The sequence below is a fragment of the Rosa chinensis genome, chromosome 6 (assembly GCF_002994745.2).
Source record: "Rosa chinensis cultivar Old Blush chromosome 6, RchiOBHm-V2, whole genome shotgun sequence".
In the NCBI taxonomy this organism is placed as follows: domain Eukaryota; kingdom Viridiplantae; phylum Streptophyta; class Magnoliopsida; order Rosales; family Rosaceae; genus Rosa; species Rosa chinensis.
In genome coordinates, this window is record NC_037093.1 from 61336627 (window position 1) to 61393845 (window position 57219).

Here is a 57219-nt window from a genome sequence, read left to right on the forward strand (position 1 = left end):
TCTCGACGTCCAATTGTCATTAGGAATGAAGATGTAAGGCCTGAAGCGGCAAATATTGTGCTAGCTTTACCTCCTACTGAAACAGACCAAGTTGCTGTCAAGAGAGGACGTCCATCCTCACCATTCACATCCCCTAAAAAGCTAAAACTTCTTTTTGGAGAAAGTAGCCAGGCTACAAGACCATCTATGCTCCAAAAGAAGCTGAGGGTGCCGGAATTCCACACCAAATTCTCTGCCAAGTCTCTTGGCCTGATTGAGGCTCCAGGAGGAATCTTGATTACTAAGGAAGGACCTATCCAAAAAGAAGACATGCAGTTGATCAAGAAGAAGAAAGGAAGGCTTCTAGGGTCGAAAAACAAGAACCCCTCCAACAGTAAGAAAGTGACTGCTGAAGATGTGTTGAGTGTCATCTGCCCTAGCAAACCTCCAAGCCCTAGTGTTAAGGGCAAGGAGAAAATTTAGTTTTTTTATTTCCATTTGAACACTGCCTATTTCCTGGTCATTGGTAACACAGTTTATAGGTTTTTTTTGAATAAGTAAGCATAGGCATCGTCAAATGATCGGACCTAATCTATATATTACTGTGGTTTTCTCACAAACTCTTTATTATCTGCCTAGTGATGGTAGAGGGAAGATATGTAATGGTCATTTTTAGCCTGAGTAATATTAATATATCGACATGATATTATTCATAAAAAAAATAATAAAAGATATTATTTGCTAGAACTTTGTACCCGTTTAGGTCGTGTAGGTATTACAATTTATTGTTGTGAGGACTTTAATTTTGATATATTTATTTTTTTGATAGTGACTGTGAAGCGGATCGAATTTATATCATTCATTCCCCTAAAAAAAACTGTGGCATGGATCCATATCGGACGGTGAGCAAGCCGGGAGTGCTTGTAACGTTGCAGGCCATGCAAATTAGCCGGTGACGCTATAGAATTGACGTTATGGACTTATGGTAAGGTTAATAATCTCAATGAAAAACGCCTACATATACACAGGCACGCATTAACTACATAGCACCCGGCCAGTTAGATATGGATTAAAGAAGAGAGTGATTACAGCCAGTCAGATGTCACTGGAAATTAAACTTAGCTTTCTGTGCTGCATGCATGTTAGCCTTGTGGCTTTGTCCTCAGTCCTGCTCAGTCCTCAGAACTGTGCATGTCTGCCATTTGTCTTTGTAGTTCGAGCCTTCTACTCCAAGGTGTCCGTTGTCTTCATCTTCCTGCTTCAGAAAACGACATGCAGCCGGAGTTGCATAGTTACATACACGTACTCTTCAGTCTTCACCAGTGATAATATTTCCAAATGACTGTTTTAGAAATTAATTGATTTTTTTGTAATTAAGTGAGTAACTCTTGTTTGACCCTTATCATGATCAGGAGCAAGGTCACTTGGCTCCTTAAAATAGGATTAGCATAATACATGTCTCGCCTATAATTCATTCTCCAATGAGAGAGTAATTGAGGAAAAATATGAACTTTCAACTAAGTAGGTTAGATGGAACTTGAATGATATTATATTATGGAAATACATCAATGATCTTCAAATCTTGAAAGATGTGTATAACATTTCATATGGCTAGAAACAAATTATTACTATCTTTTTAAAAATAGTATGAGTATCTCAAACAGCTTCGTAATTTATATCTTTTTATTAAAAAAGATAATATCTCAATATTGTATTTTAGTAAGTAGTACAAAAAATATGTAACTCTAGGTCGTTTACACAGTACCCTAAAAACTTATTCTACAAATAGAATAAGAGCCAATATACCCTAAATATGCCCACATTTTAAAGTTACACACTTTTATTATAAACAAAGACCAAAAACTTCGAAGAAATGAAGAGACAACATAGTTATTAGTTTTTGCAATATGAGCACAAAAATTAAGTAGCAATAGGAGTAGAGGATGACTCCACACCCTCCACTCATACAGCCAAACACTGACATGTTCCGAGAAAGTGAGAGCTCCCACAACCTTGGAATTGGGCGACGCATGCGCTGCTATATCTGTTTAATTGGTTCCGAGAGATGGGAAATTGAGAATCACTAGGAGTAAGATAGTCACTGAGTCCCGCTACCTATCAAAAGAAACAAAGGTTAGGAGGAGATCGGGGTTGTCGATTTATAACCCTTTAATAGCCAAGTCAGATACCAAGATGAGATATTGACAGAGTAACAGTACGGAATGAAAATAGTAACTTCTGGAGAATGAGAATAAATGCCTCTATTTACAGTAATGTTGAGATTTGCGTCTTGCTTGTATCTGATGTGGGAAAAGGTGTACCTTCCTCATACGGAAAATGCAGTTGGCCACCCAAAATCCCAATAGTCTTCATACTACGAGCCTTAAAAGAAGATAGTGCAAATAGCGTCACACTGGCTAGCGCTGCCGTCAGTGGCTGAGATAGAAACTCTTCATTCTCTTTTGAAAGTAACTTGTCGCAACCCGACACATCATGTTCAAATAAGTCACACTCTACAAAAACCCTTTACCGTCTCAAAAACAAAAGTCAATTCAGGTTCAATAGTACGTGAAGAAGTAAAAACCTTCCAAACCCTAACTCTACGACAGGTATCAAGCTCTATTCCGATCCTTTGTTCTTATTCCTTTCTATGCAGTGCAGCTTGATCAAATCTTATGACATGCCCCATGGAAGAGCCTACAAGTGACATAGCCACCTTATTTCGCAGCGCCGGAGCCAGGCCTTTCACTGTAACCCACATCTCAATCGACTTCAATGGAATGACCTCCACCGGTCCTATGCCATCGTACTTTGCCAAAATCACCATTGTGTTTTGATAAAACCAAGTACCTCCATACAAGATCAGATTCTTGTCAGCCTCGTGCTCAAATTGAAACACAAAGCGATCTCCAACATCCTTAATGGTCAAACCGGATTTGATCCTCTATATAGTTGGAATAGTCTGTTGAAATCGGGAAGCTTAGCTTTTGGGGAAAGCAAACGTCCAACCATGTACTGGTGATAAGCTTGAATAGCCACAATCCCAACCATTCCGAGATCAACCCTAGTGAAGTCTGAAAGTTAGAAGGCAGCAGCAAGACTTGCAATGGCATCTGCCATGATTTTTGAGAGGTTTTGTCGAAGGAAATTTCTTCAACAAGAAACCTTAGTAGAGATCGGCTAGGTTAGAGAAATTCAGGCATTTTTGATAAAGGGAAAATTTCATGAATAGTACCCGAAATATGACCCACTATTAATTTCAATATACCAAGTTCCAAAACATAAACTTTGGTACATGAGGTTTCAAAACTGACCCAGTATACATACACGACGTCAGCGACGCCATTAGTTTGGTGCCAGCTGTCGTATTTCAAGGGGTAAAACGGTCTCTTCACATTTTTTACTTCGAGCACCTAGCTATCTCTCTTCTTTTGATCTGGGCACCCAACTCTCTCTTCTCTCTCTCTATCTCTTCCTCAATTGGAAATCTGAAGCAAGTTCTGGGATCCGATGCTACCATTGGTAGCGGATCACTACTCGGCTACAAAGGAGGAGTCTTGGCTCCAGAAGCTTCAATTCCTTCACTCTAACTCCACCGCCAAACTCTAACTAACGCTCCTTCCTTCCCTCTCTCCCCTCATTCTCTCACTTTCAGACTCTCCCGACCTGACCCGCCATGGCCATGGTCGTGGCCTCCTCCTCCCCAGACAGGATCGAAGTCACGCTGCACCAGCAGTAGCACCCCGTCATCGAGCCCTCGCCGTCCAGATTCTCCACCAACTCTGACGCAGTCTCGTCCTCACCGCTCGTCTCCTGCTCCGCCGACACACCTGATCGCACTGATCCTTCATTTGCTTCTCCCAAAGCTGATCAAGTCCTCCCAGTTTTCTTCTTCTTCTTAATTCACAGTGTTCTTGTTTTGAAAACTTCGTGTTTGAAAATTTATGCTTTCCAATCCAATTGGATTTTTCACACATTCTCGGGGCCGTCGACGAAGTGGTAGAGGTTGGGGCCGTCGAAGTGGTTCGGAAGAGAAGAGAGAGGAAACACGTTGACAAACAAAAAACCAATTTTGCCCTTCATTATGTGTGTAGTGGCATGTGGACTGACGGAGTCATTGACATCGTGTACGTATATTGTGTCGGGTTTCATATTTGATGTACCGAAGTTTATATTTTGGAACTTGATGTATTGAAATGCATAGTGAGCCTTACTTTGGGTACTATTCATGAAATTTTCCCTTTTGATAAATTCTCTATTTTAGAGAAATATAGGCATTATTTTGCCGCAACAATTTCCTTATACCTATTTCCATTTTAGAGAAAGTGAAGAGAGAAAACTAGAATCCCTATATTTACAGCAAACTTTAAAATGACAGGGAATCATCTTTTAGAAGAAAGAGTCTCTCTTCTCTCTTCAAATTATATTTATTTTTATCATTAATTATTCAATTACATTTATGAAGTTTAAAAATATTATTATATTTAGTCCTAAATTTTAAATTATAGAGAATATGGTAAAGAAGCAGTTGGAATTGAGGAAGAAAAGATATTCTCGATTTAATTTTTAAATCTACATAATAGAGATTTTATAAAGAAACTGTCGGAGATGCTCTAACATAGAGAAACCAAGTAATAATTAAGTAAACCACATTTAATTTGGAGAATATATACGTTCATATTTTTAAAGATATAATCACATCAAACAATAATCCTTTGAAATATATACTAGAAGACCAAAAATAGATAATGTTAATTGTATTTGGGTTATTGTCCTCGCTTGTCAAATGAAAATATTACCCATTAATATATATATATATATATATGTATATATATAAAATATTTATCTAGAGCGAGGTTAGAGTATGTGTGTGTGTGTGTGTGTATATATCTGATAACATCACTGGTACAATTTTCCTTTCAACATACATATACATGAAATTTGACGGACGTAAGTTTATATGCAAGAGCAAGACATGTCAAATACACTAGCAGCAGGAAAGGTTGAATTATCAATTTCTACATTATTGATAGATATATATATTTAACCGGTAATTATGTAACAAGAAGAGGGGATAATTTTTATATAGTGACCAACAGCACGGTGGAATGTCTCTTGTGACTGTGCGAAGACTATAAATTTCGTAATCATTTGGTGATCCACATTGAATTTAAATCTACATATCAAACCATCCTATGCATCAACTTGAATTTAGGCCGGTTAGCTAATAGATTGATTTGAACTTACACACAAAAGCTAAATAGGCGAGTAATTTGTTGATTCCATAACTTGGTATATACTAAACAGAGAAATTTGGCCATCCTAATACACTGACCATGAACCTCCATCGCTAAACAACTATGAGGTGATTTTCTATCACTTCTCATCTATCAGTCCTTGGCAGTAGTCGGCAAAGCAAAAACAAAATTAGTTTGGTAGGTAATAATAATATATTAGATATTTGCAACGAGAGATTTATATTTGAGCGCACGTCATGATCGAGAACTAGGTACTAATCATCAAGTTTCTAATTACGTATCAGATTAACATCATCATGGGAGTGCCTAATTAAAGTCCCAAATCAGGAAACCCTAGGACAAGTCCTAACTACAGTTCTAGGTGACATGGGCTGTAAGCTTGCCACCCAGATTCTTATGGTGGATTATGAAAATCATTCTGTACTTGTGGCTCTTGAATAATAAAGAGCGCATTTTTGTGTGAATTTGTTTTTATTCTTGAATAATCAAGTGGCTGGAGCTGTATATAGCTGGTCAGATTCCTAGTTGCACAAGAAAATGAAAGAGAATTTTCCATCCAAATATCGAATCAATATGATTCATGAAGCAGAACCCCAACAGAATCAATGATTCACCAAAGAATCCCAAACAAATTGGGGATGGGAATCTCCATAGGTGAGATTCTTAGCTGGGCGACATTTTCAAGTGGAAAATCTAGCTAGCTATGCTACTACTTTCCAATCCATTTATTGGCCAATTATAATTCGTTTTACTTTAGTTTAATACTAAGACTGACTATTCTTCCATAACCTTTTGGTTAGTTCTAGTTATGTTTAATTACCTAGATAGGGTTGATATTACTCGACAAATGATGAACATTTTTACGTAATTAAGTAACGTAAGCCCACTAAGATTGTTGGTGTAATTTGAAAAGGCAGGGAACCAACCTAGTGGAGCGTGATGATGCCATTTCGGTACACACAAGTTTGTGAATTTTTCCGAGTAGGTCCACTGAGAGTGCTCACCACTTTCAGGCCAGTGAAGTCCACGTACGTTAGGCCGATGCGATAGCTAGCTAGGTTTCCATTTTGAAAAACTCTTTCTCCGATTATTGACTATTTAATCATCAATTTTTAACCAACCCTCTAACCCTGCCTGCCTTCGATGACATCTCATTATAACTATATAAGGTTTTGTCTCCTTTTATGCCTGCATGAACTTAACCAGGTGGAGAAAGGTTCAAATCTTCAAGTCGTAGAGAGCCTTTCTCTTCATTGACATCTATCTCTAAGTTAACCGAAAATAAGGAAAAACTAATTCAAAATACTTTCTATCCACCATGATCCTAAAATAACTAATATCTATATACTTTTACAGACGATGGAGATGAAGTAATTTATAGCCGATTTTTCAAAAGAAAAGATCAAAGTGCCAAGATATTTAAGTTCATGAGTGCTTTGTTTAAGCAACTATATATTAATGAGTCTACTCATGCTTAAAAGCCAATGTAATACTTCGCTGATCACCGAGCGTAAAGGCTAATTAGTGGGATGATGCAATTCTTTTCGTGACAATCATTTGGATTTTTAATTGTTTGTGCCGGAGCAACAAAATCGACAGACATAATCCAGAAATATATGTCACTCCACTATATCGAAAGCTATCAGAGAGATATGTTAAGTAATTATGTTCAGAATAGGAGCGCAAAATATTTTCCTCCGAATTATAAGTTCAACGATAATATGTTTAGGGTTGATTACATGCATACTTTCTATTAAAGTAGAAAATGAAAAACCTAATGAAGCTACCAGGTTGATTAATTAGAAGTTTTATGTTTGCTGTATGTACGTGTAAATAGAGGTGTATCCTCGCAATCCTTCTGATCAGAACTAGAGCAGCCTTGATGACATATATCGATCAGCTTCATAAAATAGAGCGACAGAGGGATACCGGATACTAATGTTGTAAAGGGTTTAGATTAGAGAATAATTAATCCTATATTAGAGACGGAAATAGTTTTAAGAAGTGAAACCGTACACGCTAATAACGAATCTTTTTAAGAAAGTCTCAAACGAATGCCGGATCTTCCCACCGACTAACTTTTCTATTGTAGAATGACAATGGGCACTATTTACTATATTTATCTAGAAAGAAGCTCTTGTTATGTTTCTTTTCAAGAAATCTGTATGCAGATAGTATCCAGTAGAAGGTATCGAAGAAATGATGCAAACGTGCTTATTGATGGAGTCAAGTTGAGCAAGTATATATGCTTTCAATGGAGGGAATATGATTTGATGGCACTAATTAAATTTTGTGGCTAGCTATCCAAAAATTGGATAATTTATAATGTGGCTGGCACTCAATTTTATGTCAGTACATGTAGTCCTAAGAATCAGCTTCTGAGGTTTTGATATCTTTATACGCGTAAAATTCCTGAGATCCAGCAACAAGGTATGTGATTGTTGCGTTGAAGTTGAACAAATTGTGCTACCTTTTTCTTAGCTAGCTTAGCCAGATTTCATTCTTTCGGTGGGGGTGGGTTGGTTGATTGAGACTATTTTTATATGTGCTCCACCATGCATTAATTCCTTTTAATTTTGTTGGGGATACATCTGTGATTTGTGCATCTTAATATTTGTGATCAAGTAGCATATATGGGGTGAATATCAATTCATTCATGTGCGATATATTAGTTTGCGATCAATCAAGTTGTATCAGCCTAACCATATATGATACGGACATTAGATTTGCAAGAAATAATTTTATTTCTGTATGCATGCAGAGAATTGAGGGATCTTATTGCATGCATGCATATATTATATATATGGATAACTATGTCGATTCCAAGCTAAATATGTTCATCTGTTTTATTAATCTTTCTAGAGAATTAAATGTTTGTGAATATTCTGAAAACAGGTACACGTAATATATAGCTAGTCCGGGATTATATTCCTTAACTTCCTTTTGTGATATATACTATACTCTGAATATGTCTAGATGCTTTGCAGCAGGTAGATAATCTGATAGATACGCTTTTCAGTTGTGTTCGTATATATCAGTAATCAATCTGAGATGAATCTCTTCCGATCCCAAATTGTAGGAGGCACGGCTGAATCTTTCTTCCCAGTGTAAACCTACGTCATTGTTTACATTCGTATCAGCAAGGATTATATTAACGAACTTGCTGCAAAGTGTGAAAAGAACTGATTCTGATGCCATGAATTAATGTCTGCTATATGCTATCTTTAACTCAAAATGTGATGAAACAATGTTATCATCCATTAGCGTACGTTACAATATTATGTTTGCTTTGAACAAGAAAAGAAAAGGTTTATCGGATCGTTATGTTATATAGGAAATTAGAGATGCTTACGTTTGATACATTTCTAGCTCACTAGATCCAATAATCTAGAAAAAGAAAGTGAACTTAGATTTTTAATCCGGATGATTTAGTTCATCATATTGAATTATTGATTGTAGTCAAGCAATTTCAAAAATCGTACCTACACTAAAAGCCCCTAAATTTGATTTGGCATTGTCCGCCTAAAAGTAAAAATGCCGATTGCCTCACGCCACCAGCTACTAGTACTCAATTCAATCACGCACGCACGCACGCACTCGCTGATCGCTGTAAAGAAAAAAGCAATTCGGTTGTTCACGTATGAAAGTTGAGAGAATTCTAGCTAGCTAGAAGCCTAGAAGCAATATATAGTCGACCAGTACCTGCTTTACTGGAATTCTGCTTTTGCATTATTGACTACTTGACACTAATAAATATACAGAGTACATACAAGTTAAGGAAAAGAATTTAAGTACGTAAATTACTAAACTTATCGCTCTCCTAATGAAAACGAAATTCATCCTATAATTGATTTATGTCACCGATCGGCGATCCCTATATATAATTCTACAACATGTAAAGCTAAAAGCATAAAAGTAGCAAGCAAGCTAGCTAGCTACAAAATAAAGTTAAAAGCCTAAAGCATTGACAAGGAGATTACTGAGAAAGGAAGTTCTGCTGTAATTTGATTGGGGTATAATGCATGCATGGCTTGTTAATTTGGGAAGAAAATTAAGAACAGATCGAGACCACCCCAGCTTAAATATTCATATATAGTCAGTGTAATTGATAGTTAATGGAGCACAACCTAGCTAAAATACATTTTGTTAATGTAAAGCAGTGTTGACCAAAAATTGAGGTTAGATAGGCCAACGAATTCACTTAAAACACAAATGATTTAACATGGCAAAAGTTGCTAGGGGACGAAGAGTTCTGGCCTCTAGCGACTAGTGGCGACTTGATTGAACATAAAGGCGTCCCGCATTTTGGGATCTAAAATGAATCTTTGACCAAATTACACTCCTTTATCATTCATAAAATTATTAAACTGGGAAGAAATTGTCGAATTAAAAATTTATACTAAAAGTTCTTTCAACGCACCACCTGGTGTGGTAAGAATAGTCAGAAGGCTTAACATGAAACTCTCACATCTAACGTTCAAGTCCTAACTTCCACCAAGTTGTGGTCACCGTGTTTTCAGGGGTCATTTGATTCGTGCACCTGTAGTCCGGAATTAGTTTAATTTTGTTGAGATATCCTCGTAACTTCTATTTGAATACTGAGTGGATAAGTGTGTTACTGACTGAGTCTAACATAACCAAGGGGGCTTGCTACCTTGATAGATATAAAAAATAAAAAAATTATTCAGCAATACTGTTTTATAACTTTATTAAATTACAAAATTAGAAATAAATCTTTGACTAAACCATTCTTATGTTTAAATAACAATCAATTACTCTATTTAATATAAAGAAGAACGCTCTAGAGCTTTAATTTTCCATGAGCCATGGACGTACAAATGATAGAAGTGCGTTAACCAAAACAAAAAACACCCCATTTTCTTTGCTTGAATACTGGTCAATGTTTAACAATTGTAGATCTAACCTAATTTAAAAAAAAAAAAAATTTGTTCAGTTGGGCCCAACGCCATTATGCCTAAGAATTCTTCTGGCTGGGTATTATTATTTCCAAATAGTAAACGGGCTCAGATGATCCACTTATAATTCAGCGGGGCCCAAACCCTCCAACTAAACTCGTGTGCGCTAAAATTCTTCCCTTCCCTCCAACCCCGGCGAAAATTTGATGCATTCAGTAGAGATTTACAGCTAAGTTTGACTCCTTGCTCTTAAATTATCATAAAAAGAGTAGTGCTAACTCCCTCCTATGAATGTATGGAATTTGTAATGGAGCAATGGTTTTTATTTTAACTCGCAAGCAATTGCTCTAGTATTTTGTTCAAGTACATTCTCAGGTAAGTCAATTTTGTGACTGATGTAGTTGCTTATACTGGTTTTGCTTCATTGTTATCCTTATGGGAAAATGCTCTTCCCCTCATTTCTTATTCTGTTTTCCATTTTGATCAATCCGGTGTTGGTTGGTATAGGAGTTTTAAGTTGTAATGTTTTTCTTATTTATAATCGAAAAGAAAAGAAAAAGTATTTTATAATGTTCCGATGGTTGAAAGAGATATCAATGTCATGTCCTGCATATTAGTTGGTATATAGAATATACTACAATCAACTCAACCATTACCGAGACTTGGAGAATGCTTTAGGTTGGGCCATCGGACTGGTCCGACCATGACAATTGATAAGACGGTCTGACCTAAGATCTTCTATCAGATATGAGAATTAAGCTTTGATACAATAGTTGAAGCAAAATCATTATCCATTGAAAGAATGATGTATACTGAAAGAAGTGGATACTTTTTAAGCTGAAATGTTATCCATAAGTTTGGTCTCTGGGCTGACGTTTCGACCCTTCCTTTTGTTTTGGTTCCGATACAGGTGCTTACTAGCAAGCTTCATCACAGGGATGACCTGAGGCTATGGGACCCGTTTTGATCTATGAAATCTCCTGACTTCGATCTCTATCTAAATCAATAGGAAGATGGGTATTCAAAATGACTGCAAAGTGCAAACTACTGTCGAGTTTGGAAAACTTGGAACTTGGAAGTACTTTCGAGTTTGCCCACTGTTACATTCACTAAACTAATAGATCTAATAGTGGGAGAATTCGCCATATGCTATACTCCGAAGTGTCGTAGAGATCTGAAAGGCTCGAAACAAATTTTCAAAATTTAATTGTACGTTTCAGTTCCTCCCAATTAGAACTTTGCAGCCACGTGCATGACTGGAGAGTGCGTGACTTGACAACGATAGATGTCTGTCGATGCCAACCAGGTAATTTCATCTGTCAAGCAGAAACTAGTGAATCTGACTTACCACCTACTCATCTTTGTTTGGATTACCATTATAACGGATGTTCAACCAGCACCAGGTGTGTCACACATACTGCAAGTGTGACGACAAAATGGTGGGTTGTAATCAATTTGTTGCACAGTTTTGAACAGCAAGAAGTCACAACTGACCCTTCAAATCGAAATTTGAATGTCAAAATTCGGTGGATATGAGTATATGACAAAGTAGTAGTTTAGTATAACATGGATTCGGTTATTGTGTGAAGTTACGAGAAGTTCATAAAACATGGATCATTGTAGATAAGAGAACTTAAAAATATATACATTTTGGAAAACCCCTCTTCCCCAGTCAGCAATTACATACATTTCAACCAAGCTTAGACAGAATATTAAGCCACAGGGTCTCTTAATTCCTACGGAGAGGTCTTTCCCAATTCCCACCGCCCACCGGTTTAAATATCTACAAATAACTATGCTCGATCTACCAAAAAGGTAAATACAAAATCCCTCTACAACTCTACTCATCAACAGACATGTAAGCATAAACAAGCCCTAGATAGATACATTAAGTTAAGATATCAGAATAGGGGAGTGGACATCCAGGGTACCAGTGACTCTGTTAGCACGCCTTGACTACCAATCCTCCTCTATGTCATTTGCACACATTCTTCATTCTCTTTGCAGCTTTAACAAATCCCACAATCACCTGCAACTCGTCGATTTGCTACACCAATAGATCAAACAACATTTTTTAACTGTTAATGATTGGATTAAATAGCAAAATCACTCTGGACTTGGCAAGATGTAAACATGTAATGACCTACTTCTAGTTGGTTACCTAACATTCCCAACATTTGGTCACATTGTCCTCAAATTCCACAACCAACATATATAAGAACTCAGAACTAGAAAAAGAATAACAATGCCAGCAATCCTAAGTACCTGTGACATGAAATGCCTCTGAACAACATCTATTAATTGCTCTTTCGATGGGTTTGGTATGTCATCAACCTATAAAATCATTCAATCATAAGATACAAGACATTAAGTTTTTTTTTTTTTTTATAAGCCAAGAACAGTACAGGACAATCATTCAATCTCGGCAGGTACGCCTGTTAAGTTTTGAGTACTCACAAGATTGAAATGTCGCCAATATCTCCATAGAGCAGCCATCTCCAGTTTCCCAAGGTCAATTTTCTGAACAGGGAGATTTTTCAAATTATAATCAACCTAGACCCTTGCCATCTCCCCAAATATGGAAGAGTATAGTATAAAGTCAAAAAGAGAGCATAGAGATGCTACTCACTGTTGATCCTGACCCTCGAGGAGTAGAAACAGAGCCCTTAGATTGTGAGTCACAAGAGAGAGATCTGCATGTAGTCTTGTGAGATGATCCACATGATTTATGCACTCTATGCCTTGATCTTTGAGATTTTTGGGTATCATCGGATGCTGGGGATGGAAAATAATAGAGGCACAATGAGAAAGAATAGTGGGGCCAGATAAAAAAGTGATAGAGAAATGAGACAATAAAGCTATTATTTTAGAGACATAAAAAAGAAAAAGTAAATACACAACGGATCCTATGTGCCAACCCCTGCCACTTTTATATAGAACATACTGTTCCAAGTTCACGTTTAGAGAGGTCCCCAAAATAAGTTAACTAAAGCATGATGATATTAGGACCCTTATTGGAACTAATACTACTGCACCAATAGGCATAGTTGTAGTCACACAACTAACAGTACTGTGGTCAAGCACAAATTATATCAGTCATTATTCAGTTAACTTTTGAAAAGCAGATGCAAAAGATGAGATAGTATTGGCGGGTTCAAAACCCTCATTTTGTTTTGTTTGTGAAACAAACTCACCCATGTCTGATCCATTCCACTGGACAGTCTCAAAATCAAGGTCATCATCATCCTCATTACCAGTAGGAGCTTCAATTACACTAAGGGCATTCCTCTGAAGCTTTACTTCTATGCCATTTGTAAGGACCTGTTTAGAATCATTAATTAGAATTCTCATGAATAGGCCTGATAAAATCCCAAAAGGTGAACAAATTTTCAGGACACTATGAAGTAAAATAAAATAAAAACACTGTAAAAATCCAATTATATATCCTTATAAGATCTAATTCACAAATCAAAATTATATCGCATAATCAATTTTCTGGATAAAACTGGGGTGGCGATTGCTTCTTCCGGAAATTCAAATTGTACTTTTGAAAGCTCAGATAAGAATAAAAACCAGTAATCCTTCATCCCCACCCATTGCCCACTGCCCAAAAGAGAGACAGGGAAAGCTTCCTGAAGAAAGGTGTAAAACAACTCCAAAGATACTGGCTTTGGCATTTTGAGGAATAACAGAAGTTCATAAAAGAGCAAAGAACATAATCCTCCGTTTATCGAAAAAGAAAGTTAAAATTATAGAATCCCCTGAATTGGTATCCAAAAGGGTTAAGTCCAGATTGAATCACCGAAACAATATGGAACTTTTGGGCAATGGGAAGATGTAAAATGATAGATCTCCAGCAACAATTCAACAAAGAAAAAAAGAAAAAGAAAAAGGAAAAAAGGTACACTTTTTATGAACATTAAGAATGTAATTAATCAAGCCATTGAATCCGCAACATGCGCGGAATTAAATAGGAAAAACAAAGCAAGCCATCAAAAGTTAAATAAAACAGTGATCCTCCAGGGAAAGAAATTGTGAATACTGCAAATTAAATACAAAACAAATCAAAATCCAGTTATTATATTCAACCACTAGCATTAAGTTAATAATTTAACAGAAAACACTCAAAGCAATGAGATAGAGAGAGTAAAATATATTTCTTTAATAGCAAATCAGAAAAAATTAACTTCAAATTAAGCAAAATAATATCAAAAGTCTCAAACTGCAGTCCCACTTTTGCAAGAAATCTAGTAAATCTGCAGATCCAGTAGTAAAATAAACATGCAATGAGAACTCATAGTCCTGATTCAAAATTAGAACCAGTTGCATCCACACACATCTTAATTTGATGCCAATTAAATGGAAAATTGCATAAGAAGAAAAAAATATCAGTATAATAACTATGGTTGAAACTGAAGAGAATAGCACAGTGAAATAAAGCACCAAGCAGAAATTGAATCCAATTGCCTAAACAATTTGCCTGACTAATGCAAACAAACACTCAATGCAGAACTGATTTCCACAATCGGCCAAAGAGAAGAAGGAAATTACCAGCCAATGCCATCCGCCTAACCCAACGGCCTTCTTTACGACGCCTTGGAGACCAACGAGAACGGACTTGGTTCTGTTATTGCCGGTAACCACCACCTTGGTGTGACGTGGCAGCACCGAGAGCTCCTCTTCGCTACTGTCGCCGCAGCTCTGAAACTGCGAGAAACCGCCATTGTTGACGGAGCTCTCCATTGCCTGAAGCATTTTTAGCGGGTGATTTAGTCGGTGAAAACGACGGCGTTAGGTGTCGAAATTGAACTTAAACCGAAGATCATGCATTGCTGGACACGTATTTGGGGGAATTGGAGAGAGGAAGGCGAGAAATTCGAGCGGAATTGGGGTGTTTTTGCAGAGAAGAAACACAAAGGAGGGAGGGAGGGAGGGAGGAGAAGAAAAGAGAGAGAGAGGTGAGAGTGACTGGTATTGTTTATTGGTGTGTGCTATGAATCCCGGAGACCTGAGGTTGACCAATGAGAACGGACCACGTAGTGTGTGTGCGAGATTTCTCTCCCTAATTATGCTGATGCAATACCACCAGCGGTTTGGTTTTACTGGGACTTGACCGTTTGACCGGTTGTGAATGTGATAGTGGTAGTCAATGAAATGGCCAAACTACCCTTCTCTGTTTTGGAACTTCTCTACGTCCTGGATTTTTTTTTATCGGGTGATGGATGATAGTCAGAATGTTTTGGTTAAGAGAAATGCTTATTTACTAGACTCAACGCTAGTCGAAATGCAAAAAAACGTCCGATGTTCAGACTTTTCAATATGTAACCGTAACATTTTGAACGATAGAAATGTTATTAAACTCGATGTCGGTTGAAAGTAAGTGAGTCGTGATCTGTTAGTTTCATTAGTTAGTCGGCTTAATTGCACCGAGCATGTCTTGAGTTTAAATTTTAGTCAACGAAATGACCAAACTATCATTCTCTGTTTTTAAATTTCTCTAATGACTGTTTTAAATTTTTTATTAGATGATTTTAATTAAAAGAAATGCTTTGTTACTAGACTCAATGTTAGTCTAAATGAAAAAAAATGTCATTTGTTTTCTATAAACTTTTTAATATGTGGCCATAACCTTGTTAATTCAAAGAAATATCATGTTAGTTGAAAGTGTTATTATAAGAATGAACTCGGATAGATTGATTAATAATAATTAGAAATTTTGAACTATTAGGGCGGGAGTATATTTTTTTTAATAGATAAAACGAGGGTTGTTTGATTCATAATTATTGAAATTATTGAACTCTAATGAGCCCACATATATCTATACTTGACATTAATAAACTATACGGATCAGACATTTTTCATACTTAAATGCATATGATTATTAAAGGAATGGTTGTCATACAATACATGGACTCATGCTTTGCTATCTCGACTTTACATAAACAAATGAGTATTTAATTATTTACCTTGGTGGATTGGAATTTAATACTAAAATAGTACTTTAAAGACATGAGGTGTTTTTTCAAAAAAAGAAAAAGAAAAAGAAAAAAAGACATGAGGTGTTTTTGGTAATTTTGTAAAAAGAAGGACTAATGAGACGTTACGTGGATGAAAGACGTAACGGAAACCCGAAATTAATCTGGTCGGACCCAGCGGGCACTCGGGGCGGGTCCCGCAACGAGGAAGGCTCATACCTGCCGTCGGTGTTGTCTTATCCAAAAATATTAACATGGGAATTAACAAAGACTATAATGTATGTATCTGCCTCTTTTAGGGATACAATTTCCCGCCAGAACCAGGCACTGCGAGCCGTCCGTTTAGCAGGACCACCATCATGGCCGTTGGATGGTCCGGGGATTAATCAAGCCGTGTGATTGGATGTATAGTAGTGACCATGTGTAATGATCACAAAGTTGAAATGGTGGACCTTTCGGGCACAAAAGGCTAGACCCGAAAGCGACAAGCCCAATTACATTGAATTCAAAATTTTCGTTTTCTTTGTTATATTTTTACTTTATTGTAAAAAAAAACAAAATAAGAAATATAATGGAGTGGTGTGCCGCAGGACCATGCACGCAGTAGTCAATACCAGTCATGGCGAGCGTTTGTCTTCATGCAGCGACTTGGTGAAAGAAAATTGCAATTCTTATCGGTTACGTTACCGACTCCATTTGTATATGTTTCTTTTGGTTTTGGAGGTTCCAGAAGCAGTTGTTATGCATCCAAATAGTCTGCAGTAATATAAAATTTTTAGCAGGAAGTTCTATGAGATACAAAATTTGTTTAAACTATGAAACAGACGTGTATAAACTTTTTTTTTTATCACATTGTGAACAAACTCCAAGTGTAGCATTCTCAGTATACTCAATGTTGGTAGAATCATACCCATTATACTTAAAGATGGTAAATTCATACTCGTAATATTGGGAGTATGGCATTATCTTTGATATTTTAAGGCATTGAAGCATCTTTTACGCAGTGGATAAACTCTTGTTGGAAACGAAAGAATTTGATCAGTTAAATAATTTTGTCAAGAAAAAACTAGTCCCATGATTTAAATTTAGTAGGTGATTATTGTAAAAGATTGAACCGAAAGTTAGATACAGTAGCGTGTATCTTTTCAACGATGAAAGTTGTAAGAATAAATCACAAGAACAATAATAAGAATAGTTCATCAATTAAAATCTAAAAGAATTAGTTAGTTATTATAGGAAGAAAAGTAGTATGTGATACATGTGTTGTCGATCTAGGGTTTGGCGATGATAGTCAAGCATAAGTAAGAAGTGAATTCTTATATTTTGTTTTGTTGAAAAAATGAAAACTTAATTAGTCAAATAACTCTAATCGCGTTGGGCATACACGTTTAGACCTCGTTTGGTTCACGGAAAGGAAAGTAATTCCTTTGTCTTTCCTATAGGAAGGGAAATGAATTTCCCAACAACTTTCAATTCCGATGTTTGGTAACGAAAGAAAAGTTATCATGAAAGTTGTTAAAAAGTTTGTAAATAATGTAATAAAATAATATGTTGTGAGTAATAAATGCAAGGAAAGAAGGAGGGTAAATGATTCATTTGAGATTTAGAAGGAACCATTTTCCCCCATATTTTTCATTCATTCAGGAAATGATTTCCTTTCATTTTGCATCCCAAACGCCAGAAAGAAACAAATTTTCTTTGCTGATGCTTTCTTTTTGCGAACCAAAGGTGGCCTCAATCTACATTTATCGGAATAAGAAGATAGTTAACGAGGTCAATAATTTTAGGGGGGAAATGTATATGGCAAGAGCATATAATACACAAAAATTGCGACCATAATGAGACTGTTTTGTACTTTTGTAACATGTGCCTGTATGAATAATAAGAAGTATCTATTCTATATTTTCCATTATGTGAATATGTGCTGTGGAGCGTATCAGCTCCAATAACAAACAATTTGTCGGCCCTCGGAAACAGAAACACAGAGCCTCACTGTTCATAGAGTCAATAGTCATTGCAAAACCACCCCGGCGATTTTAGCACGGGGTTGCTTTGAAAGAGTGGGATGAGGGAAAGAGATTAATAAGAAAATGTTGTTGCATTCAGGAGAACATGTTAGCTGCTCCCCATTTTGAGAGAGCTCGACTTCCAGAGCTAATGTTAAGCAAACACATGTGCCCAGAGTATATAGATTAGGTCAATTGTCACTTCTTGTTCGTAGTTTCATATATTGCTGAGTGAGTGAGTGGGTGGGGTACTCATTCTCACCACTCACTTCTACAGGATGCTGAGTGCCTGAGTTAGTTACATATAAATTACCTAAATTAATGGATTGACAAATCTATATTTAGACTTGAGACATGAGTAACTTTACGTAATACGTTGCGAAATCTATAACATGCCTGTTTTCCATCAATATATGACTCAAGGATTAACAACTTGGACTTCAACTCATATGGAGGTGGCCAGGTGGGTCAACATAATGACGAGAACAAGAACCAAATTGAAAAGAGTATACAACTGAGAAAGGCCCAGAGGCCCATTGGGCTTCCTGGTTCATACTATCATCAAACATTCAAGGGGCCAATAGCTAAAGAAAACACTTGACTCACAAAAATGTAGAAAAATCTGTTGTTACATTACAATTAATCAAAAACATAGTGTAATCAATATCCTACCTTCCTTTTTCTCCTGGAACATTAGTGTCCTACCCTCTCTTCCTAAACCCTGAACCTCACCTCTGAACATTATAAATATATGCTTGCTGATCACTAATCAATTCCCTTTTATACAAACATAACTACAGTGTAGAACAAAAACATTAAGTTCTAACATGGCAAGCAGCAAAGATACTTTTTCTTAAGCTTCTTAGTTTTGACAACAGTAGCCTTCTTTCCTGCTGGAGGTGTTGTCGTATGAGAATTCGAGAAACCTTCATTCCTTTGGTCTGGTTTTTGATTTCTGCTCAGTTTCACTGTAGTTTTTTCTTTACTCTTAACGCAGACTGTTGAACTGGGAATTGAAGAATGACTTTTGATCCTTTCTTCACTTGGAGATTTGTTCAAAGATCCTATAAACCAAATCAAGAGTATTTTAAGCTTCTGAAACTGACAAAAAAGTCCTATTAAGCATTGAACTGAAGCATTTTTTATGTACCTGAGGAAGCGGCAGCTGCATACATAACCAACTCATCTGGTCTTTGACATACTGAAATACTGAATTTGCAGCCTGCATTCTTATTTGCACGGTCCGGACTAGTTTTGGGTTCTAGTTCTTCCAACAAAGCCAGGGAATCGAAGCATTCGTCTGATGATATTGTCAAGCAACTTGAATCTGAACTAGAAGAAAATGATGCTGGTCTATCAAGATCCAGCAATTCTATGTAGTCATCTCCGAAAGGAAAATCTATCTCTGTCTCGGGCATGATTTCTATTTGATGATCTGGAAGCCTTTCTGTCACAGTTAACGTTCCTGTTTCATTATCCTTGATCACCTATAAGATGTATCAAACTTGTATCAAGATTTTACTTAAAATTGAGCTGATATATAACAAAGCCTGTTGTTCCAAGAAATTAAAAGCTGTGTCAAAAATGGACTCCCAACCAACAAAGCCAAACATATACATATTCAAAATATGACCAGGATCCTAACCTGAGGCTTGCTTGTGGAAGCGTGTCCAGTACGTTTCTCCACTAGTGGAACAACTAAATGTGTGAAGTGATTAGCAACATCAGAAGTAACCTTTTTCTCGAGGTTTTTGCAGTTTGATTTCGGTTCAGCACCAATAGATTGGACTCTGCAAAGCAAACTGGCTTCCTGCACATTATCCAACCAAACTGGCAGATGACTGGCAGGTTGGGTAGAGGACAAAATAAATAGAACATATCAGGAAAACAAATCACACAGAGTTGGCAGACCTCCTTTAATTACCTTTGTCTTGCTGTTTTCGGAAACTTTCTCGTAAGTTATCCAGTATTCTTGCATTACCCAATTGGTTTTTTGTTCATGAGGTGCTCGGCCTTCATAGAATTCAAGGGTAGTTCTCCAACCAGTGATGGTAGAGTCTGAGAATATTTGACATGCCTCCTCTTTGGGCCTCCAGTATCCAAAATTTGTATCTTTGCTCTCATTAGAGCGAATCAAGTACCAAAGACTACCTGCACATATATAGGGTCTGATTAGAGGGAATGTACAATAGCTAACTACTGAATCCATCACCTTGATGAAATGAAATTTGGAATATTCTCAAAGATTGAAGGATTGTATAATTGTGAGGGACACGAAGAATACCAGGTGGTAAATTTGAGGGCAAGTATTGGTAAGGATTTACACCATTGATCACATTTGTTGGAGGTGGTGATCCATTTATAAGTTTCTGTAAAAACGTAAACATACGGAGCTCCTCATCGGTACAGTGAAGACCAATATCAGCAGGCAGGAGTGCAGCTTGTGGATGCATGGTAACTGATTCCAAAAAACGAAAATGAATTCAGTCACTGGGGAGAGTCTACTAAAGAAACATGAAAATCACCTATTTATCAGCTATATATCACCAGGAAACATAAACGATGGATCAAATATCAAGTATGCTCCAACATTGTTCAAGCTTAACTTTAGTTTTCCAAATTAGGATCTTGCAAGAGTCACAATTAGAAGATTTTCTTGCATTGCATTGCATATAAAGTATGTAAACAATATCAAATAAGCTTCCTAATTAACAAGGCTACAGCAAAGCTACAATAATAACACTATCAACTCATAACTGAGATGAACTGTATAAATGATCACTGAACCTGACGGCTACTTTCTCTAGATAATAGAACAAACATTAAATTACATCACTGACTAATGCTCATATTACTTGTTTATTTGACTCCAACCAGATTGCAGAGCAGAAAATTTAACCCATCAACAATGTTCCACACAAAAAAGAAAATTGCAAACTATGAATCTACTACAAAATCGCAAAACTAAAAGGCATCATCATCCAAAACACAAATACTACACAAAATTACATAACTTGGTGACCAGAATCAGCCAATCTACCTTATCGGGTAAAGAAATCATGATCAAGTTCAGAATGTATCACAGCAACAAGAAATTATATCGCAGAATTCAAAATGTTTTACTAGTTGGGCCTCCCTCCACTCAGCCGATACTACCACAAGTATGTATTCAACTTACACACCCCCCAAACAAAAATCTCATTACACACCTTTTCATTTCGTCATGAACAAAAGATTTTAATGAAACTCCTTCAAACTCAAAGCTATTCTACAAGATTGCATATATCATAATATAATGAAATTGCGATATGATCCAGAACAATCTGATCCTGAATTGGTAAGAAATTGAAACTAGAGCCGATTGGTGAGTTGAAAGTTCAAACCTTTTTGGCCTTTGGGACGACCGGGGAGTCTCTGCTTCCTTAATCGCTAATCCAAAAGGGTCTGGACCAACCACCCCATATTTATAGGGCTGCCCGGACACTAGTGAACAGTGACTGACTGACTAACAGAGACTGAGGTGAGTTTAACCATGGTTTTGTGCACTCATTTTACAAACGTGGTGCTTCTTCATTGGCCTAGTTACGCAATCCGTTCATTCTTCCTCCCAACTCTTCTCCTCTGCCGTCCTTTCCTAGAAACTTCCAATTTTCAATACTGAAATATGCGATTTATTAACGATATTATAATATAGAAGCGTCATGGTGCTTATTCTCTCATTATGTCATCTGACTTCATTGCCCAGATGAGGTACCTCCCGGAAAAATCGGCCGCTAATATGTCGGTACATAAATGATGGGCGAGCATTGTACCATGTAAATGTAGCAGTACCGTCAATTGCTCGGTATTTTTTAGTTTAGTAACATCAGTATGCTTATAAATGGAATGTTTGGAATTCAACTTATAGATTGATTTTTTCTTTTCTTTTATAAGATAAACAACTTTAAATATGCAACTTGACTCAAGTTGGCCGAAACTAGTAGCTTAACTAACATAAAAGTTGAGGGTTAGAATGTTACACGTTCTCATTTACTATTAACAAATTGACACTTTAGCTTTAACTAATCATGTCATTTTCTTAAAGAAAAGAAAAAGAACAAAATTCACATCATTTTCCAGAAACAGAGGTAAATATAATCACATCGCGTCAAGCGGTTATCGCTGCCTAACGAGATTAACACCCTCATCTGTCTCTTTATTTCTCCAAAACCAGTATTTAGTGTTAACCTATCAAATTTTTCTGTTAATAAGACAGAGCTCATTAGCTCATTACAATTGTCACAGGCCATAAGTGGGCTTGGGCAGGTCAACGATTGACTCCGGGGTCCATTAGACTGCGGGGGCCCGTTTTGACACGGCGGGAGAATTTTAACCGCAAAATCGCTAAATTGGGGCGCGCCGAAACGGCGAGACCTGATGGAGCACTCCAAAACCACCGGTCAGCTAACCGAGTTTTTGGACTCCGGGATTTACCGGTTCGAAGATTCCAACGCCGTTTTTATCGACCCGGTTCGCGTGCTCAACCGCTCCTACACCCGGTTTAGGGTTTCACCTTCCGCTTACTACTGTCGCCGATTCAACTCCACTTGCCCACCGGAGCCCAGCGTCGCTTCGAATTCCAGAAAGCGAAAGCGGAAGGAGAAGAAGAAGCCTCGGGCTCTGAACGATAGAGAACAAGTCGCCGATCAACGCCACCAGGTAATTTCACAGTTGGTTACTGCTCTCTTTTTACAGTAGAGTAGGAAATTACAGCGCAGGGTGATTGAAAATTGAACTATTGCAGCTAGTGAGGCCTTTCTTACTCAAGGCACATGAATCTTTGATCCGAACAAGTGAGGTGTTAGAGGTTATGAGCAATTTGAGGGGTTGTTTGGGTCCTGAAACTTCCTCTCCAGGTGTTGAACAGTCATTTGTTGAACTCGCACAGGTCTGGCAGGCTCCTCTTTACCAGATTACTCTAAACTTCCATACAAATTACAAACAAGGGGAAGATGGAGGTTGGTTTTCGTAGTCAAAAATTTGGCCTTTAATTCTTTATTTAATGGCATCCTTGAGAGATTCTTTACTATTGTGGTTTGAAAAATTGTGATATTTTGACCATATAATTATTTTTCTTCTTCTTCTAGTAATTGCAGTGATGTACTCTACTTTGTGTTTGTTAGGCTCCCTTGCTACGCAAGACTGTGAACAATGTGTTCTCCCTGTGTTTAACAACTTGGTCGTTAATGAGAGCAGTAATGATGTGGAGGCTGAAGTTTTGACCAGTCGATATATTTTGCCTCCGAAGAGTTCCTTCTACATGGTATGCCGACTTACTGATTGATTTTCTTTTAGACACAGTGAAACCTCCTTAGCTTGTTTATTGTGTTTCTTATATGGATTGTTTTCAATCATGTGGAAGTCAGATATGGGGCAGATTCACAATCTAATTCCCGGTAATTCCTACATTTCATCTTCATGAATACTTTAATTCCCTCTTTCTGAATCTATAAACTTCTTGGTTTTATATGGATTAAAAAATCATGATGCATGCACCAGCTTATGTTTTTTTTTTTTTCACAATCACAAGTACCTTATTCAGTTGGCGCAAACATCTTTTTCGTTTTATGTTCTAGTGGTGGTATACCTTGTTCTTTTTATAAAATGAAAAAAAAAAAAAAAAAACAAAGCTGCTTGAAATTTTATTTTCATCTATCTAAAGTATCTGTCATTTTCTGTCATCTGTTATTTATTAATTATGTTCTCCACTTCTCCAAGTAGAAGGTATGTCATAATTTGCTTAATCTGCTAAGTTATGGTTATTGTCTCTTGACCTGTTTTATTTTAATGCAGCTGAGTCTGATTTTGGCTTCAGTGTTATAGTTGTTGATCCACCATGGGAAAATGGCAGTGCTCGGCAGAAGTCGAGGTGGGCCTTTGCCTTAATTGTGTTTTCTAGTATTAGGAAGCCCTGCAAGCTTTTGCTAGGAACTTATGTTAGGATCTGCTTTGAATCCCTTTATCTAGTTTCATCCTTTTGATATTAAATAGCCTAGATATCAACTAATTATGTAATGTTAGATGTAAAGTTTTGTTTAGTTCAGAGTTCAACAGGGAAAAACCATCAGAATTAGGTTCATTGAATTTGGTAGGTTAATCCATTGAAACTACTCGGAGTGCAGATCAATGACTGCAGATTAGAATTGGCGTTAAGTTGGGATGCAATCTGCAGTCCTTACCTTGTCTTTTCCAATAACTACGTATTTCTTTTTTAATCAGTGGGGATAAGAACAAATATTTGGTGATGTTATACACAACACTTATCTTTTGGTTGTGGTTTCAATATGTGTAGGTACAAAACTTTGCCCAACCGATATTTCTTATCCATTCCGATCAAGCAACTTTGTCACACAGATGGAGCATTTGTTGCCTTATGGGTAACAAATAGGGAGAAGTTGCGTGATTTTGTCGAGAAAGAGCTGTTTCCTGCTTGGGGAGTCACACATGTTGCTACTTTTTTCTGGTTGAAGGTTCTCATGTCTGTTTCTCTTTTTGTGTAGTGATTAACTTGAATATGAATGTTTGAATTCATTATGCTGTGGTTCTGGTTCCTTTGAACTCTCATAGGTGAAAGCTGACGGTTCCTTGATTTGTGATTTAGACCTGTTTCATCATAGGCCATATGAGTGCCTTCTTGTGGGCATCTGTCATGGGAAGGTTAGCCTATACCACACCAACAGCCTTGGCTTCATTTCTTGTACTGAGTTTCAGTTATTTTTTCACAACTCATCTTCTTGCTGCTTTTGATGTTGATACTTCACAGGTTATGAATTCTAAACAGCTATTGGGATCAGATCATATACCAGATAATCAAATTATATTAAGCGTACCGGGGGATTACTCAAGGAAGCCCCCAATAGGAGGTGATTTATTGCTGATCATAGTATTTAATATTTAGTTTCCTTTAACCTAAAGCCAGATTTTTTGGGGACAATGCTCTTCATGTATCTGGTTTTCAAGTAGGCAATGTAGTTACTCATATACCTTCAATTTATGCCTATTAACAGGATTGTTACAGGAGCTTGCTCCGAGGCTCAAAGGTGGTCGATCCATTGAACTATTTGCTAGAGAAATGACAACCGGATGGGTTTCTTGGGGGAATGAACCCCTTCATTTTCAAGAATCCAGGAATTTTGTAACCGAATAGTGCTGCTAATATTATTTTGATATAATTGGTCAGTGTACATTTTGCTAACTCTGTTACCACAAAAGACCCGTTTGTTTTTGGTGCGACTTGGGTAACATTTTCAGTTGTCATGGCCGTTGTAAGATTCAAAAACTGGGAGAGGATTAATAACAAAATCGAGTAGTACTCTTTCTATCAATGAGACTATGAGAGGATGAAACAATATGTTTTCATCTTTAGTTTCTTTTACAATCGAAAATCCCTAATTAGGGTCTCAATCTAAGGCGTACTTTTAATCTTAGATATATACGTGTATCAGTGTATGGCATACTAGCATACGATTGTTGATTCTTATTATATAATAATTGAGCAACAAAGTCGTTGTAGTATAGTGGTAAGTATTCCCGCCTGTCACGCGGATGACCCGGGTTCGATCCCCGGCAACGGCGTCTTTTTTGGGTTTCATTTTACTTTCTCTTAAACCGATTGGACACAACATACGACATGTCGCGGTCATGGCATGGCTCTATGATTAGCGGAGCCTGTGCCTCCTATGTTTTAGGACTTGAAACAGAAATTGGAAGGGTGAAGATAAAGGCAGAAGGAGAAGGGCGACCATGAAAATGAGAAAAACAAACCAACAAATCAAAAATAGTCTCACAAATGGGAAAAGTTGAGAGTATTTAGTAAGATTCTGCCATTATTGTCCACCAAATTAACTCTTCATTGTTTTCTTTTATGCTTCATTTGGTCGATCAGGTTAGCTTCTCTTTCTTTTTCACGAATGCCGATCATCAACAATTGATTGGATCGCAAAACTGTTAATCATGCTCGGATTTTTATTTCAGAAACAATGATCAGGTTATTCAAAGTGAAGGAAAAGCAACAGGAAGTTGTAGACAATGCAAAGGAGAAGGGACCAGTCAAGAAGCAAAGTGCAGGGGAATTACGTGTTCAAAGAGGTCTGAGCTTTTCTTTCAGAATTGAGAATTGGGAAACTGTTCCATTTACACATTAATACATACTATTCGCAACAATATTCGATGCAATCCATGCATTCCTCATTAGCCTGCTTCTTCAACATGATTTAGATTGTAATAATTGAGTTTTTTGTGTACATGATATATGAGTTTGTATAGCAAGTTATCATGCGCAATGACTTGGGTGCTTTAGCCTTATGAACAGCCTTCATAATTACACAACACTTTTCATTTTTCAAACCCAATAAAATCAGGGTTCCAGCCAACTATGTTGTGTTTATTTGACTGTTTAATCATATAATGAAACTCCTTCCTATCAAAACCTCAAAATCTGGCATCCAAGACATGGTGTAAGCTCTGCTCCCTTGTTAGCCCTCCTTCAACTCGTCTTTGATTTTTCTTCTTCATTTTTTAATTGTAGATATAGCTGAGTTGAACCTGCCAAATTCAATTAGCATAGCATTCCCCAGTGGACAAGATGATCTGATGAACTTTGAGGTCACCATTGAACCTGATGAAGGGTACTATAAGTAAGTAAATCCTTAACTGTTACCATACCAAGGCCACTAAAATGCTTTGCTAAAAGTGATTTTGTTTAATATACCTGCTAGCATCTGCAACTTTAATGTCATGCCATTTAGTTAAACTCCCTCTTCCCTTTCTTCTGGTCATAGAGGTGGCAGGTTTCTCTTCACATTTGAAGTTACCCCAGTCTATCCTCATGAAGCACCAAAGGTCAAGTGCGAAACAAAGGTACTCACACCTAAGTTGCTTCTTTCCTGGGATTCTATCAATTTTCCAGCTGATTGAGTATGCTGTAAACCATGTTACGAACATACGTGCTGAGAGTATATCCCACATCAATATGTATAGCAATGCATAAGTTTAATTAGCCTTTTAGGTGGAATGCTCATACTACTTCACTACCATCTCTAATCTGCAGGTCTATCATCCAAACATTGACTTGGAAGGGAATATCTGCCTTAACATTCTTCGTGAAGATTGGAAACCTGTCCTCAATATAAGTACTGTTATTTATGGATTGTATTACCTATTCACGGTATCCATCTCCAACTCTACATCAGTCAAGTTGTATCTGTATGTGACCTTAATGCTAACTCAAACCCTGCATTTCCTTATGCAGCAACCAAATTATGAAGATCCTTTGAATCATGAGGCAGCTGATGTTTTGAGGGATAATCCAGAGACGTTCGAATCAAATGTGAAAAGGGCAATTGCTGGTGATCAATGGATTGGAAGTACCTATTTCCCTAAACCGGATTTTTGAGATCCACTGCGAGAGCATTGCTAACTCAAGGTCCAAGGCTTTTGTAACGGTGAAGTTGTGTTTTCTGTGGTCTATCAGCATTTTGTATGATAGTGTAACATTTTTCTTTCTATCAATAACAAAGCATCATTCATGGTGAGACCTAGTTTTTCATATGAACTTGAAAAACACATTATTACTTGCATGATTTAGCTTTACATCTGTACACATTTATCATGATTCTTATTATTCTTCCGACAAAAGCTACCAAGAACCAGGAAAAGATAGAGCTAAACCTCAAAAGCCCAATTATGCAACAGTCTTCTTTGATTCGGCCCATTGTCAAACCCAAATCACTTTTTTATTTACTCAGGTAGGAACCAAATTCCATGCAGAGAAAAAAGCAGAAAAACCCAATAATTCATCGTCAGGGGGAGTGGGTCCCGCTCTAACTTCCAGACCCACCAGAGAATTATTAGGTCATCAGAAAACTGTTACATACACGCGGCAAACCCTTTCTTCTCTGTCTCTTACATTGCAATACACTACCCTGTACTCCGTCGCACCCATTCTTACTGTATGTCTCTTCTGCCGCACACTGATTCTCACATGGAGATTCCAGTATTCAAATCAAACGGTCCACAATCCAGGACAGCCAACGGCTTTTAGTCCAGATGCGATGCACCGCAACTTTTCCAAAAATGAACCTTTTTTTTTTTTTTTTTTCTTTCTAACTCTCGGAGAGATTCTTCTACACTTCAACCGAAAAAGCGAAAGCGCATTCCTCGTGAACACACGCATTTCCATCTCCGATTCCACTGAGCTTAAATCCACTGCGACGCAGAGCCTCTTCACATCGTCCCTGATAACAACAGAGAGAGAGAGAGAGAGAGGTGGAGGAAGAGTTGATTGTTGTTGTTCTTGGAGAATGACGTCAGACGGAGCCACCTCGGCGTCGACGGTTAGGAGAAAGCCGTCGTGGAGAGAAAGAGAGAATAACAGGAGGAGAGAAAGGAGGAGGAGGGCGATTGCGGCGAAGATATTCGCCGGGCTTCGAGCTCAGGGGAGCTTCAACTTGCCCAAGCACTGCGACAACAACGAGGTCCTGAAGGCTCTCTGCGTCGAGGCCGGTTGGACTGTTGAAGAAGACGGCACCACTTATCGAAAGGTTTTACTCTTCTCCTAATTTTTGTTTCTTTTTTTTGAGTTTTTCATATCTCATTATGCAACTGCAACTTTTTTTATTTTCAATTATTTAGTTGATAATTTTGGAGGAAATCGGAGGATTTAGGACATGAATTTGGATATAATCGGTTGGTTTAGCATTGTGATTGGTGTATATTGTTTATGCTTCATTAGATCTTTCAGCAATTTTACAACTGCAATTTTCTTCGCTTGAGTTATGTGGTTGATAATGATTTTGGAGAAATCGACCAATTTAGGATTTGAATTGGCTGAATTTTGAAAGTGATTTAGCATTGTGATATTTGTGTAGATTGTTTTTTGTTTGGTTTGGAGATGTTATTCATATGATCCTGAATCAAATAATGTAATGTGGCTCCGTTTTACAGGGATTCAAGCCACCCCCAACTGATACGCCAGGCACTTCGACCAAAGTTACACCCTATTCCTCTCTGAATCCGAGTCCACTATCTTCTTCCTTTCCAAGTCCAATTCCTTCCTACCAAGCCAGCCCCTCATCCTCTTCTTTTCCAAGCCCATCTCGTTGCTTTGATGCCACCAATTCATCAAATCTGTTTCCCAATCTGCGATCTGCTATACCTTCTTCTCTTCCTCCTCTCCGGATTTCTAATAGTGCCCCTGTGACCCCTCCACTCTCATCCCCCAACTCGAGAAAGTGCCAACCAATTCCCAATTGGGACTCCATTGCCAAACAATCCATGGCCTCTTTCAATTACCCATTTTACGCCGTGTCTGCTCCAGCTAGTCCAACTCGTCACCAACATCAACTCCATACTCCTCCCACCATTTTTGAATGTGATGAGTCTGATACTTCAACTGTTGAATCTGGCCAATGGATGAACTTCCAGAAATTTGCAACTGCCTTGTCCGCAAGGCCAACCTCTCCGACCTTCAATCTTGTGAAACCTGTCACTGCTCAGCAAAACTTGCCAGCTAATGGAATGGCAGAGATGGGGAGAGGATCAGAGTTTGAGTTTCTCGGGGAACAAGTGAAGCCATGGGTTGGGGAGAGGATTCATGAGGTGGGATTGGATGATTTAGAGCTCACACTTGGCAATGGTAAGGCCCGAAGTTAAGCCACCGTGTAGGGATGCATGGTGCATTTGAGTTCTGCACTTATGAACGAAGAGAAGAAAAGATGTTGGTTTATCTGGTCCGCAAATCATTTAATTTCAGCTTGGTGTTGGAAGTAACGGCAGGGCGAAAGAATGGCTTATAGCAGACATGGTTAATGCAAGGAAATTAAATTTTCAAGAGGGCAATTTAAGGTCATTTTATTCCTTCATTCTCAATTGGAAATCAAAGTAGATTTAGATAGTGTGTACTCTTTCTTGTTGAAGTTCACCTTTGAAGACTGAAAAACTTTTTCTCTTTTTCTTTTTCCCTTAATTTTTTTTGGTTTGATTGCGGACTCGGAAACTGGGAAATGAGAATGCTGTATATTTTACAATTTTGTTTTGCAACTTATTTTCCTCCTTTCGCTCGCATCTCTTTTAAGCTCTGGTCAAAAGTTCGCACCGGTGGCCCGACAGAGGTGGCTGACTGGCTGGCATGTTAATGACGTAGCCGATATAGCTCATGTTAATGTCCTGCCTGCACATGCACCCTTAATACTAAAATGGATTGAATTGTTATCAAGTTTTAATAGTTCCATATGAGTAATGAGGTAGCAGAATTCACTTCCGGTTCTCACAAATTAATACCCCTAATATCCAGCATCAACGCTAGGGTTGTATTATTGAAGAGAATCGGATAGGCTGTTCTTTTATAATGTAGACGTTTATTACAGGACACATACGACCAAACACAGCAACTTTACAAGCACTTTAACGCGACAAAAGATGGCAAATTTTTACGTGCAAGCATCTAATGTAACTGAACCACCTCCTCCATACATCATGTCACAGACATAATGCGGGTTCAGATGAGCAAAGCATGCACCAAGATGAAAGTAGGAAACACTGACTGGCAAGTCAAAAAAGACATCTGCTTCCACCCCTAGTAATTTCTAGTCTATGTAGATTTTTGTGATGAGGAACAAAGTTTGGCTCAGTCAGTCTAGTCAGGATAAGCGTGTGGTCTTCTTCTCCATGGCTTCACTTTGGTAGATCCTTGGACTTCTCGATATCAAGTTTCGGATCGAACTTGGCGTTGACATCGCACACTTTGTGCCTGAAGCATGTTACAAGATGATCGTTCACAATCCCAGCTACTTGCATGAATGAATAGACGACAGTAGGACCAACACAACGGAAGCCTCTCTTCATCAAATCCTTGCTTATAACTTCAGCTTTTGGTGACTTTACTGGTACTTGACGTCCATAACGAACTCCATTGTTGATCGCCTTCTGGTTCACAAAGCTCCAGCAATATTTACTGAAGGAACCAACCTCTTGCTGAATCTGCAAACAGTGAAATACATCGAAGCCTAAAAATTCAGCACAGGGAATTATTTGTTGATTTTGGAAACAGGGAAAAACCTTTCAAAGGGACAAGTTATGCAAGCGTATGTAGTATCTAGAGATTGCATTGCCCGAACAATGTTGAATACCTTGACCACTTGTATAGCATTGTCAACGATTGCACGAAGCTTTTGTTGGGATAGAATTGGGATGCCATTTACTTTGAGTGACAGTAACTTCTTCTCATCAAACTTTGCAATGGATGAAGGATCAAAGTTGTCAAAAAGATTCCTGCCAAAGACATGAAACAACCATAAAAAGCATTAAGCATAAGGGCGCCATTCTTCACAAAACTCAAATGATAGATGAAATGGAAACAAGCACACCTGAATATGTCCCTCCTGGTAAGAATTTCAGGCCAACTGAGTTCTGCTAGAGATTGCGAAAGGACGAGTAGTTCAAACAGCTTCTTATCATCATACACTGGAACTCCCCATTCTTCATCGTGGAAAGAAATATAATGTGGGTCTGTTGTAGCAAAATTAAATTTCAGTAAATTGCACTAACCTAGAGAACATAATTGACACATAAAAATTATAGGTAACCAAATTATATCACTGAAACCAAATTACATCTCAGTGGTTATCTTTGTCAATTCTGAACTATATTCTCAACAGTGTAAGATTTTAAGAGTGTACAATCCTTTCATACCTCAACCTAATTATCAATTTAGGTCAAACAGTTAAAATTTCTACCTCAGTTTCTTTCACATTCAAAATCCAATATTCCAAAAAGAAAAGAAAAGTGAGCTAATTTACCGGAGTAAGCTGTAATCCATTCACATCGCCTAGGTGGACCGTCAGGCTTGACGACGTCGTTTGAAACAAGCTTGGCAGGCCTCAAGCTCTTATGCCTTACAGTCCTTCTAGGACTGGCCGTTTTGGGAGAGGAGCCAGTGGAAGAGGTGTCTGAAGAGCACGAGCTGTCCACCGAAACGTTTTTCCGGACAACCGATTCCGGAATTTCTTTTCTCGGCCTCTGCGGTGGCTTCTTGAGTCCCTCGTATTTGTGTTTAGGTCCCTCCGAAACCCTAACTCTGTTCCCACCTGGGCCGAGAACGGCGCGAGGCTCGCAGATTGAAGATTGGAGCTCAGTGGCCACAGACATTGCCATAGGTATGTAAGTGCTAGCTGTGACAGGCTGGTATTTGAGCTCCGAAACGACGGCGTTTTAGCTGAAGAGTTTGTGTGAAGGATTTGTGAAGTATGTGTTTGATTTGGTTTGGAGCAGAGAGAAGTGGGAGTGGAGTGGGTAGAGGTGCAGAGGGCGCAAAAGTGACGAAAGAACGGAACTGTTTAAAACGGAAACCCGGAATGGGTAAGATACCCGTAATAGCCGGTAATATTGCTTGCGTGTCGGCGAACTTATTGAAGAGAGATTGGGAAAGCTTTCCTCAAATGCCCCAATTTGCCCACGCCTCCTTTTTGGAATTACGTCTTTTTTGCCTACGATTTAATTGTTCCAACAATAAAAGAGAAGTATCATTTAATCAAGTCACAAGAGGGCACCAATAAAATATTAGAATCCACAAGGTATTCAGTTAGGCAATTGAATCACTAAATTAGACGAACTAATTGGTTTAAAAAATGTGCCAAAACTAGTGTTTCAATTATTTATGTAGGTAGCATTTTCTAATTGATTGGTCAAATTAATGTAGTTGTTCGATTTCCTAACACAAAACTCAAGTGATGCTTCTTAAAATCTCTATTTAAAACCTCAATCTTCATAACCCTTAATATTCTACACCGACCAACGTGTAATTTTTAAACTACTTTTTTTTATTTTTTTGAAAATTTTAAACTAGTTTTTATAATCATAATAAAAATGAGGTCCATCAAAAACGAAGTTGACCCGACTGTCATCATGTCAAACAATCATCAAATAGTTGAAAAAAAAAAACCCAATTAAATAGTATTGAGACACATTTAACAAAGTACTCAAACAACGTCTTGGTGTTGATAAGTAGTGAATCATAATTTTGCTAACACAATGACTAATAAGTCATAATTGGTAAAGGTTCAATCAAGTTTGTCACACAAACAAGAGAAAAGACAATAGATAAGATGGGGCCAATGGAAATTATAATAATGAACATTAAGGTGAAAGAAGATAATTACGAGTACTTTTTCAGTGGTTTCAATGTTGATTAGGATGTTAAGGGACAGCCTATTGAAAGGTGAATCTGTAGGCTGATTTAGCTCGACTTTGTTGACCCCAAACCACAGCATGGTTAATTTGTGCTTATAATTGTACAGAAAATTTAAATCATGAAGCACTAAACATGTGGATAATTAAATGCAAAGAGTTACAAGGGGGTATTTATGAGATTTCGGATAATAAAATCGAACCGGAAACCTGGGAAGCCGGAGGTGGCGGTTGGACCGTTGGAGGAACAACCCAACCGAAGCTTAGGCCATGGGTCGCATTCAGTTGGTAAGGTTGAAATGTAAAATTGTAAAATGGGTTACGTGTTGGATATATGATCCGGTCGCTTTTGAGCCTTTTGGTGGGGAGCTTCCTTACCGTTGAGTAAAAGAATCCAAAGTCCCTCACCCAATAGTGCGTTGCCAACGGCTAGGCTATTTGACTTGGTCCAACACCAACTTTTTACTGGGCTGGGCCTTTTCTCCCATTTCTTACTGGCCCAATCAACTCACTCGTAGCAAAATGTCAGGTAAGCAAGACCCAATCAATGCTTACGTCAGAGGCCTTCAACTTCGGTCCATAAAGGCCCAAAACTAGAATATGGACGATATTATTTACATTTGGTGAGAAATCGACCCAGCCTATTTATAACTCAACTCTCAAATTTTCCCTCAACCCAAGTGTTAACCCGAGAGCAATAATAATGCTTCTTCATAATTATGTTGTTTTAAATAGAAAAATATATTAAGTGAAGAGATCAATGAGACACTTTGACTTGTCGATCATTTTGTCGGGTGACATTTTTTTTTTAGTGCAACAGAAGACCAATCCATTGATGATAAATCATACGACCTCACTCGGTCAAGCATGAAGGGTACAAAACACCCTTCATATTACAATGCAAGCTCACGAAGAGTACTAAATCCAAAAGAAATCTAGAGAAAACTAAAATCCCTACTCCAACAATACAAAAATCATAAAGGAACTGCAGAAAACAACATACAAAATTTGAAAAAAAAAAAAAACTCTCTAACCCTACATTGCCCTAACATGGAGCCACTGTCTTAAATATCTTGACGCCTAAGACCCTCTTGGTGTACGTTGCAACAAACAACACAGCCACAACAACACGCTAGAAATAAAAGTAGGACTAAGAGCAGGACAAACCACCTTCCAAAAGGCCCAAACCAAACTCAACCCAAGTGAGAAAGAAAAAGGGAACTGGACAATCAAGACCCAGTTCACCAGATTGCAGCCGCAGCCCAGAAAGGCAAGGGCTCAAAGCCCACTGCCGAAACCATATGTCCCCATCACCCAGATTGCCCGGGTCTGATCCTTCGGAGAAGCAACCCCCACCCATCACTGCTCCGGCGGCCGACCCCTGCTTTCCACCATCAGACAAAGCTGGAAGGGACCTCGCCTTGGGTCTAACCTGGAAGACAACCACACCTGCTGTCAAAGGAACCTGAAAGCCAAACCAGCACCGCTTGCAAGCACCTCTTCCGACAATCCAATCAAAACTTTGCCTCTAAGACAATAGCCACACACCACCGGCACCGAGTCCTTGATCCTAGGACCCTTGTTCCAACCAAAACGATCAAAGACCGCGCGCTGCTTACCAATCTACACCCGAGATCCGAACTAGAAATCTAGACCCTCCGGCTCCAAAGCCGTACCACCAAAGCAGAAGCGACCCAAGCAGCAGGTTATCACCCACCCTGCATGACCAACGAGCATCGATCGTCGTTGCCGCCGCCACCTACCATGCAACACTAGGGTTTGCATTTTGTCTAGTGACATTAGTCTCTCATTTATAAACAAAATGTTCTAACTAAAACGCCGAGATAACAAATTGGATCTCGATTTGCACTTCATAAATAATTTGAAAGAGATTGAGTTGCATATGAGTCTAAATTAAGGTGTTGAAATTACCAAGTACCAACCATGCTTTTCTTATAATGATAGCAAATTGTCATCATGTCAAACTCATGAATTCTAACATGTAAATAAAAGACTTACATCACTGAACTAAATGAATTTGGGGGATGATAACCTTATAAACCATCAATTTGTGATCTAAAACAGATTGTTTGATAGAATATAACTTTGACAGAAAACAGTAAACAGTAAACAAGAAGAGGAATATCTGGAATTCCTCTTTATTGACTGATCAGTTTGCTTAAATAGCAAAACAACAACTAACTATACGAAAAGAAAGCAACGACTACAACATGAAAACAACAACTAAACTATGACTCATAAACTTAAGGGATACTCCTAAAGAATTGGTCATCACAAATCAATTCCCTGTAGAATAGGACTTCCACACTTATTCAAAGATAACACAACAACTAAACTGAAAACAAACTCTTTCAGTCTCCCTTAAACTGAAGTCCTACGATATCAGTTTACAAAGAAAACGCCAGCAGCTCACTTCTTCAGTACAAACTCCATAATTCACAGCCTCTTTCTAAGAACACATACCCAGCTCTCCACGTAACTTCACAAAAGCAGCTGATTTGAGTGGCTTAGTCAAAATATCTGCTACCTGATCATCACTATGACAATACACTAATTCAATTGTTCCTTCCTTGATGAGATCATGAAGGAAATGGTATCTGACATCTATGTGCTTGCTTCTTCCATGTAAAACTGAGTTTTTTTAGAGTTTAATAGTTGACCTGTTGTCACAATAGATAATGGTTGGACCCTGTTGCTGGTTTTGTAAAACTCCAAGCATCCTCCGTAGCCAAATAGCTTGACATGAACTCGAAGCAGCTGCAACAAACTCAGCTTCAGTGGTTGACAATGTCACTACTTGTTGCTTCTTTGCTGACCACGAGATAGCTCTTGAACCCATCATAAACACAAACCCAGACACACTCTTTCTATCATCCATATCCCGCATAATCACTATCTGTGAAGCCACACAAACTTGGACTTTGAAGCTTCTTATAAAAGATTCCAAAATCAGCAGTACCCTTCAAGTAGCGCAATATCCTCTTCACTGCTAACAAATGATCCTCAGTAGGTCCTCCATGTACCGACTAACCATACTCACAGTAAACATAATATCTGGCCTTATGGTAGTTAAATACATCAAGCTTCCAACTATTTGCTTGTAGAGCGTAGCATTCACCTTCTTTCCTGACCCATTCTTTGTAAGCTTCAGGCCCACTTCAATTGGAGTACAAACCGAATTGCAACCCCCCCATTTTGAATCTCTCTAGAACCTCAAGTGCTTACTTCTTATGTGAGATAAAAATCCCAGCTGATGACTGCCAAATCTCTATGCCAAGAAAGTAATGCATTAACCCCAAGTCTGTCATATCAAACTCCTCCATCATGAATTTCTTGAAAGCATCAAACATAAGGCTATCATTACTGGTATATATTAGATCATCCACACATAAACACACAACAAGTATTCTGCCATCATCTCCTAACTTAGTATAAAGTGTGTGTTCATAAGGACATTTGCAAAACCCTTCTTTGACAAAGTAAGCATCAATACGGCTGTACCAAGCCCTTGGTGCTTGCTTTAAACCATATAATGCTTTCTTTAGTCTATATACCTGATTTTCTGAGCCTTGTTTTACATATCCAGGGGGTTGATTGATGTACACTTCTTCTTCCAGCTCCTCCTGTAAAAATGCCTACTTCACATCAAGTTGATAAACCGGCCAAGAGTTCTGAGCAGCCAAACAAAACACCAACCGCACCGTATCAAGCTTCGCTACTGGTGCAAACACTTCTTGGTAATCAACACCAAATTTCTGCTTATAACCCTTTGCAACAAGCCTCGCTTTATACTTGTCAACCTCACCGTCTTGCCTCGACTTTGTTTTATAAACCCACTTCACACCAATGGATTGTTGACCTTTTGGAAGTTCTGCCAATTCCCATGTATCATTTTTCTCTATTGAATTCATCTCTGCATCCATAGCTTCTCTCCACTTTGTCTCCTTAGCAGCTTCTTCATACGCTATTGGATCACAATCAGAAAACAAGGCTAAATGAGCAATTGCTTCATCATCGGTCAACTCACCTCCACTCTCATAATCGATCATCCAAGCAGGCCTTTTCCTTTCATGTTGAGCTCTTGGACTTCGTGGACTTACTGGTTGGACCTCACTTGGAATTCTTGCTGCTACAGGTGATGGGCTTTCATTTGGTGCTTCCAACTCATGATTTGTCTCACTGCTAACTCTCCCTTCATCAAGAATTAATGGAACTTGCTGCTGTCCAGTACCATTCTAATCCCATGATCTCTCCTCATCGAACACAACATCACGACTAATAACTATTTTCTTGGTAATAGGATTAAACAATCTGTAGGCTTTAGATTCTTAACTTACCCCAAGAAAGATGCACTTCACTCCTTTGTCATCCAGCTTCCTCCTTCTCTCATCCGGAACATGGGAATATGCTATGCATCCAAACACTTTAAAGTGATCAACTGCCGGTTTATGATTACTCCATGCTTCTTCAGGTGTCACATTTTTCACCGCAACAGTTGGGCTTCGATTAAATACATGAACACTCCAATTCACCGCCTCTGGCCAAAACTCTTTTGGAATCCCAATGGTCTTCAACATGCTTCGTACCATATTTAGAATAGTGTGATTCTTTCTTTCGGACACGCCATTCTGTTGTGATGAGTAGGCTGTTGTCAGTTGTCTGCGAATGTCATAGGAAGCACAGAAGCTCATGAATGCACTTAAGTTATATTCCTCGCCACGATCAGTCTGAAGAATCTTAATTTCCTCCCAAGACACTTTTTCCACTAGAGCCTTAAAACTTTTAAACACACCAAGAGCCTCAGACTTCTGCTCCATGAAGTATACCCATGTCTTCCTACTAAAATCATCAATAAAAGTAATAAAGTACCTTTTGTTCCCATTTGAGACCGGATTGATAGGACCACAGATGTCTGAATGAACAAGCTGCAGTACCTTTTTAGCTCTCCATGCTCCTGCTTTCGGAAATGGGTCTCGGTGTTGCTTCCCAACTACACACTCTTCACAAACTCTAGTAGGACAAGTGATATAAGGAAGACCTATCACTAAACTCCTTTGTTGCAGTGTCTTTAAGCCTTTGAAATTAAGGTGACCATAGCGCATATGCCACAACCATGATACATCTGACATTTGCATAGCACAGCAAGTTTGAATATCATGTTGGATGTGTAAGGGAAACATACGGTTTGTTGTCATGGTAACTTGAGCTATTAACCCTTTCTCTGGATGCATGATTTGGCAGCGGCCCTTCCTCATAATGATCGTGTACTCCTTTTCTTGCAAATGCCCAATGCTGATGAGGTTGCTCTTCAAGTCTGGGACGTAGAAAACATCACAGATTTTTACAACATGGCCTCCAATTTTCAGCTTGATATTCCCTTTCCCTACAACAGTCATCTTGGCATTGTTTCCAAGCTTTACTGTATCTTTGAAGAATTCATCAAAATTTGAAAATAAGTACTTGTTACCGCACATATGATTGCTGCAACCCGAGTCCAAATACCACACATCTGTATTTGTCTCCTCATGATATGCCATCACCAGAATTTCTTCCTCCTTCTCTTCTTTCTCTGCAAAGTTTGCGTTCTCTTCTCTACCATAACGCAAATTAGAGGTGCACCCAGATTTGAAGTGGCCATACCCATGACATCGATAGCATTCGATATTGGACTTATCGAATCCTCCTCTGCCACCATCAAAACTTCCTCTGCCTCTTCCTCGTCCTGCTCGAAACCATCCACAACCTCTACTAGAGCTTCTCTAATTTGTGGATACCTTCAGTGCTTACTCCTCCATATAATTGCTCTTCATTATCTGTTCATGCACCAACTGTGAGCTGTGTAATTTATCAATGGACATCTCTTTAACATTCTTCGACTCCTCAATTGAGCAGACCACATAATCGAATTTTGACGTCATGGATCGCAGAACCTTCTCCACCACTACTACATTCTCAAGCTTTCCACCATGAACACCCATCTTGTTGGCTATTGAAAGTGTTCTTGAAAAATACTCATCAATGGACTCTCCTTCCTTCATATGGAGAACCTTAAATTCCTTGCGAAGAGCTTGCAGCTGCTGCCTTTTCACTCTTGTGGACCCCTGATATTTCTGGACCCCTGATATTTCTGCTTCATGGCGTCCCAAATCTGTTTCAATGTGTCCTTTCGGAGAATGGTCTCCAAAAGATCACGGTCAATTGCTTGAAACGGATAATTCTTAGCCTTGAGATCCTTCAACTTCAGTTCCTCCAATTTCTTTTGCTGAGCCTCTGTCTGTGCAACTCCAGCTGCTGGTTCATTAACCCCATTTTCAACAACACACCAGTACTCCTTTGACCGCAAGAAGTTTTCCATGAGCATACTCCAGTGGTCATAATGACCGTCAAACTTTGGGATTGAAGGCTGCACAAAGTTTGATTCTGTTGCCATGACACTTGCTGCTGCAAATTGAAAGCTGCTGCTTTCTTCCTACCTCAGGCCCAATGGGGACTCTAATACCACTTATAGAATATAACTTTGACAGAAAACAGTAAACAAGAAGAGGAATATCTAGAATTCAAGTACCTCTTTATTGACTGATCAGTTTGCTTAAATAGCAAAACAACAACTAACTATACGAAAAGAAAGCAACGACTACAACATGAAAACAACGACTCCTAAACTTAAGGGATACTCCTAAAGAATTGGTCATCACAAATCAATTCCCTGTAGAATAGGACTTCCACACTTATTCAAAGATAACACAACAACTAAACTGAAAACAAACTCTTTCATTGTTGACGAGTCATTTTAAAATTTCTAGAATTTTATTTCAAAAATGCATAGTCTATTCACTCCTCTTAACCAAACACAAAAAACAATTTCAATTAATTAACATGGTCCCCTTTAGAAATGCCTCTCTCTATTCCCTATTCTTTTAACCAGACACATGAAACAATTTCAACCCGGTCCGTAAGTATAACATAGTCAGTCTTCGGAGTCTATGACTGAAATGTATGCATATTAATTAATTAAACACATGATTAAATGTCGCTCAACAAAATTTTGTCCCAGCCTTCTTAATTTGTTTTATTGATCTTCATAGATATTATGTATCCCGCCTTTTGGTTTCCGCGTCAGCTTTCTCAACATAACCACCACCACCACCATACAAATTTTGCTAACAATGATAATATGACGTATTAATTGGCTGAGATACTGTGTTTTGATTCGGCTTTCTTCTTTTGGGTTAGTGTAATAGTGTGTAGAATTGGTTGAATTTGTTAATATTATCTTTGGTCTCTCTTTGTATTTGACATCTGCTGTACTCTGTCTCCGATTTATGAGTGCCTCTATTCGTGATTTTTTTTTTTTTTTGAATAAATTCGTGATATTTTATAGAACTTTGGTGTGTTGACATTGTGGAACTGATAGCCGTTAACTTAGTTAATAGTATAAATCACACTGTAAATATTAACTAATCTAATTAACGACGACTACCGTGAGTTTCAATACTCTTCAAAACCCTATCAAATTTCTGCCTCCATTTATGGGAGTAAATTTGCCGGTACAGACATTCTCATTAAATTATTTACGGCCAAATGAATTTGAGTACGTCTTTGATTATAACTGGTCGACGCTAGTTCTGATCGAATAGCTGCATGTGCATCTGAAATAATTTGATCAGTGATCATCATTCATGGTGCCTGTGACGAACTCACGAGTCACGATAAGACATACACGGCCTTTAAAGTATCAGAATCAGATGCTCTGATGCTCATATTGTACGTCATATCGGAATCAGATAATACTGTATGCCAAAGTCACCGGAAACGCTGATATCCCTAGCGAACCGCGTTCCGGAAACGACGTACCCAATCGCGGTGCATCCGCGACCCAGATCGCTAGGTTGAGCGATCCCTTATCAGTCTTCCATCTAACTTGATGTTTACCCATCTGGTGTTATTGAATATGATGTTTCCTCCATCTTCTGCGACTCAATGGCTCTGTGGAGCCCTCCCTTTGAAATAAATCGATCACTACAGTAGACAAGTCTTTGAATTCCTATTTCCTACGACAGACCTGGTATCATAACTCTAGAATGCACGATTGAAATGGGGCGGCTAGGAAGGAAAAAGTAATGTAGGGCAAAATCCTGACTTGATTATCCTCTTATTCTTTTTTTAGGTTTATCTTTTTATTTTTTTTATTTTTATAGAGAATGATTTATCCTAGCTCTTCCTTTTCCGGAAGAGATTTTTATTCTTATTACTTCTGAAATAAAAAATAATAACTATCCTTTTACCAAACAAGAAAGAATAATGAATATTTTCTGTTATCTATAATTTTACCTCTTTACCCATTCTAATTAATGAGGTTTTCATAGTATTTGTATAAGGGATAGTTACGTAAAAACAATTTGCTATTAAGATTAAGATTAACTAATATATCCTAGCGTACCGCGTACCATAAAGACTGACGTACCGCGTATCCGTATCGCGTATCCGTACCGCAACGTTCCGCGTTTCCGGTAACTTTGCTGTATGCATACATCCAGCAAGTTTTTTTTTTTTTGCTTGTCGGCAATTGAATATAGCAAATCCCTACAGGCCAGAAAATACTGTATATATTCATCAACCGATGCATGATTGTGACAAGATTCAGTAGTAATTAACTTTTCGAAAAGAAAAGAAAAAGAGATTGAGTAGTGCCGGCCAACCGAGACATCCAAACAACTGCAAAAGTAATTGCATGGTCACGTGAAATGTAGGAATTCAGGATCCAACTGGCTTGATCTGCACGACCTGCAGACGATCCAATCATCGAGCCTTTAATTTAATTATCCCCACTGAAGCAGAAAGGAATTCAAGTAGCAAACCACATGTATCACGTAGAGAAATTAAGAATGAGGGTACGTTTACAAAAAACCACAGTTATTATTCATAATATCCTCTTAATCTCTTATCCAACATTAACAATTAGGAACAACTGACCCATCTATGGATATATAGCTTGTAACTCAACTATTCGAGTATTTCTAACAATTTGGATAACAGTGACACAATCAATTTGGATAACACCTAGGGGCGGAGCTGGAAAAAAAAGATATTTTCCAGTTGGCGCAGTAGTTTACAGCTAATAAGTTTTCTTAATTTTCCAATTGCCAAACATCTCAAGGTGTTCAGATTCGTGGAGAGTATGTTATGGCGGTGGAATGAAAAGAACTAGTTTCCTTTCAGAAAAGGAAAAAAAAAAGAACTAGTTGACTATTTTTGGGTCTTCGATCGGTTTGGAAAAGCTGGCAAGCTCAAGCTTTGTTCCACCCGTGATTACGACTGTCCAAATTCGAACATATCTAAGTTGTTGTACAGTCTAATATCTCACTGATCTCGATCAGGCATTCTTTATGTCTTAATTGATCACTTAGTCATTCAGATTACCTTACAGAGATTTGACCTAAATTAAGTACATTATGCAACTCAGGTCATTAGCCTGCCCTGAGGTCACTAAACAGCAGCAGATGAAAAAGACATATTACTGCCCGAATCCAAAAGATTATGTAGGATTGTTCTATAGGAAGACAAGACTCGCACAAGCAATAATGTACAAAAAGATATTGTTAATTAAGTAATGTTTCTTTACATGTATGGAAATCTCCTATAAATTAACACGATGCCCCAATTAATAATGCACGACAAGTAAAATTGCACGTACGTACGTCATTTAGTAGTTCTTTTAGGTAATGAAATGAGAAATTATTAGGTGGTTCCGGACTATAATATACGTAGTAGTCTGGATTGATGTTATTGGCCCATACAATTTGTGTTTGTTTTTTATTGATTTTTTAATTTAATTTTTCTTTTATTTTTTCATCTCATATGGTTCTCACAAAAGTAAAGGGATGTTATTAGCTTTAACCACCTAATAATTCCCGGTAATGAATTATAGTAGAATGAAACACTTCTAGCGGCTAGAGACCGCAAAATATAATTAAAGGTAACGTATGTTATGCGTGCCTGATTAAGTAGAAAAGTCTAAACCTTCAAGAAGATGCTTACGGATATATATATATATATATATATATATATATATATATATATATATAGCTAGGTGGCTGCACCAGCAATAGTCCAAACAAAACAGCTGTCAGAATACAAAGAAAATGGGCTTGCAGTGATAAGGTCAGCTATTGTTGAGGACACCCTCAACAGTAGCGCTAGTTTTTATTATTATTATTATTATTATTTTTTTACAATAGCGCTAGTTGTTATTACGCAATTCTAGTGCTTTCGTTTTGTGCCCTTAACGCATTTACTATCCACTCTCCACCTCCATATCAGAAAACCCAGAACTTATCAGCATGGCTCTGGCTGAATCATATATCCTGAACGAACAACATGTTGCAGTCCTCGCGAGCCCTGGAATGGGACACATAGTCCCACTTCTCGAGTTTGCGAAACGCCTCGTCGTCCACCATGGTTTCCGTGTCAGCTTTCTCAACATCACCACCGAAGCTTCCCCCGCTCAAACTGACCTCCTCCACTCGCCCTCCCTCCCCTCCGGTCTCCACGTCATCGATCTCCCTCCTGCCGACGTGTCCTCCCTCGTGAAGGACGAAATGCTGGTCGTGCACCGTCTCGGAGTCATCGTAGAGGAGAGCCTCCGGTGCCTGAAATCAGTCCTGATCCAGCTGGGAAAGCCCAAAGCCCTCATCATTGACTTGTTTTGCACACAGGGTTTCGACGTTGGCAAACAACTCTCCATTCCAGTCTACACATTCTTCACTCCCTCAGCTGCTTTTTGTGCCTTCACGCTCTACCTCCCCACCATGGACCATGAAGTGGAGGGTGAGTTCATCGACCTACCGGAACCGGTTCAGGTCCCGGGTTGCACCCCGGTTCGAACCGAAGACCTGCTGGACCAAATTCGGAACCGGGAGAATGATGAGTACAGATACTACTTCGGTCACGTCCGCCGGTTGTGTGAGGCATCCGGTATTTTCTTAAACACATGGGAGGAGCTCGAACCAGTCCCTTTGAAAGCCATTAGAGAAAACCCGTTCTATCAGAAAATACTCACTCCTCCGGTCTACCCGGTCGGACCTCTCATAAAAGAGCATGAGCCGGTGACCGAAGCTGACGCTGAATGCCTGGCCTGGCTAGACCAACAGCCTCCAGACTCAGTACTATTCATCGTACTCGGCAGCGGCGGGACTTTGACAGCGGCGCAACTCACCGAGTTTGCGTGGGGACTGGAGCTGAGTCAGCAGCGGTTCATATGGGTGGTACGTAAGCCGACCGACGCTAGTGCGTCAGCAACGTTCTTCAACGTGGGAGGGGATGCGAACGACCCCAAGTCTTATTTGCCGGAGGGTTTCGTGGAGAGGACACGTGGAGTGGGGCTAGTGGTGCGTTCGTGGGCCAGCCAAGTGGCGATTCTCCGACACAGGTCCACCGGCGGGTTTTTGTCTCACTGCGGGTGGAACTCGTCGTTGGAGAGCATGACGTATGGGATTCCGATGATTGCGTGGCCGTTATACGCCGAGCAAAGGGCAAACGCGACCATTCTAGCGGAGGAGGTTGGAGTGGCAGTTAAGCCGGTTAAGGGTGACGGAAAAACGGTTATTGGGCGGGAGGAGATTGAGAGGGTGGTGAGGTTGCTGATGGAAGGTGAAGTAGGGAAGGTGATGAGAAGCAAAGCAAAGAAGCTACAAGAGAGTGCGGCGAACGCGCTGAATAGTGATGGCTGTTCTTATGAGTCCCTTGCGAGAGTGACCAAACAATGGAAGGATCTAGCTGCGCCAATTTGAAGCAGATAACTAGGGTATCAATAATACACGCGCATGCATGATTGAGTCGGTTGGTGCGTCCACTTGTTCATGTTTCTGTGCGTGATTAGTTTGGCGTCTGATTTGTATGCGTTCATGTGTTCCATGCGTGATTAGTTTGGCTTCTGATTTGTATGCATCTATGTTTTTGGGATCAAAACAATATTGTGCACTTATGTTGCGTTCAGACAAAAAAAAAAAAAAACAAAAAAAGCACTTATGTTGTGGACTGTTTTGCTGATTTATTCATGGGAAACTTCTTCATTACACGCAACTCAAGGTGGTGGATGTGGTACTGAGTACCAACTCTAGTATTTAGTGCCTCCACCTCTTAAATTTTTGAGCCAATTACATATAACTATATAAGATTATTTTGGTGATGAGAAGCAAAGCAAAAAAGGTACAAGAACACGCTGAATAGTGGTGACTCTTCTTATGAGTCCCTTTCTCGCGTCACCAAACAATGCAAGGATTTATTTAATTGCGCGCGCGCTGGTGTTTAGTACGGTTGTAGTGCATGCTGGTGTGATTTCTGATTTGTTTGCTTATATGTTTATCAGTTCATATTAAAATCATGGATCATACTATCTTATTTTGTGGGTTTTTCTCGAGCAATATTACTTTTTTCTTGAATAGTTGTCCCTCAATTTTGCATCGCCACTTACATTTCCTAGTGTGCTATGAGTAGTGGTTCAAATTACGTACTCTTGATTTTCAACATGTTACCAAAACGTTTGATGGGCAAATGACGACTTTGAGAGTTTTTTTTTTTTTTACTTCTGCAGCCTTTTTAGGTGGTTGTCTGAGATCTGAATGGAGCCAGAAAGTTTTTCAGAGTTTGGACAAGGTTGCTGTCAAATTAGTCTTGATTTTCAACTTGTTACCAAAACGTTTGATGATGTATCGAGAAAAGTTTAATAAATGACGACTTTGAGAATTTTTTATAACTTCTGCAGCCTTTTTAGGTGGTTGTCTGAAATCTTAATGGAGCCAGAAAGTTTAGAGTTTGGCCAAGGTACGTTGCTGTCTTTTGGCTTGTGGTATTCCAAACACACGCACTGAAATTGACGGGTACATCCACAATTTCAAACCAAAAATATCCTACTGATCGAAGTTTGTTTACAGGCCACGTCATTTTGATGTACATGAAGCCATTTGAGAAAGTTGGACTTTAAAATGTAAAACTAGGAGAATCTCATATTTAATAGGCAAATAACGATGACTCTTTCAGATTTTTTAACCTCTGCCGCCTTTTTAGAAATAGTATGAATGGAGCCAGAAAGGTTTTCAGAGTTTGGACAAGGATGCTTTCATTTTGGCTTTTGACTATTCAAAACAACATGCACTGGAAATTGACGGGTAGAACCACAATTTCCGAACAAAGATATCCTATGTACTGAAGTTTGTTTAGAGGAAACTTAATGAATATAAAGCCATTTGAGAAAGTTTAGACTTAAAAATGTAACCCCACATCGATAGTAGATGAGCTCTCTAGTTCTACAACAACTTTTCTAATACTTGCAACTGTTGTAAATATACCATTAATAAAATGCTACATCATAAGACAACAACAATAAGAAGAAAGCGAAACTGACAGTAACCAACAAATGGCAGAAGAAAATGATAGAATGATCATAACTGTAAAAAAGTATGAGGGAAATTATTCTTCATTGATTTGATTTCTTGTTTTTGATTTACAGATGTCTTGCTATTTATATAGTTAGCTAGATAGATGAAAAGCCCAGTAGCTATTACTATACATGCAGTTTGTATGAATTCTGTGCTTGAGACACTTGTGTGGCTATCAATTGTGCAACGTTTGTCTTGTACAATTTCTCAGACCTTGCATGTCTTTGTCTTTTGCTCATGGTGCACAGAAGCTTGAGGTATCTCTCCAGAGTTCAGAGTTCAGAATCGTTGAGCTTGTCTGGTTTCACAGCAGGCTTGTTTTGCAGTAAGCTTGTTTCTTTTGGTGTTTGTATTTTATCTTGTGTTGGACTGCCCAGATCAGCAAGTGATTCACTACAACCTTCCACATCACCAGGTGAGTCACCATTCATACTGGAGAATTGTTTGTAGCAGCTCTTTGGATCAATACTGTTTTCAGAAAATAGAGAGAGTTGAATTATGATCACTCAAATAGAACTTGTGCCTCTTCAGGAAATACTTGGCAAGAGTTGAACTTTTCTGGGGAGGCCTTTATGAACCAAGATGATCATATATAACTCCATTTAGCAAACAGCTTTGTAGATTTCTTATTATTACCTCTTACCCTACAAATCATATAGACAAACATAAGCGATCGACTGGTGTCTTAATTCCTTTAAAAAACATCCATATATATATGCATGTATTTTACAAATTCATAACTAACAAGAGAAAATTGAACAAAACCACATATTTAAGCAAGAAACGCCATTATCCATAATGACAAGCAACTAGCAAGCACTGTAACTACATTATGCATATGTACATCTATTAAGTATGATATTAGTACATTTTCATCTTTTTTCTCCTTGTGCAACATTGTAGAGTGAAATCAAGCATGGGTAGTAACCAATTGCGTGAAAACTTCTCCATAAAACTATAGTTTCCTTGATCTCTTTCATTTTTTTATTATAACAGAGGATAGTCAAGTCATTGTCCGAAAATAGAATTTCCTCATTTCTCAAAAACACTAGCGGTTCATACAAATGATTACAGAATTCAGTTATTTTGAATACATGAATTTTTCTCCCAGACTGCTGGACACTTAATTTAATCCTTCATAGCATGGGTAGTAACCAATTGCGTGAAAACTTCTCCATAAAACTATAGTTTCCTTGATCTTTTTCATTTTTTTATTATAACAGAGGATAGTCAAGTCATTGTCCGAAAATAGAATTTCCTCATTTCTCAAAAACACTAGCGGTTCATACAAATGATACAGAATTCAGTTATTTTGAATACATGAATTTTTCTCCCAGACTGCTGGACACTTTAATCCTTCATTACCCATATGTCATCTTTGTGATCATCTAACGCAGTCAGAAGTAACCCTAGGTTTACAAGTAATAAACTTAAAATAAAGATTATGGAGTCCACCAGAGATAAAAGAAAATAATCTCAATTTGATTGATAAGTTGATAAACAGATAGTTCTGAAGCCGTTTAAGGTTGCTTATATATGGGAAAAGAAACCCTAGGGCGACTAACAATGAAACCCTAAAGCCCACGGATTAAAACAAAACAAATCCAAAATAAACTAGAAAAACTAAAATAAAAAGAATGTAAAACTAGCTTAAATATATTAAATCACGAATCGGATAATTAAGACGATACATTTTGGCCTAAATCTGATAGGCCTCACTAAAGTGAGTCTTGAAGATCTCGTCGTTCTCATTCTGGAAAGGTATCATGCGTGTCAAACGGACATTCTGGCCAAAAGTTGATCAAATCTGATTGTGAATCAAAACCTGTCTTTTTGTACGAGTAACCCGAAAAGTCCAAAACCAAATCTTCTTGAATATTCCAGCAGCTAGTAATCTCATTACATGTGAGTTACCTATTTTCCAATCACTCTTCTTGATTCTCCGCCGCTTCTTTACTTTTATGGTTTTTTGGCTAAACTGGGTCCATTCTCCTCCACTATGAAAGAACTCGCCCTCAAGTTCCTCTTGAATAAAGTACAAGGAGAGGGAGACAAAAGACCTGAGAAAAAATTAGACAATTGAACCTGTAGATTATTGGCCAGATCTTCTGCATACTCTGATGGCACAATCATGAACCCAACGCCAAAGATGAGTTTGTCATATGCATGTTGGTTTTCATAGGCAACCTTAGTATATTCTTCTCGGCTCTCAAGGTTGCCTTCTTGAATGACATCTGGTTCTGAATGATTTATTTCAGGCTCCAAGACTTCTTCATTATTAATCACCATGTTTTCATGAACAATTTCATCTTTAACATCTTCTTGGTCATCATGGATAATTTCTTGTGGAGCTTCTTAAATTAGAAATTCTTCTGGCTTTTCTTCAGATAAACTATTAATCTCAATGGGCAAAGAAAACTCCTTGGACTTTAACTTCTCCTCGAAAACCTTAGGGGAGTAATTCTTGATTGAAAAATCTGTAGGCAGAAATTTTTCACTAAGAAGACCTTTCATCTTCCTCCATGTCTGAACACGCTTTTTCCCTTGTCTCTGACGAGAACTCTGCAATTGATCCCACCAATAAGCAGCATCTTTCTTCAGCTTCTGAGAAACTATCTTGACTTGCTTATTCTCTGGGACATCTGTTAGATTGAAGAACCTCTCAACCTTAAGAAGCCAATCCAGGAATTCCTCTGCGCTCATGTAACCAGAAAAGTAAGGAATTTCAGCTTTGGTTGTGAGATCCTCGGAATCATAATTAATATCACCTCCACCACCATGTGGAGCTCTAGCACGTTGTCCTTCCCCGCCTCTGTTACATTTGTTGTTGTTGTTTCTTCCTTCCAATAACCCACAAAATTCTGCCACTTGAGCGTTCATGGCAGCAATCTGAGCATTCATGATAGCAGTCATTTGAGCGGTAAGGGCATCCAAACCCGCTTTTGTAATTGGGGCAGTACGTTCGTCACCCATGGATAATCGAGGTAAATAAGAGAGACAGGAACGACCTGCTTTGATACCACCTGACGCAGTCGGAAGTAACCCTAGGTTTACAAGCAATAAACCTAAAATAAAGATTTTGGAGTCCACCAGAGATAAAAGAAAATAATCTCAATTTGATTGATAAGTTGATAAAAAGATAGTTCTGCAGCCGTTTAAGGTTGCTTATATTTGAGAAAAAAAACCCTAGGGTGACTAACAATGAAACCCTAAAGCCCACGGATTAAAACAAAACAAATCCAAAATAAACTAGAAAACCTAAAATAAAAAGAATGTAAAACTAGCTTTAAAATATTAAATCACGAATCGGATAATTAAGACGATACATTTTGGCCTAAATCTGATAGGGCTCACTAAAGTGAGTCTTGAAGATCTCGTCGTTTCCATTCTGGAAAGGTATCATGCGTCTCAAACGGACAGTCTGGCCAAAAGTTGATCAAATCTGATTGTGAATCAAAACCTGTCTTTTTGTACGAGTAACCCGAAAAGTCCAAAACCAAATCTTCTTGAATATTCCAGCAGCTAGTAATCTTATTACATGTGAGTTATCTATTTTCCTATCACTCTTCTTGATTCTCCGCCGCTTCTTTACTTTTATGGTTTTTCGGCTAAACTGGGTCCATTCTCGTCCTACATCATCACCACCACCACCATACAAATTTATAAAAAGATACAACCATCTAACACTCCCAAATTCAAACACCCTTGGTGTGATGGTCTAAAGGAGCTAGGTAGAGGCAGTGTTTGAAACTGCTCTCTTTCAAAGTTAAACGAATGTATGGTTTTCTCCCCCACGGAGGAAAGCCAATGGAGACATCCATGTAGGAAAGCATAGAAAGTTGGTAACTGGTTATAGTCTTTCCAATGCTTCTCCAAACTCTGCATATTATGGTTAGAACAGGAAGCAACACTACACTTCTTCTAATGGTACCAGTGGAATTTAGGGGAAGGGTATTGTGGAGGCAGAATCTGCTTCTGAGTTCACGAAGTCTGTTTATAAATTTATATGCATGAAATTTCTGCTAGTGTCCTGTCAATACAGCTACCGAAAGTGCAACATTTTGTTTTGAGATCAGCATTTAGAAGAAAATTCTGGTTATATTGATTATGTGATAGCAGATAAGATGGTCCAGGCTAGGCGCCTCTTCTTTGATAGGCTTAAGAGTGGTTTCATTTTTATCTATTTTTGATATCCTACCAGTGTTTTCCTCATGTATTTTGGGCTTGAATATCTTAAGATATATATATGTTTGCACTTTTCTAAATAAATCTTTTTTTCATATCAAAAAAGGGATTCTAACTTCTACACAGTGTGATTGGTCTGTTGAATCTCAAGCTTCAACAATATTTGGAGGACCCGTTTAAAGTAGCAAATTTTTTTTCCTCAAAATATGATTTAGAACATTAAAGTTTTGCCTAAAAATAACGATCTTTTAATCTAAACGTAGTAGTTTTGCACAAAAATACAAATAATTAGATCTACGTACAAGTATGTTTGTATGCAAGTAAGATTTTTTTTTTTTTTTTGAGTAAATGAATATTCCATTGATAATTACAGGCCAGAACGACACTTACAAATTTCCTAGAAAATAGAGAATCATGCACCATTCGCTTAAGACATTGAAGCTCGATTACTTAAACAAGAAGCCTAACAAACTACAATATTTCCTACAAAGAGATAATTTTGTGTGAAAACTTTCTTTGCCAATGCGCTCAATTGTAGTGCTCTAGAACCTTCCATTATCAAGATGTAAAAAAAACATCATAATCTACAGGCTAAAAAACCACCTAAACTTAGTTATTTGGAATAATCCTCCGAGATCCAAATACGAAACCCTAGAGCACCAGAGGCCATTAGTTGGGTCCAAACCTGGGCAAAAAATCCCAGATCTTTCTCAATTGTTTTGGACACCCAAAACACTCCAAATAGTGCAGACCCCCAGACTACTTTGGGCACCCAGCCTGTTTTGGGCTTCCAGTTCGAATTGGGCACCCATCCATGAGAGAGTAGTCCCTCATTTTCAACCACCACAATCTCACTGCCACTCCCTTCAGACTGTCTGCAGCCATCGCCGTTGCGGTCAAGGCCTAGCCCATCACACCACCATCAGATCGAAACACCAGAGATGCTCCATTTTGGGCCCGAGAACCCCTCTGTTGCCATGATTGATTCATCAGCTCTGCACCGCCAGCAGACTGGACTGCTGCCGTCAGCCACCATACATGGTCGGTGGCCACTGGCCGTGTAAATGCAAGCCCCGTCAGCTTGGCCTTCAAGTCACTCCACACAATTCCGGCCAGACGTCTTTGCCCAGACCTCCATAGCGGTGATTGCACATCATCGGCCTTGAGCCGCTCTCTATTTGGTCGGATTAGACCAGAATCTCGACTGAGAACCTCTCTGGTTAATGTTCTCTAATGGGAAAGTCCGACGGTGGCAAAACCATCCTTCTTCCCAGCAGCAAGTTAGCGTTGATTCACCGATAGATAGCAGCGAGAGGCGGAGAAGATTCCGCTTGGTGGTGGCACAGACCAGCATTTCTTAGATCCCCAGCCATGGCCGCTAGGGTTCGCTAGAGTTCAGAGAAGGCTGCGGCTAAGGTTCATTGTCCCTACTTTTTTTTAGATTATCTTTGATACATGTATGTAAGTAAGAATTGATACCATGGAATGAGAATGTATATTTGGGGCATACATGAAAGGGAGAATGTCACAAATGGTCACTCAACTTTTAGTTGTTAGTCACTTTGATCACTCGATTTTTACTCTGTTATTCACTTTAGTCACTCCATTAATTTTTTTCATTAAAAAAAACTATATTTGCCACAATATCAAGGATATTTTCGTCCAACCAATTCTGAAACATTGAGAAGTCTGAATTGGAATTAGGGATGACAAAAATCCCCAGCGAGTAGGGTACCCATTGGTAATTCGACCCTAATGGGGAGAAATTCGGGGCGAGTCGGATAACGGGGACGGGGATCCCCAATATTCGATTTCTCAAAATGGGGATGGAACGGGGATGGTATTGTCATCCCCATACCCATCTCTACCCAATAATAAATATGATTTTTTGACCAAGATTATATATTATGTTTATTCATAGTACTTAATATTTAAATGAACTTTTTTTTTAGAATATGTTGATAACTATTGAATATTATTGTATTACTATATCTGAAAGTTAAACTCTTTAATACTTTATGATATTTTAATTGTAACTTTATATTTTTTTTAAACTTGATTATTTTATAATAATTATTGCTAAAGTGAACTAGAAATATATGCTAACGAGGATTTGGGGAAGGTATGGTGACTTAATCCCTAACGGGTACAGGTTTGGGGAATTTCAATATCTTCTAACGGGGATTGGGGTGGGGACGGGGCTAGAGAATGAAGTTAGGGACTGAGATGGTATTTTGATCCCTAGCCCCTACCTCCGTATTGTCATCCCTAATTGGTATGATTGGGAGAAGTGCATAAAGTGAGACAAAATGCTCTTCGGTGACTAAAGTGATTGACATAGTAATAGTTGAGTGACTAAAGTGATATATTTAAAAATGAGTGACCAAAGTGCCGAATGAGTCATAGTTGAGTGACCATTAATTTGTGAAATTCTTCCTATATGAAACGTCATAGATGAATTTCATAAATCTCGTTTACCAATCAAAGTATTATAAGAAATATATTTCACACAAATATTAAAATTTGACCATTTTTGTCAAAATGATACTTGTGCCATCACGTATTAATCAAAATGGAACTCGATTGTGGGTTGGGCTGGTTTAGAGGGTGCTGTGACACCCACATGTATTACTAGGCAATTACTAGGCATTTTGGCGATGTGGGTAGGAAGCCTTATAATCTTGTATAAAAACATAAAATAAAAAAGGATACACCTATGGTCCTATGCTGACAAGACGCCTACCATAAAAAGGTAAAATAAAATCGAACACACTTTTGCTAGGGATAAATAAAAATCCTCATTAGGTAGGATACCCGTTAGTGAGTAGATTGAGACAAATCAGGTAACGAGAAAGCGGATCCCCAATATTCGATTTCTCAAATCGGCAATCCTCATCTCTATCCTCATTTTACCCAATAGTAATTTTTTTCCTTTTTGTTACATTAGAAGAGAATCAAACATAATCTTAACCCAATTTCCCTAAACCCCCCCCACACACACACACTTGAGCTAACCCCAAGGGCTCATAATTTTTTTTTTTTTTTTTTAAATAGAAGTTGATAACATTAGATTAACAACCAAATCGGCCAGAGACTAACAAACACTCGAAATAGAGCAATTGGCAGGGAAACAACCAACTCCGCCTAAGCACTGCAACTTATTACAAACACGGGATGCTCGCATGAATGCAAGTCTGGTACAAACAAAAATAGTCTCGCCTCATAAGGAAACATCAATCATCTGCACCTCACCTACCTACACTCAATTGTGGTAAAAATGAAGAATGGAAACATCTCAGAAAGCTCCTAGAAGCTATTTTTAAGCACACTAGACTTGAAACACACTATTTTAACTCGAGATCATTAGCAATTTCACCCGACTCATGATCTTAATTAAATTGGTTAGAGACCATAAAAAATGCCCAAAACCTCCCAAGTAGGTAAAAAACTAGGGCTTGCCCAGCCCAAAATACTATGTAATAGGTGAGGGTGGCAAGATACCCTCCCACCTGTCCCAGTTCTCAGAAAAATCAAACCTACTGACTAAGGCAACAGCCCTCAAACACCCCAAGCCAAGATCCTGAGTCCCAAACCCAACATCTCAGATCACCTTGCGTCGCCACCTGAGCCCGCATCAACGCCTCCAAGTCTAGAGGTCAACGCCCCAGTCAGCCATCACCACCACAACTAATTCACCAGGCCAAAACCCGTAGACAATCACCGATCTGCCAAACCACAACGCCAAAAACAAACTAGTTCAAAGATCGAGAAATCCGATCACCACCAACTTAACTCTGATCAACAACGCCAAGGGTTTGTAATTATTATTTCTACATAAAACTAAATATTATGTTTATTTATACATAAACAAAAAACTAATTATTACTTTTGCTAGGACTTGTCTCTTTATGTCGTCTTTATTATTATTATTATTTTTCATATGCGACTCTTTTTATTGCAAAGGTCAAGAGGTAATCTCCAGGATCTTTAAGTGTGAGTTCCCCTCGGACTTGGCTAGCTAGTGTGTCAGTTCTATTGACAAACGAATAACCATTTATCTCCATATCGAGGAAGACTTCTAAGGTCAGAAGAGCCACTTTTAGGCCTTTTCAGGAATTAGAGGTTTGGGATATTTGGATCTAAGCAACATCACTACCTAAATTATGGATAAATAAGCTGTAATACAATCTAATTTACGCCCGCCTAAAATTAGAAATGGAAAAATGCTCTATCTTCTCTGTTTGGTAATTTCAAATTTAGGAATAAAAACAGCCAATTGTCTTGAATTAATTGTATTAGTAAATGACATACCACTACCAAACAAAAATATAAAAACAGAAAAACTACTTTTAGATAGATTTAGACAAATAAGGATGGGCAACCCATGCCCAAAGGAGAAGTTTTTCTGTGCTCCAGTCAGTCCACCTGGCAATCTGACATGGTGTGACATTGCAATCAAATATTGACACGTGGATTTGCTAAAGTTAAAACATAAACTCAGTTTTCCATTTTTTTGTGAAATGACCTTTATGGGTCTTCTTTACCATGAGAAGCTGTCTGGGTCTTCTGATCTCTCAATCTCTCTCTTATCCCTCCTCTCTCTAAAGTTTCCATCTCTCCATCTTTGCCACAAGATGCAACACCGGCGACTCCGAGCTCCAACTTGAGGGTAATCGTCTACTACAACGAAGCCAGGGGCGGAAGGTATGTTGCACGCGCCGTCCTCATGGATCTAGAGCTTGGGACCATGGATGACGTTAGATCATGGTCAGATCGATTCTATTGTCGATGTGATGATCATGGTAGATTCTAACTTTTGAGATTCCAATTTCAATTCCATGGAATGAATGAAAGTAAAATTGAATGGGAAGATGAAGATAAGGAGATAGAAACGGAGAGAGAAAGACCCAATGTTGTCTTTCCAAATATCAACTGGAGAAATTTTATTTCCTATCAAAACATTGAGCTTAAGTCGGATATTGTTGATATTCATCCAAATAATAATTCAATTATTTCCTATCAATCTTCTCCATTTTAATTGAAATCATCTTTCCCAGATAACAGAATAGTCATGTGAAATTAGATTCATGAGTTTTTGTTTTTACAAGCTCAAGGACATAGCCCAGATTAGAGAAATTGGCTCTTCGAACAAAGTATCCCATAAGAGATTGATATTCGATCAGTTATTATGTTTGAGATTCTAATTCCATTCTAAGGAATTGCAGAGTGATTGAAGAAGAAGATCGAAAACAGAGCCCAGGTTTTGGCAAAGAGAATAGGAAGGACATTCTAGGAAAATGGTTTTTAACGTGGATCTGAGTTGGATCCAATATCCACGCGCGTGGAAGCTTTTAAGTGAAGCGTCACACAATCCATTTGGTATGACGGTAGCATAGAAAAATTTCTCTGCCCGAAGAGAATAGAGCAGGCCTAATCACTGACCCTTTATGTGCAATTACAAGTTAAAACAAGTTTTTATTAAAAATTACTGTGATGTCATAGAGTAAACTCCCAGCTCTTGTTGATTCTCTCTCTCTCTCTCTCTCTCTCTCTCTCTCTCTCTCTCTCTCTCTCTCTCTCTCTCTCTCTCTCTCTCTCTCTCTATTCCTCGGCCGCCATTACCGTCGAGCCTTCCACCTCTTCCCTCACCCAAGATCATCTGGGGACCTCCGATTTCGTTACCACCAGTAGCGGTTGGGCTTCGGGCTGGCGGCGACGCCTAGTAGCAAGCCGTGTGTCACCGAGTTTGACGATGACGTGGTGTCCAACAACAATGATCACGACAAAATAGTAATCAATGCGCCGCCTCATGTCACTCATGGCCGTTAATTCCCTTCACGATTGGTTCTCGGATCTGTTAAAAATTGGAATCGAATTCGATCCATTTGATGTGTTTATTGTATGAGTGTTTAGATCTTTATGGTGAATCTATGTATGCATGTGTTTATGCATTTCAATTTCGTAATAATTAGCTAGATCAGGTTGGCTTTAAGTAAAGAAATTTGTGTTTTCATGGTTTGCTGAATTGGTATGAATTAAATTTGGATTAGGTGTGGTTAGCGTATATGAAGCAATATGAATTGATTTGGATTAGGTGTTCAATCTGGAGCATGGAGGTGATAAAGAAAACAACAGGTTCCTCCATCAAAGTTATCGCTGACATTTCTCTAAAAGAAGCCTTTTTGTGGGTTTGGCAGTAATTAGTAAATTGATCTTTGCTT

The 57219-nt window shown here is 38.4% G+C and overlaps 7 protein-coding genes and 1 non-coding gene across 10 annotated transcripts; 5 read left to right on the forward strand and 3 right to left on the reverse strand.

Moving 5' to 3' along the window:
* Positions 1-11742: 11742 nt before the first annotated feature.
* On the reverse strand, positions 11743-15078 carry LOC112174284. The gene is made up of 6 exons (XM_024312026.2): positions 14705-15078; positions 13348-13474; positions 12783-12928; positions 12611-12673; positions 12419-12487; positions 11743-12200 (listed from the first exon to the last, which is right to left on the reverse strand). Exons 1-6 carry the CDS (start codon positions 14906-14908, stop codon positions 12129-12131), a joined length of 681 nt encoding a protein of 226 aa, XP_024167794.1. The 5' UTR covers positions 14909-15078; the 3' UTR covers positions 11743-12128.
* Positions 15079-15100: 22 nt separating this feature from the next.
* Positions 15101-30199, forward strand: LOC112174280 (protein BRASSINAZOLE-RESISTANT 1). Its single transcript, XM_024312019.2, has 3 exons — positions 15101-15111; positions 28422-28714; positions 29118-30199. Exons 2-3 carry the CDS (start codon positions 28475-28477, stop codon positions 29823-29825), a joined length of 948 nt encoding a protein of 315 aa, XP_024167787.1. The 5' UTR covers positions 15101-15111; positions 28422-28474; the 3' UTR covers positions 29826-30199.
* On the reverse strand, positions 18716-21786 carry LOC112174281 (NAC transcription factor 32). 2 transcript variants are annotated; one of them, XM_024312021.2, is made up of 6 exons: positions 21521-21786; positions 20419-20594; positions 20059-20285; positions 19780-19944; positions 19285-19621; positions 18716-19198 (listed from the first exon to the last, which is right to left on the reverse strand). In XM_024312021.2, the coding sequence occupies exons 2-6, from the start codon at positions 20585-20587 to the stop codon at positions 18957-18959; spliced, it is 1140 nt and encodes a 379-aa protein (XP_024167789.1). In that variant the 5' UTR covers positions 20588-20594; positions 21521-21786; the 3' UTR covers positions 18716-18956. The 2 variants fall into 2 exon arrangements, with proteins under 2 accessions (XP_024167789.1, XP_040363425.1); XM_040507491.1 differs by having other exon boundaries at positions 20419-20592; positions 21518-21786.
* LOC112174283 (methyltransferase-like protein 2) lies at positions 22370-25498 on the forward strand. 2 transcript variants are annotated; one of them, XM_024312025.2, is made up of 9 exons: positions 22370-22832; positions 22918-23131; positions 23261-23436; positions 23536-23569; positions 23967-24042; positions 24466-24643; positions 24741-24830; positions 24937-25036; positions 25181-25498. In XM_024312025.2, exons 1-9 carry the CDS (start codon positions 22551-22553, stop codon positions 25318-25320), a joined length of 1290 nt encoding a protein of 429 aa, XP_024167793.1. In that variant the 5' UTR covers positions 22370-22550; the 3' UTR covers positions 25321-25498. The 2 variants fall into 2 exon arrangements, with proteins under 2 accessions (XP_024167793.1, XP_040363423.1); XM_040507489.1 differs by having other exon boundaries at positions 22375-22832; positions 23297-23436.
* TRNAD-GUC lies at positions 25677-25748 on the forward strand. Its single transcript has one exon. It is a non-coding gene; the product is annotated as a tRNA-Asp (tRNA).
* LOC112174285 (NEDD8-conjugating enzyme Ubc12) lies at positions 25700-27706 on the forward strand. The gene is made up of 6 exons (XM_024312027.2): positions 25700-26058; positions 26148-26261; positions 26701-26809; positions 26954-27032; positions 27223-27339; positions 27424-27706. The coding sequence occupies exons 2-6, from the start codon at positions 26153-26155 to the stop codon at positions 27565-27567; spliced, it is 558 nt and encodes a 185-aa protein (XP_024167795.1). The 5' UTR covers positions 25700-26058; positions 26148-26152; the 3' UTR covers positions 27568-27706.
* A 319-nt stretch (positions 30200-30518) lies between the features above and the next one.
* LOC112174282 (probable GMP synthase [glutamine-hydrolyzing]) lies at positions 30519-32544 on the reverse strand. The gene is made up of 4 exons (XM_024312024.2): positions 31970-32544; positions 31538-31679; positions 31301-31442; positions 30519-31151 (listed from the first exon to the last, which is right to left on the reverse strand). Exons 1-4 carry the CDS (start codon positions 32322-32324, stop codon positions 30846-30848), a joined length of 945 nt encoding a protein of 314 aa, XP_024167792.1. The 5' UTR covers positions 32325-32544; the 3' UTR covers positions 30519-30845.
* A 10965-nt stretch (positions 32545-43509) lies between these two features.
* Positions 43510-45356, forward strand: LOC112170482 (anthocyanidin 3-O-glucosyltransferase 5). Its single transcript, XM_024307790.2, has one exon. It carries the CDS (start codon positions 43718-43720, stop codon positions 45164-45166), a length of 1449 nt encoding a protein of 482 aa, XP_024163558.1. The 5' UTR covers positions 43510-43717; the 3' UTR covers positions 45167-45356.
* The last annotated feature ends 11863 nt before the right edge of the window (positions 45357-57219 follow it).

Coding starts and splice junctions, on each gene's coding strand:
- LOC112174281 (XM_024312021.2), bottom strand. CDS start 20,587: ATGCATCCACAAGCTGCACTCCTGCCTGCTGATATTGGTCTTCACTGT. Junction 20,286..20,418: donor GCCCTCAAATTTACCACCTG/GTATTCTTCGTG, acceptor ATATATGTGCAG/GTAGTCTTTGGTACTTGATT. Junction 19,199..19,284: donor TGCAGCTGCCGCTTCCTCAG/GTACATAAAAAA, acceptor TTTGGTTTATAG/GATCTTTGAACAAATCTCCA.
- LOC112174283 (XM_024312025.2), top strand. CDS start 22,551: ATGGAGCACTCCAAAACCACCGGTCAGCTAACCGAGTTTTTGGACTCC. Junction 24,644..24,740: donor CTACTTTTTTCTGGTTGAAG/GTTCTCATGTCT, acceptor GAACTCTCATAG/GTGAAAGCTGACGGTTCCTT. Junction 25,037..25,180: donor AAGGAAGCCCCCAATAGGAG/GTGATTTATTGC, acceptor GCCTATTAACAG/GATTGTTACAGGAGCTTGCT.
- LOC112170482 (XM_024307790.2), top strand. CDS start 43,718: ATGGCTCTGGCTGAATCATATATCCTGAACGAACAACATGTTGCAGTC.
- LOC112174282 (XM_024312024.2), bottom strand. CDS start 32,324: ATGGCAATGTCTGTGGCCACTGAGCTCCAATCTTCAATCTGCGAGCCT. Junction 31,680..31,969: donor ATGGATTACAGCTTACTCCG/GTAAATTAGCTC, acceptor TTGCTACAACAG/ACCCACATTATATTTCTTTC. Junction 31,443..31,537: donor ACCAGGAGGGACATATTCAG/GTGTGCTTGTTT, acceptor TGTCTTTGGCAG/GAATCTTTTTGACAACTTTG.
- LOC112174280 (XM_024312019.2), top strand. CDS start 28,475: ATGACGTCAGACGGAGCCACCTCGGCGTCGACGGTTAGGAGAAAGCCG. Junction 28,715..29,117: donor ACGGCACCACTTATCGAAAG/GTTTTACTCTTC, acceptor TCCGTTTTACAG/GGATTCAAGCCACCCCCAAC.
- LOC112174284 (XM_024312026.2), bottom strand. CDS start 14,908: ATGCTTCAGGCAATGGAGAGCTCCGTCAACAATGGCGGTTTCTCGCAG. Junction 12,929..13,347: donor GTGGAATGGATCAGACATGG/GTGAGTTTGTTT, acceptor TTCCATCCCCAG/CATCCGATGATACCCAAAAA. Junction 12,201..12,418: donor AGAGGCATTTCATGTCACAG/GTACTTAGGATT, acceptor CTATTGGTGTAG/CAAATCGACGAGTTGCAGGT.
- LOC112174285 (XM_024312027.2), top strand. CDS start 26,153: ATGATCAGGTTATTCAAAGTGAAGGAAAAGCAACAGGAAGTTGTAGAC. Junction 26,262..26,700: donor GGAATTACGTGTTCAAAGAG/GTCTGAGCTTTT, acceptor TTTTAATTGTAG/ATATAGCTGAGTTGAACCTG. Junction 27,340..27,423: donor GATTGTATTACCTATTCACG/GTATCCATCTCC, acceptor TTCCTTATGCAG/CAACCAAATTATGAAGATCC.